The following is a 72,089-nucleotide window of genomic DNA, read 5'->3' on the forward strand; positions in this document are numbered from 1 at the left end:
CTGAAATCATTCCTTTCATGGGCATCTCAGCTATTCATCTGGTCCCATCACTTCATGGCAAATATATGGGGAAACAATGGAAACAGTAAGAGACTTTATTTTCTTGGGCTCCAACATCACTGCAGATGGTGACTTCAGTCATGAAATTAAAAGACACTTTCTCCTTGAAAGAAAAGCTATGACAAATCTAGATAGCTTATTAAAAAGCAGAGACATTACTTTGCTGACAACGGTCCATCTAGTCAAAGCTATGGTTTTTCCAGTAGTCATGTATGGATGTGAGAGTTGGACCATAAAGAACACTGAGCAGCAAAGAATGGATGCTTTTGAACTGTAGTGTTGGAGAAGACTCTTGAGAGCCCCTTGGGCAGCAAAGAGATCAAACCAGTCAATCCTAAAGAAAATCAACCTTGAATATTCATTGGAAGGACTAAAGCTGAAACTGAAGTTTTAATACTTTCGCCACCTGATAAGAAGAGCCAACCCATTGGAAAAGACCCTGATGCTGGGAAAGATTGAAGGCAGGAGGAGAAGAGGATGTCAGAGGATAAGATGGTTGAATGGCATCACAAAATCAACGAACATGAATTTGAGCAAGCTGAAGGAGATGGTGAAGGACAGGGAAGCCTGGCGTGCTGCAGTTCATGGGGTCGAAAGGAGCTGGACATGACTGAGTGACTGAACAACAGTCAGCTATCCTGGGCCAGTATCCCATGTTATTCACATTGTGCGCTCCCTTGGACTCACCATAGGGAGTGGCTGCAAGCTGATGGTTGTGAGATCAGAGGTATTTTCCTCCTTCCTGAGTGCCCTTAGGCTCACAGTGGAGAGCTGGAATTGCCGATGACTGTGACCTCCTTGTTTACGTATATGGCAGGAAATAGTCCATTTTTCAACCTTCACAGCAGGTACTGTGCTGTGTGCCCCTCTAGACCCAGAAAGTGGTCTTGCCAATTGGTTTCTGTCTCACAGTATACAAACTGGAATCCACTCATACATCCCAGCCTGGGAGAGCATGATTGGATAAAAAAAAAAAAAACAAAAACCAACTCCTCCAGTCTGTACCTGGGTATCAAGAACTCCTAGCAAAATAGGATCATGAGATGGTGTTCCAGGCTTCCAATGAATGCTTAATTGCTCAGAGAAGTCTGACTCTTTGTGACCCCATGGACTATAACCCACCAGGCTCCTCTGCCCAGGGGATTTCCCAGGCAAGAATACTGGAGTGGGCTGCCATCCTTCTCCAGGGGACCTTCCTGACCCAGAGACTAAACCCACATCTCTTGCATCTCCTGCATTGGTAGGCTAATTCTTTATCACTAGCACAACCTGGGATCACATATAAGGGAACTTTAACTCATCATCTAGTGTGTATAAATAATTGCTGATCCTTAAGCTGAAATTTCAGCTTTCATTAAAGCATTCTGCCTTGACAGCACCTAGAAAATGAGGTCAGCAAAGATGCCTGGTAAGTGAATGAGACTGAATGGCTGTGCTGGACTCGGGGAAAGGGAGAGTTAAAAGATTGCCACCTGCTACTGTTGCTTCCACCTCTGGCCCCCACTGTGAGGTAATGACCCCTGAGAGAGAAGGAGGAAGGCCAGACAGAGTGTGGAGGGGAAATGCAGATGAAAAGAAATCAGAACGCTTTTTCTTTCATGTTTCAAGTACCAAATTATGCTTGACATTTGAATTTTCCCCAAGGCTCACTTCCATAAAATCATGCCAAATTACCTTGAAAGGGTTGGAACTTCCCGGAGAGACTTTTGACTGTAATCAAACAGGTCTCCTCCATTGTTCCAGACACTCTGAAAGGATGTGGAGGAGAAGGGGTGGAGGGCAGGTGATGGGAGGCTGGCTAAGGAATGGTGTGGAGGCTGCAGTTGTGATTAGAGACCCACCACTCTAAGACTGGACGTAGAAGCAGCAGGTATCCTAGGATGCAGGCATCCCCAAGAGCTAGGAGAATATGAAAAGACAAAAACATTCTAAGGCAAAGGGATGTGTAATAATCTTCATACTGGCTAACATTTACAGAGGTTGATTGCAAGACCACCTGGAGAAAGAAATGGCAATGCACTCTGGTATTCTTGCCTGAGAAATGTCATGGACAGAGGAGCCTGGTGGGCTACAGTCCATGGGGTCACAAAACAGTCAGACAGGACTTAACGACTCAACAACAACAACAATATTGCAAGACAGGCACTGTGCTGAGGCCCCTACTCAAAATTTGAACTTCATGATGGCCAGGGGCTGTTATTATTCAACCTTTGAATATGAAAGCTGGAGACAAGAAAAGATGAAGTAATTAATCATCTTCCAGATGTCAAAACCTGAGCACAGGTGCTATTGCATTGCCTAAATGACCAGATGTAATGCCAATGCCCCAGGAAGAGGAAAGGGGCAACTCAGTACCAAAATATTGTGCTATGCTCTACTGTGATAAGTCACTTCAGTTGTGTCCAACTCTTTGCAACCCCATGGACTGCCTCCCACCAGGCTTCTCTGTTCATGGGATTCTCCAGGCAAGAATACCAGAATGGGTTGCTGTGCCCTCCTCCAGGAGATCTTCCTCACCTAAGGATTGAACCCTCATCTCTTATATTCTCCTGCATTGGCAGGCAGGTTCTTTACCACTACTGCCACCCAGTATTGAATATCAAACTATCAATGGGTGGAACTTGCCCAGAGGCCCAGTGGTTAAGATGCTATACCTCCAATGCAGTGGACACAGGTTCAATCCCTGGTTGGGGAATTAAGATCCCACATGGAGTGCAGTGTGGCCAAAAAACTAAAACTCAAAATATCAGTGGGCATCATTATTTGACTGAATCAACCAAATCACCCAGTTTCAGGGGTTTCATCTAGACTAACTTATATTCACTGGCTGGTCAGAAACCACTCATTCTATCACATCTTTCTCCTGCTGGACACACCAGTGTCGATGTTGGATGGGCATGGACACCAGGCTGGGAAAAATCTTTAAGACCAGTAGAAGCTCACTGCTGCAGGAGGCCTTGGCCCTCCCCAAAAGGTCCTTCTGGATGTTGCCTCAGAAGCTGGACCTGCTTCCTGTGGACTCCTTGCTGACTCTACTCTCTGAGTCGCCCATTCTTGTGGGTGACTGTGGTTTACATTCTTGCTTTCACTGGACCTGGTTCTTTGCTCTTTCCAAGCAGCACTTCCCTCCTCGTGCTCTGACACCACCTTTGTTGGTCCCCACCATTTATTCACATGGATTAATGCTGAACACTCCTAACACTTCTTCAAGCCAACTCTTGACCCTTCAGCAGTTCTGCCAAAGTCATCTTTCTAGAAGCAAATCTGATCATACCAACTGTCTGCTCCAAACCCTCCCATAGTTTTTGAACTCTTCTGGGATCAAGCCCAGGTGCTTCATTCGGGCTCTGCTCCGCAGGACCCACCTCTCTCCAAGCCCTACTTTTTCCTCCATGCTCCACCCACTGTCCACCATCAGCATGTCTACAAACAGACAGTGCTTTCTGTATCCCCCAAAACTTTGGGGGACACCTGCTGGACACACCAGTGTCAATGGCTCAGATGGTAAAGATTCTGCCTGCAATGTGGGAGACCTGGGTTCGAACCCTGGGTTGGGAAAATCCCCTGGAGAAGGGAATGGCAACCCACTTCAGTACTCTTGCCCGGAGAATCCCATGGACAGAGGAGCCTGGTGGGCTACAGTCCATGGGATTGCAAAGACTCAGACACAAAGGAGCAACTCACACTTTGACACTTTCTTGTCCTCAGGCAGATAAAGTCGTGGTGGTGGGAGGAGGTGTGTTCCAGGCAAGCCCCTGGCCATTCTTCAGTTCTCACTCAAATGCCACCTGTAGGCACAAGACCCATATATCTCTCTGAGCAATTAACAACACGAAACAACCACTTCTACCTCATTTCTACCCACTGGAAGGCCCCATGGGATTGACAGAGGTGACTGAGCGGGAATTTCAGCCAAGTGTGACCTCTGAATAGCCAACACATGGAACCAACCAGTCATCCAGAAAAAACATCCAGGGAAAAGTTCTCTAGCAGGAAGCAATTCTCTAATAGCATGGAAATCAAAGCGAACATTACAGAAAATGCCAGCTCTAACTCCCAAGTTAGAGTGAGTGCTTCCGAGTTTGTGCTCTAGAGGAGCAAACTTGGAAAGTACTGTGTTCATTGCTAAGCAGACTTTGCTCAGCTTCACGGTAGAGACAACCCCAATGAGGTGGTGTGCCATGTGCCCCTCCCCCGGCAGATGGATGCCTGCCTCTGTAGGTTTCCTCCAGGCTCAGATGCATCAGTTCAATCTATACAGCATGTGTCTTTATATTCCTGCCTAGAAGCCTCTCAGAACCCCAGACCAACTGGCTGCACCTTGCCCTTCTGTCCTCAACTTCCACAGAGAACTGAAGTGAAGTGAAGTGAAGTGAAAGTCACTCAGTCATGTCCGACTCTTTGTGACACCATGGACTGAATAGTCCATGGAATTCTCCAGGCCAGAATATTGGAGTGAGTGGCCTTTCCCTTCTCCAGGGGATCTTCCCAATCCAGGCATCAAGCCCAGGTCTCCCACATTGCAAGGAGATTCTTTACCAGCTGAGCCACCAGGGAAGCCCAAGAATACTGGAGTGGGTAGCCTATCCCTTCTCCAGGGGATCTACGCAACCCAGGAATCGAACCAAGGTCTCCTGCATTACAGGCAGATTCTTTACCAGCTGAGCTGCCAGGAAAGTCCCTACAGAGAACTGGGCCCCCACCTATTTTCTGGCTTCCACTCCCACTGAATTATAAGCACCAAGGTGCTCCCAGCCTGTGGTTTCTTAGTTCTTCCTGCCTTGAACCCTATACTAACCCAAATCAATCCTACATCTTCACTGTCCCTTTGAATACCCAAATTTGAACTTCTATCTTTTGGGGATAAAGTCCTGGTTCACCTAAACTGGGGCTCACCTGCTCTTGCCATCTTCCCCAGCCTTTGACTCAAAAAAAAAAAATTTTTATTATATTACCTCTCTCTCTCTGCAGGACGTATTGAGGCAATTTGCAAATGCCTTGTGACATCACTCAGCTTGGTGTTTTACAGAAATAGGTTTTCAATGAATATTTGATTTGAAACATGAACGGTTTTACTTCCCAATGATGAATTGTGACTATGAGATGGGGATGATCACTGCTAAGAGGCCCCAGTGGATGGCTGAGCTTAGAGGGCACACCAGGCCCTGGCCAGTTCTGCCCCAAAGTGGGACTCCTGTATGGGAAGTCTCTGCACTGGAGCTCCTGTTGTTGTTGTTCAACTGCTCACTCGTGTCCAGCTCTTTGTGACTCCATGGACTGCAGCACACCAGGCTTCCCAGTCCTCCACTCTCTGCTGGAGTTTGCTCAAACTCACGTCCATTGAGTTGGTGATGCCATCCAACCATCTCATCCTCTGTCATCCCCTTCTCATCCTGCCTTCAATCTTTCCCAGCATCAGAGTCTTTTCCAGTGAGTCACCTCTTTGCATCAGGTGGCACAGCCATGATATTAAAAGATGCTTGCTCCTTGGAAGAAAAGCTATGACCAACCTAGACAGCATATTAAAAGGCAGAGACATCACTTTGCCAACAAAGGTTCATAGAGTCAAAGCTATAGTTTTCAAAGTAGTTGTGTACGGATGTGACAGATGTCATTCCGTGCACCTGGCTAAGAGCTTCCAGGAGCTCCACCAGCGTTTTAAGTTCTTCTACCCAATCTTCCTTCCTCCTTTCTTCTTTCATACGCATCAGGCCTGTATAATCGGGCCGCTTTCCCCGCCCACACCAGCAAAGCCTGAAGGCCTCACAGGCTCCTCCTGTCCTACTTGTAACTACACCTGGGCACTCCTTTCTAGGAGGGTCAGCCCTGATACAGTATCATTCCATCATTCCACAGACAAGGACACTGGGATTCAGAAGCTAAATATCATGCCTTAGGTTGTAAGCCAAGATGATACGGAACAGAGAGAATTTATGTCTTGAGAGATGAACATCACAGTCTAAAGCAGCAGTTCCCAACCTTTTGGGAGCACCAGGGACTCATTTCATGGAAGACAATTTTTCCAGAGATGGGGTGAGGGGGACGGTTTCAGGATGATTCAAGGATAGTAGGGTTAGAGAATCTAATCTATGAGAATCTAATGCTGCCACTGTTGATCTGACAGGAGAGGAAGCTCAAGCAATAATGCAAGTGCTGGGGAGAGGTTGTAAATACATACGAAGCTTTGCTTGCTCGCCCACCCGCCACTCACCTCCTGTGTGTGGCCTGGTTCCTAACAGGCTATGGACCGGTACCAGGTACCAGTCTGTGGCCTGGGGGTTAGAGAAATCAAAAGTGTTAGCCGCTCAGCTGTGTTCAACTCTTTGTGACTGCATAGATTGTCGCCCACCAGGCTCCGCTGTCCATGGAGTTCTCCAGACAAGAATACTAGAGTGGGTAGTCATTCCCTTCTCCAGGGAATCTTCCCAACCCAGGGATGGAACCTGCATCTCCTGCATTACAGGCAAATTCTTTACCATCTGAGCCACCAGGAAAGTCCATGGCCTGGGGGTTGCGGTCTGCTGGTCTAAAGCTTGACACCTCTGCCCCTGTTAGTGGATGAATTGTCCAAGATTCCAGATAAGGATGGTTGAGGCTGAATCTTCTATGGTTTGGGCTGGGCATATATGAGAACCAGCAACATTCAGGTCTATGCCAGAAATCAGCAAGCAAGCAGAAGGTCCAGTCTGCCACCTGGGATGAAGCAGTCAACACAAATATCAGGAGATCATTAGGAATTATAAAAGGAAAATTTTGAAGACTTCAAATCCAGAATGACAATCCACAAATAATACATAGCAAACAGAAAGAAGGAAGATGGGGCTGGCCAGAGTCACGCTTCCAAGGAGGTCCACGGACCAGAGTCTCTTTCACCTTGGGCTGCCTGTACCAGCCCTCCATCTCCTGACACTGCAGAGGTAACCTGGACAGATGGCACTTGAGAAAAGCCAATTTCCCTCTGTGCCTTATTTCATTCCAGTTAGAGCAGCAGGGTTCAAAAGCACAATATGGATGACCATTACTGAGCTGACATCATTTGGTCATTTTTCAAGTTGATGGGACTTTGAGAGTGGTGCATCATTTATAGGCTCATGAACCGCAGAAAACAGAAAGTGTAATTGAGTAACACCTCCCACTGCATCTTCAAGGCTTCCCAATGTTTCAGAGCATGGGGCACTCTTTATCATCAAAAATACCTAAAGAACCTTATCCTCCAAAATGGTAGTCATTATACCCTGTATCTATTGTTTGAGGAAATAGGAAACAACTGCTATGAATGAGGCAATTCTTTAACATCTGCATTTCATGAATCTCAAAATTCACAGTGATTAGAAAATTGGTAATACTTAGATGGGCAAGATGTGTTACCTATTTGGTTGTAAGACAAGGCTTTTCTGAATGGTAATCTTTGAATATATGGTATTATACTGCATTGCAACAACAATCTAGATGAGCCCCATGTTACAGAAGGAAAAACTGAGGCACAGAGAAATCGAGTAAGTTGATAAAGGCCACATGGTGGAACTTTGGTAATATCCAAAGTTCTTTCCAAAACTGCCAAAGGGTACTAAGTGTGGTGTGTCAGACTCTTCCCTGGCTGTACATGTAGAAGACAAGCGAACTTCAACTGCCCGAAACAATATTGTCTGGATTTTAAACAGAAAACAGTCAGTTTTTTAAAAGGAAAGTATTCCCAAGTCTCCCTGTCCACATTTCCCCCCACCCAAGCTGTGGCAGCTGCCCACTGCTGACCTGGCTACCCTCCCTCTGTCTACACCTCTGTACAGCTCAGAATCCTGTCCATCTGCTTCAGTGGGAACAACCTGGAGATTAGCCAAAGTGCCTGGGTCTCTCTACACCCTTAACATCCAGCACAGAGTAACAGTTCAGTAAATGTTCCATGACTGTGGAGTGAAGGAATCTGAGAGGCCAAGTCAGGATAGAACTTCTATGGACCAGAACAAAAACTCAGAATAAATCCAAGTCACTAAGCCACTAATTCAAGTCCTAAGGCCCTGTACTTTGCTCAGACAGAAACTGGAAAACCCCACAGAGTCCTGACCCTGGACCTGTCACTCAATGACAACCCATCAGTTGACAGTAAGATAACGAAAACCTGATCTCGTGGTCGTCAAAAACCAGTGGGTGTTGTTCTGAATATACCAGCACCATGAATTTTTAAAAAATGACTTGCAGACTCACTATACTACCAGGCTGTGCATACCAAATGCCAAACAATAAATTACAAAGTGGAGTGGGGAATATCAGACAAATGGGTGTTTTGAGTACCATAGAGAAAAAATTTCTCCAGCCACAGCCATCTGTGTATCCAGACACAACAAACCATTCTGTGCTTTCATTCTGAGCAGAGAGCACTGATCAATTGCCAGGCTGTCAAGCTCTTTAAAGTCTGTTTTTAAACTCAAAGGCCTGACATTCCAGAGCATAAGTGTTGTGGGTTTGCCTATGGTGGCCTGGTGTGTGTGTAGTGTGGCAATTCCAGACGTGTCAGCAATTCCCCACCAAAGAGAGAATTGAAATGATGTCTTTCGAGCCAGAGGATTCCACATCCACATGCTTGCCTTGGCGTCTACCTTCCTCTGGAAGGCTTGAGGGAGGTGATGTGACACCGTGTCCTGTTTATAAACTTACCGCAGCAGCACCCCGGCCTACACCCTGGGGAAACTTGGCTGCCAGCTTCACTCTCTTCATCAGTCTCTCATCCACTGGGAGCTGAGTGCTGGGCAGTAAAAGTGAAAGTGTTAGTCGCTCAGTCACGTCCAACTCTGTAACCCCATGTACCATAGCCCGCCAGGTTCCTCTGTTCATGGAATTTTCTAGGCAAGAACACCGGAGTGGGTAGCCATCCCTTTTTCCAGGGGATCTTCCTGACCCAGGCGTCAAACCGGGGTCTCCTGCATTGCAGGCAGATTCTTTACCTTCTGAGCCACCAGGGTAGTCCTGAATGCTGGACAGAGATGAGCCAAGGTTCTCTCTTTTGGAGAGGTGTCATGAGGGAAGGGGCTCTCCTGGGGAAGATCAAGGAGATCATTCTGGGGATTAAATTGAAAAGGTTTTACCCAGTGTGGGACTTCTTCCCTCTGTCTGTAAAGCTTCTCTGCTTTCTCTCTACAATATACACAAACCCAAGTGACTGCAACTTTCTAGAACTATGGCTGCCAGCTGCATTGATAACAAAAATAGCTGACACGGATTGAACACTTACCAACTGCTGAATTCCTGCCATGCTCTCCCAGCTTGCCACCAGCACAGAAGTGGAGCCCACACCAGGGAGCACAACAGCAGGACCTGAATGGGAGGAGTAGATGCTGATGTGTGGGAACCAGTCTAGGAGGCACCCCAGAGATGAGCAGCGCATCAGGGCGCCAGCCCTTCCACTTTTCCCCATTCAATCCTCTAGCCACACTCAGAGCAGCTCGGAACAACCCAGATCTTCCCAGCTGCAACCTTTGTGTTGCTCACTGTTTGCTACCTTGATAGCCATGCTCACTCCACTCTGTCCTTCAGAGTCTGGGAGGCTTCATTCTCTGCTGCCCTAGGCTGCCTCAATTTGTTCTTTCTTTGTGCGTCCAAAGCCCCTCGGAGAGGCAGAACACAATCACTATGCAGTCTGCTGCCACCTCACAAGAAGGGTAGCTCCTTGGAGGTGTGTGCATGCGTGCTCAGCTGCTTCAGTCGTGTCTGACTCTTTGTGGCCCTTTGGACTGTAGCCCACCAGGCTCCTCTGTTTATGGGATTCTCCAGGCAAGAATACTGGAGAGGGTTGCCATACCCTCCTCCAGGGGATCTTTCCAACCCAAGGATCAAAATCAAGTCTCCTGTGCCTTCTGCATTGGCAGGCGGGTTCTTTACCCACTGAGCCACCTGGGAAGCTCTCTTGAAGGTAGGAACCAGGAATAAGTCATCATTGGTCCCTGACTTGGCACAAAATAGATACTTAATAAATACTAGTTGAAGGGAATTCCCCTGGTGGTTAAGGCTTCACCTTCCAATGCAGAGGGTGTGGGTTCAATCCATGGTTGGGGAGCTAAGACCCCACAAGTCTCACAGCTAAAAGAACAAAACATAAACAATAGAAACAGTACTGTAACAAATTCAATAAAGACTTTATAAATGGTCCATGTGTAAAAGACCTTTAAAAAAAAATACTAGTTGAAGTCTTCCCTGGTGGCTCAGGTGGTAGAGAATCTGCCTGCCAATCCAGGATACAGGAGACACAGGTTCGATCCCTGATTTGGGAAGATCTCCTGGAGAAAGAAATGGCAACCCACTCCAATATTCTTGCCTTGGAAATTCCATGGACAGAGCAGCCTGGGTGGGCTACAGCCCCTGGGGTCGAAAGGAGTTGGATACAACTGAGTGACTAACACAGTTGAAGGACTAGAAAACACAGCTTCATTATTATTTTAGATACAAGATAAAGGTCCTCTGACATTCTACAGACTCCAAAGCATTCCATAATTATACACTAATAAAAATATAATTTAATGAAACAATGCTGTATCAAAGACTTCATTTTTGTTTCACTCCCGTCCTCTTTGGGGTATGAAGAAATACAACTCAAGAACTGCTTAAGAGATCAATTTTCTCCTTGGTATCCCTTTTCTTACCCTTGCTACCATCCTGAAAGTAAAAGTGAAAGTGTTAGTTGCTCAGCCGTGTCTGACTCTTTGAACCAAGCTCCTCTGATCTTGAAATTCTCCAGGCTAGAATACTGGAGTGGGTAGCCATTCCCTTCTCCAGGGGATCTTCCTGACCCAGGGATCACACCTGGGTTTCCTGCACTGCAGGCAGATTCCTTACCACCTGAGCCACCAGGGCAGCCCATTACCATCCTGCTGCTGCTGCTGCTGCTAAGTCGCTTCAGTCGTGTCTGACTCTGTGAGACCCCATAGACAGCAGCCCACCAGGCTCCCCCGTCCCTGGGATTCTCCAGGCAAGAACACTGGAGTGGGTTGCCATTTCCTCCTCCAATGCATGAAAGTGAAAAGTGAAAGTGAAGTCGCTCAGTCGTGTCCGACTCTTAGCGACCCCATGGACTGCAGCCTAGCAGGCTCCTCCGTCCATGGGATTTTCCAGGCAAGAGTACTGGAGTGGGGTGCCATTGCCTTCTCCCAGTCTTGGGCTATTTGTCCATATAAATTTCTTTGAAAATTTCAAAATTCACTGAAATAGGCTAACAGCAAGTAACCAGCTAATGATTGATAATAGCCATTTTTAAAATAACCCATTTTTGAGCTGGTTGTAGCTCAGGCCTTGTCGGGTTTCCCGGCTGTTTGAGATGGCAGCCTGTACACATAGTCACGGCCTCTATAATTAGTCCCAAATGCAATTACATTTCCAACAGGAAATCCTTCTCTAGAAGTCATCCCCAGCCCAAGCAGCTGGACCATTAAGCTTGTGGAACACTGGGTGAAAAGGTCAAAGCCTCATCTCCATCCTAGGGTGACTCCAAAGTAGAACAGTGCTCGAAAACGTCAATAGCAGTTGGATTAGAGTTGAGATTTTCTTATATTTGTCTGTTTCCCTTTCAGCGTAATGAGGATTTGCTATTTTGCTCATAGATGTGATTATACATTATACTATAGGTATAGTATTCGTGAGTATATCATGTGTGTGTGCCAAGTCACTTCAGTAGTGTGTGACTCTTTGTGACCCTATGGACCGTAGCCTGCCAGGCTCCTCTGTCCATGGGATTCTCCAGGCAAGAATACTGGAGTGGGTTTCATGCCCTGTTCCAGGGGATCTTCCCGACCCAGGGATCGAACCTGAGCCTGTTACATCTCCTGCAATAAAAGCTGGATTTTTTACCACTAACGCCACATGGGAAGCCCTAAGTATATCATAGATACACGTAGATCTAATGATACGATTGTAAAGAATCTGCCTGCAATGTGGGAGACCTGGGTTTGATCCCTGGGTCAGGAAGATCCCCTAGAGAAGGGAATGGCTACCCACTCCAGTATTCTTGCCTGGAGAATTCCAGGACAGAGGAGCCTGGTCTATGGGGTCACAAAGAGTCGGACATGACTAAGTGACTAACACTTTCACTTTTCACTGTACTATAGACTATACAATTTTATAATTACAAAAAAAAAAATTTGTAAATGGAGGACAAACTCAGTTTAAAAGTAAAGAAGCAGGACTGAAATCTTTACATGTAAGTCAGAAAGACAAACCAGAGTAGGAGCATAAGAGGAATCCAGGATTGAATCTAAATCAGACAGACATACCTCAGAGACCATGTGTGTGTTCTGCATGGAACACATGTGTAGCTCTAAGGTTTCCAGCAGCCAATGGTGAAAACAGATATCTGAGCAATTCCCCAGGTATGACCTCATACAGGAACAGACCAATTAGAAAATGGCCAGCATTTCCACACTCTGGGCCCAGTGGAAAAATCTCATCAAGGTCGTATATGAAGGCTAGCTCTGCTAGTGGTGAGCTGAATTTTTCTGTTGGCCTGAGCTGACCAGCCAGGTTGTGCGGACAGCTCCTCATTACCCCCTTGGGTTTGCCAAGTCAAGAACACATATCCCCCAGGGCAGAGCCACCCCAGGTCCAGCCCCTCCATCCTTTGTCATCCACCCCATCCTCTCACGGTCCTTCTGCTGACAATTTGTCCCACTCTAGTTTCTCTTCCGCCCCCTCCTCCCAGTTCAATCCAGCATTTAGCTGCCTTCCCAGTTCTAGACTTGCTCCTCAGACTCAGTTGAGCCTTTTCAGTTCCTGGTGGTGAAAAGCTTCTGCAAACTAGTCAGCCAATCTTCAAAGTCCCTGTGCCTGTCGGGGAAGGAGAGGGTGGGATGAACTGGGAGAGTAGCATTGACATATAAGGGCTTCCCTGGTGGCTCAGCAGTAAAGAATCCACCTGTAATGCAGGAGACACAGGAGACATGGGTTTAATGTCCAGGTCAGGAAGATCCCATGGAGAAGGAAATGGCAACCCACTCCAGTATTCTTGCCCAGAAAATCACAAGCTCAGTGGAGCGTGGCAGGCTACAGTCCATAAGGTTGCAAAGAGACATGACTGAGCACACACACACATATTGACATATATACACTGGTGGAGGTGGTGGTGGTTTAGTCGCTAAGTCATATCCAACTTTTGCGACCCCATGGAGCCTGCCAGGCTCCTCCGTCCATGGGATTCTCCAGGCAAGATTACTGGAGTGGGTTGCCAGTTCCTTCTCCAATATATACACTGCTAAGTTGCTTCAGTCGTGTCCAACTCTGTGTGACCCCATAGACGGCAGCCCACCAGGCTCCCCTGTCCCTCGGATTCTCCAGGCAAGAACACTGGAGTGGGTTGCCATTTCCTTCTCCAATGCATGAAAGTGAAAAGTGAAAGTGAAGTCGCTCAGTCGTGTCCGACTCTTAGCGACCCCATGGACTACAGCCTACCAGGCTCCTCCGTCCATGGGATTTTCCAGGCAAGAGTACTGGAGTGGGGTGCCATTGCCTTCTCCAAATATATATACTACCATGTTTAAAATGGGTAGTGGGGAGCTGCTGCATAGCACAAGGAACTCAGCTCGGTACTCTGAGATGAGCTAGAGGAGTGGGATGGGGCAAGGGAGGAAGGCTCAAGAGGAAGGGATATATGTATACATATAGCTGATTCATTTTGTTGTTCTCCAGAAACTACCACCACATTGTAAAGCAATTATATTCCAATTTTTAAAAACGTCTGCATGCCTGTTACGGCATGGGTCTGGTCCCCCTCTCATCCTGCCCTTCACATCAGTCACCTTTAGGTGAAATCAGAGAAAATAAACAGTTGCTGCCTCACATGATCAGACGGTGATCTAGACCAGTGCTCCTCAAAGCTGGCACCTCAATCAGTGCTGGCCCACTTGACCCACCAAGAGAGACAGGCAGAAGCCAACAGCAAGCTTGCCAGAGCTTTGATAGCACTGCCAGGACAGCCAGCCATGGGAGCACTGAATTTGCTCCTTGTGCAAAGTATAGACCAGCTCAGGTGTGGCTGGCTCAAGGAGACTCACACGCGGGCCAAGCTGCCGCCAACCAGCCGTATGCTGGAGGAGCACTTATCTGTGCCTGATGGAGTGGGGATCTTTAGAAAGGTCCTTCCCCAATTTGCTGTGGAAGTACAGTCTGGAGCCTTGCAATCAGTCTCTTGTCTGAGCATAATAGCACCGTCAGAAATCGAGTTCTTACTACTTTCCAGACACTGTGTGAGACAAATTGCCGGTGTTTTTCCATGTAATCACACCCACTCCAGGAGGTAAGTACTACTACCCTAGTCCCCATTTCACGGCTAACACAACCGAGTCCCTGGGTAGTTCTGCATCTTCCTCTAGGTCTTGTTGTGCGGATGGCAGAGGTAAATGTGCCAAATCTGCTTGAATCTAAAACCCATGCATCTACTATTGCCCTCCACAGAGTAGCAGGACGACGTCTGCGGGACTTAAGGAATCGGCAGGAAACCGCAGGCTGTTTGTCCTTAATGAGGAGCAAGTAATAGGTAGCTTCTTCCCCTGCCTTCCCTACCTCAGTTCTTTACACTTAGAGCTTGTTATTCCTGATTTTAAAACAATTGTTCCCATGGCAACACCCTGGCAGCTTCTCTTAGCAACCATAGCCATCTTTCACCATTTTCACAAAGTTGGTTCAAATACAAAATTGCTTTTTGAGAGAGTTTTCGGAAGCAAAAACCTAGGTGATCAGTTGACCAGAGCTTGGCTTTTTATACATCTTAAGAAAATCAAGTGGCAAGTTTTATACATCTTAGGAAAAACAACTTCCTAGCGGTTTTTAACTAGGTGAAAAGAGAAACACCCAGGTTTGCAGGTCAGGATAGTGTTTGAAACCTAAATAATATGCAAACGCTCAGATGTGAAATCTTCCTCTGGTTGACAAAAGTTTCACAGAGTATTTAAGGTTTACACTTTTTAAAATTAATTTTTTACCAGAGTATATTTGCTTTAGAATGTTGTTAGTTTCTACTCTACAGCAAAATGGATCAGCTATATGTATACACGTATCCCCTCTTCCTTGGATTTCCTTCCTACTTAGGGCACTTGAGAGCACTGAGTGGAGTTCCTTGTGCTACACAGTAGGTGCACATTAGTTATCTATTATATACATAGTATCAATCACGTGTATATGTCAATCCCAGTGTCCTAATTCATCTCACCCCTCTTCCTATCTCCATGCTGTGCATATACTTGTTCTCTATGTCTGTGTCTCTATTTCTGTTTTGCAAATAAGATAATCTATATCAAATTTCTAGATTTTATACATGCGTTAATATGCAATATTTGTTTTGCTCTTTCTAACTTCACAATGTATGACGGTCTCTAGGTCCATCCACGTCTCTACAAATGAGTCCATTTCATTCCTTTTTCATGACTGAGTAATATTCCATTGTATATATGTACCACATCTTCTTTACCCATTTCTCTATGGATGGACATTAAGCTGCTCCTGCATCCTAGCTGTTGTAAACAGTGCGCCAATGAACATTGGGGTGCATGTGTCTTTTTGAAATTATGGTTTTCTTTGGGTATATGCCCAGTAGTGGGACTGCTGCATCATACCGGTAATTCCATTTTTAGTTTTTTAAGGAATCTGTATTAGTTCTGCATTGCCACTGTGACAATTTGTTGCCAATTTAGTGGTTTAAAAAAAGCCCCACAAATGTAACATCTTACAAGTCTGTAGATCAGATGTCTGACATGGAAGTCACCAGGCTAAGATCAAGGCGCAGGCAGGTGCATTGCTTTCTAGAAGCTCTACGAGAGAACCCCTTGCCTTGCCTTTTTAAGCTCCTAAGAGCTGCCTGCTTGCCTTACATCATGGCTACCCTCCTCCTCCTTCAAAGCCAGCAACATTGAGCTGAGTCCTTCTCAGGCTGCCATCTCTCTGCCAGCTCTGCCAAATCCCTCTTCCTCTTGCAGAGACCCTGTGATTACATCCGGCCCCTGGATAATCCAGGCTACTCCCTCTATTTTAAGGTCATCTGATGGACAGGCTTCATTCCCTCTGCATCCTTAATTCCTCTTTGCCATGGCACCTAACCCAGCCACAGGATCCAGAGATTAGGAAGAGGACGTCTTGGAGGAGCTATTTTTCTCTCTACCACAGTGGATACAGCAGCCTACACAGCGTTTCCTAATGAGTAAGAGAATGCGGGCACATGGTGGACTAACTCGTGGCATCTCCTCACCTGCAGCCACCATGCATCTCTTTGGCCTCTTCCTGTTGTGTATTCTGGCTATCAGCTAAAGTATGTACTTAAAATAACAAGTGGCCAAAAGTCTCTTCCCCAGTCTTTACCCCAAATGGCGATGGTCAGTGATGAGCAAAAGGTCTGTGGAGCAAGAGTAAGCCTCTTAAGCATCTGTTACCTGGACATGGGGCTGGAGTTGGGGCCATTACCAGGTTGCCCACTAGGGCAAGACAAGCTGGCAGCGAGCAGAGCTGCTGACCTGGGCAGCTGACCGTGATGGATGTTGGAGAAAGGGCTGACTCCATGAGGTACAAACCTTCCCTGAAACACGGCGACAATTATCCCGTAAAGACATTTATGTAGTAGGACAGAAAACAAATCCCCATTGTGATCAATACAAACAAACCGAAAGCTGTAATTTTCCAGGGACAAACGGCTTCCAGGGTGGCTGAAGAATGCACGAGAACGTCAAGTCCTGTGTCCAGTTCTGTGCTGACACCTTGGAGGAAAGTGATGGGGGCCAGGGCCCTCAGGAGTCTCCCTCCCCAGCTCGGGAAGGGAGATAGAGATTCCAGCAAAGCTAATCGACAGTGGCAAACATGCTAGGCAAAGGGTCAAAGAGTTGTGAGCTGCTTTTTAAAGAGTCAGAGGAGTTTGGAAGAGATGGAGTCCCTGTGACCTGGGGAGAGGGCAGTGAGGGGTCGGTCAACAGAGGTGAGGAAGCAGCAAGTGGTCGGCGGGCAGTAGGGCTCTGTCTCTTGCCAGCTGCGTGCTTTGGCAACTGACTTGACCCCAGGTGACTCAGTTTCCCTGTCTGTGGAAAGGCAGTGATATTAGAACTCTTGGGTTCACCTGTTGAAACAAGACCCCGTGCACAATGCTGGGAACATAGTAGATACGCTATGTATCGGGGTTTTTTTTTTTTTTTTTTTTTTTTACGATTTTTTGATGTGGGCCATTTTTAAAGTCTTTATGGAATTTCTTACAATATTGCTTCTGTTTTATGTTTTGATTTTTTGGCCCCGAGGTATGTAGGGTCTTAGCTCTCCAACCAGGGATCGAACCTGCACCCTCTGCACTGGAAGGTGAACTCTTAACCACTGGACCACCAGGGAAGTCCTTGTGTTTTGTGGTAAGAACACAGAGCATGAGATCTACTCTCTTAACAGATTGATGGTGGTGGTTTAGTCGCTAAGTCATGTCCGACTCTGTGACCTCATGGACTGTAGCCTGCCAGGCTCCCCTTTTCATGGATTTTCAGGCAAGGATACTGGAGTGGGTTGCCATTTCCTTCTCCGCTCAACAGATTAGTAAGTGTCGAATCCAGAACTGCTATCTGTGGGCCCAGTGCTGTACAGCAGATCCCTGGAGCGCACAAGACTTGCATGACTGACTTGCACACACCCTGATTGGGGAGTCTCTACTCAGCGTGCTGGCCCTTGGGCTGCAGCTGTGATTGTTGAGTGCACTTAAGGCTTCCTAGAAAGACGACGGGAATGAGGCTGTGCCGTAAAGGGTTGGCTAACCAGTGAGGAAAGAAAGAAGCAACCACAAAGGTGAGGCAGTGAGAACCAATCAGAACAGGAGGAGCTAGGCAGGTAGTCTGACTCTGCTCACATTAGGGATGGAGCCTCTTCTCAGCAAAGAGGTCAGGATCAAGTTGCAAAGTGGTCTAGCTACTGCTGCTTAGTCGCTCTGTCATATCCGACTCTCTGCTGCCCCATGGACTGTATCCCGTCAGGCTCCTCAGTCCGTGGGGCTCTCCAGGCAAGAATACTGGAGTGGGTTGCATTTCCTACTCAGGGGATCTTCCAGACCCAGGGATCGAACCCCTGTCTCCTGTGTCTCCTGCCTTAAAAAACCCCTAGAAAATCCCTATGTGAGTGAGATCAAAAAATAAAAAGAGAGACATTAGGCCATCTGAAGCTTGCACAGTGGGGGATATTCTAGAATGCATGGTTTTCTAGAAAAAGTCAGACACGCTGAGCCCATTTCCTCACCCACAAGGTAAGGATGGCTGTCACCTACCTCGGAAGGTCAGGAGTGAGGGTTCAGTGGGGAAATGTCACATACCTGGGGCTGATTCATGTTGATGTATGGCAGAAACCAACACAGTATTGCAAAACAATTATCCTCCAATTAAAAACAAATTTTTAAATAAAAAAAATTAAATGAGGAACTATCTTTAAAGTGCTCAGCACAGTGTCCAGGGTATAGTAAGTGCTCTAAAGTATTAATTATTATTATTCCAAAGGGTGTGTAATCTTTTTAAATAGTTTTTGAATGTGTTTCTGTTGATTTTAACAGTGAAACATTTCCTCTCTCCCACAAGAAGCCTCATGTGGTAGAAGAGGGCAGGCCTGGTTGACTTGGGGGGTTAAGGCCCAGAGCCCGCCTTGCTTGCCTCCTCTCTGCCCCCAGGGCACCTGCCTGGAGAAAGCGTCCCTGTACTGTGGAGCCCCAGAGAGGAGGGTGCCTTGGCCAGGGTCCACCTTAGGACCTCGCCACCTGGAGCTGAAGCTGGTTTCCGAATGACCAGTTCATCGCACAGCCAGTTCGCTGAGTCAGTTTGATAAAAGTCAGTGCACCTGTCATTTCACCAAATGCCAAGTCATCAGTGACTACTGAGTTTCCCAAATCATCAAAAATGTGCTCCAGTTTTAACGACTTATTAGCTTTAGAGCAATTCATACTGGATCCATGGGTGTTGCTGTGAGGAGCTGGAACTCCTTAGCCAGGTTCCTTCTCATCCTTGGCACAACCCTTAGGGCTCCCTCTTGCTGGCCCCCAATTCTACCTCCTGTACCACCAGGAGCCACTCCCCCACCAAGTCCCTGCCCTTTGGAGCTCCAGGTTTCCCGACCCTTACCCTTGTCACCTTGGTTTACCCTGCCCTGCCCTCTGCTGCTCAAAGGCACTGTGGGGTCTGCAGCCCAGGCCATGTTCTCAGCTGACCCCTCTCTCTACCTTTCTCCCGCAAACCCTCTGATCCGTCTCCGGAGCCCCAGTCATTATGGGAAGCTTGGGGACAGACACATCATGAAGAGTTCCTAAAATCTTCTTCTGAAAGCTGATCACCTAAAACTTCCCGGAAATCATCTAAACCTCTTGTTTGAAGAAATCAACCAACAGCTTAAAATAAACACAATTTTAGGAAATTTTGCAAATTCTTTGAATTTGTTATTTGGCAAGTTAACCATATGATGAATTCTCTGCCGTTCTATTGTTTTTTGGAAAATTGACCTAAAACTGGAACACAGATTTCTAGTCCAGTTCACTTTCTTCTAAATAATACTTCTCTGTACTCGTTTGTAAACACAATCAGTATGTCTTTATTGGTATGGTTAAATTTGGTTTCTCTTCTCTCTTTATTTTTGGCAACTTGGTTTTTGCAAAATGCATTTTCTCCATTTTTTTCAAACTTGCTTTCTTTTTAAAAATGCAATGTTTTTAAGATGCTAATGGCCTCATTTTAATTTGCACATATTCTTGTTAATAATGAAATCTCCTTAATGTGAGTTAAAACTAAAAGCCTGTCAGAGTAATTCACAAACATTTAAAAACTCTGTAGCAATTCTAGGAGGATTCCCTGTTAATATTCTTAAGGACTTTCAATGGATATACTAAGTGGGCCTTGGTATTAACAGAAATAGCAAACAAATTAAAATTGGACTCTCGGTAACAATTGGGAAATAATGAATACGCACAGCCTTCAGCATGCAACTGAAGCTAGTTGTACAAGAGCCTCCTACACTTTAAGGATGTCTTTATTGAATAACCATCATGCTAATAAGTATCACTTAAGACTGGTATTGAGTCACCTGACTTCTCTATATTTCTTTCAGGAATGCACAAGAGAACACCACCAATCAAATTTAAAATAATGCAAACCTCATTTGGCATTGAGGCTAGCTGCAATCTCTATTTGCAGCATATAGTACATTTTCATGTGAGCAATGTAATTTGCAAGGAATTAAAATTCCAGCCTAAGAGACATCTCAAATCCATTCTCAGGCCTTGGCGAATATCCCGATGATCCATGAGAAATGTCAGAATGATCCGCCGTTTCCACAGCGGATTACAACTTTGAGACAGTGCCCACTGCTGCAAGGATACATCGCTCTTCAGGTTTAATCTCTTTGAAAATTCAGTTTATACTCAAAGAAAAACACTTTGCTATGTATTTGTACATTAAAAAAACAGGATTTAACATGGAGCTTTAATACATTATCCTGTTTAATCTTCACAACAATCTTTGGTGGTAGGTATTACAATCACCACTCGAAAGATGAGACACTTGAAGCTCAAAGAGGCTCAATGACATTCCCAAATTCACCCAGCTGATGAGAAGTAGACAGGCATTAAATTTAAGTCTCCTGGCTCTGAGCCAATAAGTTAAAGCAACAAGCATACATTGCTTATCATATACATAGACCCTCCTCTTTTTTTCTTCCCCCCAACCTTTATTGAGATATAATTGACAAAGACCACAGTGAAAGTTGAAGTTGTACAACATGGTGATTTTATGTATGTATATATTGCAAAATGATCACCACAACAACGTTAGTTACCATGTCCATTGCTCACACAGCTACAGTTTCTGTGTATATGGTGAGAGCTTTAAAAACCTACCCTCTTAGCAACTTTCAAGTTTCCAATATGATATTGTGCTCACTCTCTTCAGTCATGTCCAACTCTGCAACGCTATGGACTGTAGCCGGTCAGGCTCCCCAGTCCATGGAATTCTCCAGGCAAGAATACCAGCGTGCATTGCCATTCCTCCTCCAGGTGATCTTCCTGACCCAGGGATCAAACCTATGCCTCTTACGTCTCCTGCATTGGCAGACAGGTTCCTAACCATCAGCACCACCTGAGACGCCATTAGTAGCTATAGTCGCCATGCCATGATCTTTATAATTAGACGTTTGTACCTTCTGACCACCTTCACCTGCTTACATTTTTTCTAGCAGCAGCTTTGCATTACAAGGATGGAATTGGGTAGTTGCAACTGAGATTGTATAGCCCACAAAATGGAAAATACCTTTGTAGAAAAAGTTTCCTGATGCCTCTGCTGAAAATAATGGCAAAAATGACAGTCAACTCGTAGCCCTCCTGAGAAGCAGGGGGAAAAAATCCTGTGGGAATCCAGGACTTGCGTTCCAGTCTAAGCTATGGTACAGGCTTAGCCTTCTCATGCCTGTGCTCAGCTGCTTAGTTGTGTTCCACTCTTTGCGACCCCAAGGACTGTAGCCCACCAGGCTCTTCTGTCCATGGGAATTTTCTGGCAAGAATACTGGAATGGGTTGCCATTTCCTCTTCCAGGGGATCCTCCTGATCCAGGGATTAAACCCACGTCTCCTGCATTGGCAGGTAGATTCTTTACCACTGAGCTACCTGGGAAGCCCAGCTTATTTTCATATATTGGACAAAGCAGTTCTCTGTCTGGACCTCAGTTTCCTTATCTGTAAGATAAATTAGACTAAATCACGACTTTTAAATCAAAGCTCTTTCCCTCAAAGCTGTCTATAGTAAGTGCTGTGTGTACAGCAGACACAAAGCCATCTATTTGGATAAACAGCTGGGGTTGGAGGCTACAGTCCTAACCTATCACCTCCCAACCTGCTCATGTGCTCAGAGCTTTGGTGGGGGCAGGGAGGGTGTGTCTCACAGTCCCCCACAGCCACAAACACAAAGCCCACTGAGCTAACCAGTCTCTGTGTCCCTTCCACAGTCGATGTTCATGATTTGGAATCCATGGCGCCCTGCAAAACTCTCAGATTTAGAACCCTCCAAAACTAAACTTCATCTCTGAGAATTGTCTTCATAACCAAACCACAGCTGAGATAGACTGAAAAGGAAATGCGTACATACACATCTGCCATTTCCCCTACTTAGCCATAGGACAGCCTAACGTGTATCGTTCTGCTTTCTGGAACGAGCTGGCACTCTCTGTGATCTGTCTTGAGCATTTTAAAGCACAAAAGCAGAGTGTCAGCCTTGGGGAGCTATACAACATGAGGGATTGTCACTCCAGCGACAGCACTCCTGGGGACAGTGCTGCTTCAAAAGGCATCAGGAGGTAATGACACTGAGAATTATTTGTTGCCTGAGCACGGACTAGTTTGAGCAGCTCACAGGTGCATTGGAACTGCATCAAAGAGTGTTTTGGTCCCTAAGTAGGGGGCTTTGGAGAAAGAGAGCTGGTCAGAGGTTCTAAGAGCCCAGAGCTCTGGACAAGAAGACAGGGCATTGGCACAGCCTTCCCTCTGACGCTCTCCTCGCACCCGAGTCAAGTTTTCTGGCCTTTCTGGGACTGTGACGTGATTGGCTGCACCAGAAGATACCTGTGGGTCAGGCTTTGTGCGTACACAGCTCAATTAATGCTCACAAACTCTCCACACACATCCGATCTCCATTTCATGACAAAGGTAGGAGACTGAGTCTTACTAAGTTAAGTAACTTACCCTGAATTACACAGCTAGTCAGTTGGGCAGCAAGGCTTTAAACTAGCTATCAGAAGCAATTTGTAAAAAATGGTTCAGGTATATATGTGTAACTGAATCACTTTGCTGTATACCTGAGACAAACATAACACTGTAAATCAACTATTTCAGTGTTGTTGCTATTTTGTTGCTAAGTCATGTCCCACTCTTTGTGACCCCCATGGACTGTAGCCCGACAGGCTCCTCTGTCCATGGAATTTCCCAGACAAGAATACTGGAATGGGTTGCCATTTCCTTCTCCAGGAGATCTCCCCGAGCCAGGGATCGAACCCGCGTCTCGTGCATTAGCAGGTGGATTCTTTACTGCTGAGCCACCAAGGAAGCCCCTATACTTCAATAAAAACATTCCAATTAAAAAATTTTAACAGCCAAGGTATGGCTGTGAAGTCAAATAGCTTCTGTTTGGACCCTGCTTGTGCCACTGACAGGTGATACTAGTCAGTTTGTTTAAATACTTTGATTTATCTATAAAATGAGCCTGATGGTGCTACCTGCCTCATAGAATTTAGAGGATGACATGATTTTTACAAGATACCTGGTAAAGGAACTTCCCTTGTGGTCCAGTGGTTAACATTTCACCTTCCAATGCAGGGGGTACAGGTTCAGTGCCTAGTTAGGGAGATAAGATCCCACATCCTTTGCAGCCAAAAAAATTACATAAAACAGAAGCAATATTGTAACAAATTCAATAAAGACTTTTAAAATGGTCCACATTAAAAAAAAAAAAAACAAAAAAAAACAGCTGGTAGATACTGAGTCATAATTACGGTCGCTATTATTTGTTGTTCAGTAGCTCAGTTGCGTCCAGCTCTTTGTCACCCCACAGACAGCAGCACGCTAGGCTTCCCTGTCCTTCACTGTCTCCCAGTTTGCTCAAACTCATGTCCATTGAGTCAATAATGCCATCCTACCATATCATCCTCTGTTGCCCCATTCTCCTCTGGCCCTCAACTTTCCCAGCATCAGGGTCTTTTTCAGTTGAGTTGGCTCTTCGCATCAAGTGGCCAAAGTATTAGAGTTTCAGCTTCAGCATCAGTCCTTCCAATGAATATTCAGGATTGATTTCCTTTAGGATTAACTGGCTTGATCTCCTTGTAGTTCAAGGGACTCGAGTCTTCCCCAGCACTACAGTTTGAAAGCATGTATTCTTTGGCGCTCAGCTTTCTTTATGGTCCAACCTTCACATCTGTACATGACTACTGGAAAAACCATAGCTTTGACTAGACAGACTTTTGTCAGCAAAGTGATGTCTCTGCTTTTTAATATGCTGCCTAGGTTTGTCATAGCTCTTTTTCCAAGGAGCAAGCATCTATCAATTTCATAGCTACAGCCACCATCCACAGTGATTTTGGAGCCCAAGAAAATAGTCTGTCACTGTTTCCATTGTTTCCCCATCTATTTGTCAGGAAGTGATGGAACTGGATGCCATGATCTTAGGTCACTATTACCATCACCTAGCTAATTCCAAAATCCATGTTGTTAGCCACCCTGTAAAAATCAAGCTTCCTCCCTATCTCTTCTCCGAGAGGACTCTTATCAATGTCTCTGATGAGCTACATCAGGTCAGGCCAGTGATAGGTCAATTCTTCTTCCTCGTTTCATCCCTAATCTCTCAGGAGCATTTGATGTTGCTGGGCACCTCTGCCTTGAAATATTAATAGCTCCTTGTCTAGCCTTTACCACATTCTTCTGGTTTTCCTCCTTCCTTAGAGGTCACTCATTCTCAGCCCCCTTTGCTAGGTCCTCCTCCTTTCTCAGACTTCTAAAGGGAAGAGATCCCCAAGGTCTCATTCTCATGCCCTTCTCTTCCCCACTGACACTCCTTTGTTGGGTTATAACGTGTGGGCCCACACCTTCAAATGAGCTGGCAACTCTCACATTTCTCTCCCAACCTGGAACTATTGGAGCCTCTGAGCTCCAATAGCCTCATGTTTCTACTTGGATGTCTCAAAGGCACCACACACTTAATGTCCTAAACATAAATGCTGGTTTCCTTTCTATTCAAATATCAGTCCTCCTTCCAATCCATGTCAATGAAGGTGCCACCATTGGCCCTGTTATTCAGGCCATAAACCTGTTAATTATTCTCTTTCTCTCGCATCCATATCAAGGTCTTCAGTAAATTCTTTTTTTCTGCCTTATATGCTTCCTTTTGAGTGTGTTTTTTTCTTTTAAAAATTTCTTTAATTAATGTATTTTTAAGCATCTGTGCTTAGTTGTATCTGACTCTTTGCGACCCCGTGGACTGTAGCCCCCCAGGCTCCTCCATCCATGGGATTTTCCAGGCAAGAAGACTGGAGTGGGTTGCCATTTCCTCCTCCAGGGGATCTTCCCGATCCAGGGATCCATCCACCTCCACCCCACTCTCCTCCACTACCTGACCCTAGTCAATCAAGGTATAGGCTGAGCTTTTCTGGACTGGCTAACATTCATCTATTCAGAAATAATGTGTCCAAATGACAGTCCATGAAGGAAACTCTGACCTGGGGAAAAATAGGTGACCTGGAATCAATCAAAGACTATTCCAGGACACAGAAATGGACTCCATGTGACAAATCAGACTAACAACACATATCCAGGAAGGTACAGCAAACTCAGTTCCAGATGGTGAAGGTGAAGTCGCTCAGTCATGTCCGACTCTTTGCGACCCCGTGGACTGTAGCCTACCAGGCTTCTCCATCCATGAGATTCTCCAGGCAAGAAGACTGGAGTGGATTGCCATTTCCTTCTCCAGGGGATCTTCCCGACCCAGGGATCGAACCCAGGTCTCCCGCATTGGAGGCAGATGCTTTAACCTCTGAGCCACCAGGGAAGCCCAGATGAGACAAATGGAAATGCCAAGGGCTCCAATTAGAAAGGCTTGTGAGAACCATGACTCAGGCTTCAAGAATACACCCATTCTCTGTGTTGACATTCATTTGACAACAGATATTTTTAGGATTCAGGCTTCTCTGATAGCTCAGTTGGTAAAGAATCTACCTGCAATGCAGTAGACCACTTTTTTCATTTTCATTTTTAGGATGCACTACCATGGAACCATTTCATATCTATGTTTGGTTATCATAGAATCAAATCACATCAGGTCAAAGGAGACTAAGCTTCAGACCTCATCTAGGATCAGATGATTCTCACCTTAAGACTCAAAACCTCTAGATGGTTCATGAAGGTATTCTATGCATGATTTTTTAATATATGTTTCAGGAAAACTTGGTCAAACTCATAAGACTGTTGCAAAAACCAAATGCTTAAATATCTTCGCTTCTTTTCTGAAGTTGTATCAACTCAGTTTTACACCACATACATCAGAATCCCTTTCTCAATTTCTAAGATTAATAAACATGAAAAGACAAATCTGTATTTATGGTAAAGTACAATTTTCAGGATTTTAAAAGCATAACTCATGCAAATATAAAATGAATCCTTGTCAAAGATTTTATTCTACTCATTAATTACTGAGGGAAGCAGCGAGATGTTAAGACTGGTTCAAATAGCATTTAAGGGACCAGGTCTTTATAGGCAATTAAGTAAAAGGCTATTAGGATAACATTCCTGGACCAGATACAAATCCTTAAATGTCCACTAGGGCAGCAAGCTATAAACTTCAGATTTTCTGTTCCATTGGACACAAATCATTTGCATCTATCCTGGACAAAAATCTACAAAAGTTAACATGTAACTTCATTCAATTTGAAAACTTGAATCAATATTCAATAATAAGTTGAACAAGACAACACCCTCCAAATTTAGATGGGCCTGTGCTCTGTGTCGGAGAAGGCAATGGCACCCCACTCCAGTACTCCTGCCTGGAAAATCCCATGGACGGAGGAGCCTGGTAGGCTGCAGTCCATGGGGTTGCTGAGGGTCGGACACAACTGAGCAACTTCACTTTCACTTTTCACTTTTATGCATTGGAGAAGGAAATGGCAACCCACTCCAGTGTTCTTGCCTGGAGAATCCCAGGGATGGGGGAGTCTGGTGGGCTGCCATCTATGGGGTCACACAGAGTCTGACACGACTGAAGTGACTTAGCAGCAGCAGCAGCAGTGCTCTATGTATCAGTCCATTTTTTGCCTTATTTTCAAATTATGGACAACTCAGAAGTCTCTCAACTACCTTCATCATATCATACATAATCTCCAAAGTGGCTGGCATCAGTATCTTTGGCTTGCTTACTTATATACATGGGGGAAAAGAAAGGTTACCAGACGTGATGCCTTGAATGTGCTTTAGAGCCCTTCTGAATGGAGCAAAATTCTGTGTTGAAATTTTTGTAAGAAATCCTAGACTGGACTTCTGGAAACCCCTACTATTTTTCATCTGTCCTAAGGCTAGGAAAACAAGTGCAAGACACTCTCTCCACCAGATTTCATCTGGTGGTATACGTGCTTATATTTGGGGATGAACTCCTCTCTTCTTGATAGCCCCCAAATTTGTGACATCCCTGCCCTAGCAGGGGCCTCAGATGTGCAGCTGACACCACCCTTATGGCAGAAAGCAAAGAAGAACTAAAGAGCCTCTTGATGAAAGTGAAAGAGGAGAGTGAAAAAGCTGGCTTAAAACTCACCATTCAGAAAGCTAAGATCATGGCATTTTGTCCCATCACTTCATGGCAAATACATAAGGAAACAATGGAAAGAGTGAGAGACTTTATTTTCTTGGGCTCTAAAATCACTGCAGATGGTGACTGCAGCCATGAAATTAAAAGACACTTGCTCCTTGGAAGAAAAGCTATGCCCAACCTAGATAGCATATTAAAAAGCAGAGATATTACTTTGCCAACAAAGGTCTGTCTAGTCAGGGCTATGTTTTTTTCCAGTGGTCATGTATGGATGTGAGAATAAGGCCATAAATAAGGCTGAATGCCTTATAAATAAGGCAAAACACCAGGCTGGATGAAGCACAAGCTGGAATCAAGATCGCTGGGAGAAATATCAATAACCTCAGATATGCAGATGACACTACCCTTATGGCAGAAAGTGAAGAGGAACTAAAAAGCCTCTTGATGAAAGTGAAAGAGGAGAGTGAAAAAGTTGGCTTAAAGCTCAACATTCAGAAAACTAAGATCATGGCATCTGGTCCCATCACTTCATGGCAAATAGATGGAGAAACAGTGGAAACAGTGTCAGACTTTATTTCGGTGGGGCTCCAAAATCACTGCAGATGGTGACTGCAGCCATGAAATTAAAAGACACTTTCTCCTCGAAAGAAAAGCCATGACCAACCTAGACAGCATATTAAAAAACATTACTTTGCCACAAGCTATGGCTTTTCCAGTAGTCATGTATGGATGGATGTGAGAGTTGGACTATAAAGAAAGCTGAATGCTGAAGAATTGATGCTTTTGAACTGTGGTGTTGGGAGAAGATTCTTGAGAGTCCCTTGAACAGCAAGGAGATCAAACCAGTCAATCCTAAAGGAAATCAGTCCTTGATATTCATTGGAAGGACTGATGCTGAAGCTGAAGCTCCAGTACCTTGGCCACCTGATTCGAAGAACTGACTCATTGGAAAAGACCCTGATGCTGGAAAAGAATGAAGGCGGGAGGAGAAGGGGATGACAGAGGATGAGATGGTTGGATGGCATCACCGACTTGATGGACATGAGTTTGAGCAAGCTCCAGGAGTTGGTGATGGACAGAAAAGCCTTGTGTGCTGCAGTCCATGGGGTCACAAAGAGTCAGACATGACTGAGCAACTGAACTGATACTGACTTACACAGCTCTAGCAGAAGATGGGATTCCTTAGTAATTGACACTAGAAGTCTGTTAGCCAGATACCAAGATGATTTCCTTGGGAGTGGTTTGTAGGCAATGACTCCATATAGCAGGTCAGTAATTAGGTTAGTTGGGGTTCTCTAGACAAACAGAACCAATAGGATAAACATATATAGGGAAAGATTTATCCTAAGATTAGGCTCACACAATTATGGAGACTAGGAAGTCTCACTATCTGCCATCTGCAAGCTGGAGGACAATCTAGTTTACTGAGTCTACTGATTCACATACTAATCTCAGTCAGACACATCCAGGAATAATGTTTAATCTAGTCACCCCATGGCACAACCACAAAATAATCATCACAGCAATTTTCCTTAAGAGTGTGTCTGTCATACCTAATTAAATGAGAATCCTCCTCAAATGTGACATCTAGTCATGACTTTGGCTACACAATTGATTTGTCCAATTATATTCTGGGGAAAAAAAAGAGGACAGATTCTAATGAACCCATGTCAAAGCTATATTGCCACACACACAAAAAGTAGATTCAGGGACTGCCCTGGTGGTCCAGTAGTTTAGAATCTGTCTTGAAATTTGGGATGTGTGTTTAATTACTGGTCTGAGAACCAGGATCCCAAATGCCATGGGCCGACTAAGTCTGTGTCATGAGGAAAGATCTCACATGATGCAACTAAGATCTGACAAAGCCAAATAAATATATTTTTAATTAAAAAATATGGAAGTAAGTATTTTTAAATTATTTTTAATAAAGTATGTCTTTTCAGGAAAAAAAATATGGAAAGTCAGTAAAAACATCTATTTTTGAATGCTATGGAGTTAGGTAAGAATAAGATATCATAAAAGGTTTTACTTAGCTTAAAAGGAAAGTCGACCAAATTGAGGGTTAGTGAAGAAGGAGGAAAGGCTGTCTCATATTTTGTTCCATGTCCATAAAATGAAGAACATGAAAATATCAACACTACTGTATGTAAAATAGATAATCAACAAGGATCTACTGTACAACATAGGAAACTCTGTTCAATACCTGCAATAATCTACATGGAAAAAGAATCTGAAAAAGCATGGATTATATGTATAGAGAATGGATATATATATATATTGATTATGGATATAGATTAATATGATTATTTATATAGAAAATGGATATATATTGATATAAATATATATATATTGATTATGCCAAAGCCTCTGACTGTGCAGATCACAACAAACTGTGGAAAATTCTTCAAGAGTTGGGAGTACCAGACCACCTTACCTGCCTCCTGAGAAATATGGTCAAGATTTTGTCTTAGAATATAGTTGATAGTCAATAGTTGAGAATATGTTATGGATTCCGAGCATGATTGATCAGTCTCCAAGGCATTCTTATAACATGTAGGACTTCTGAAATATTTGAACTAATATCATTTTAACTATTGACTTCTTGACCATATTCAGGTCAAGAAGCAACAGTTAGAACCAGACATGGAACAACAGACTGGTTCCAAATCAGGAAAGGAGTACGTCAAGGCTGTGTATTGTCACCCTGCTTATTTAACTTATATGCAGAGTACATCATGAGAAATGCTGGGCTGGATGAAGCTGGAATCAAAACTTCTGGGAGAAATATCAATAAACTCAGATATGCAGATGACACCACCCTTATGGCAGAAAGTGAAGAAGAACTAAAGAGCCTCTTGATGAAAGTGAAAGAGGAGAGTGAAAAAGTTGACTTAAAACTCAACATTCAGAAAACTAACATCATGGCATTTGGTCCCATCACTTTGTGGCAAATAGATGGGGAAACAATGGAAACGGTGAGAGACTTTTATTTCTTGGGCTCTAAAATCACTGCAGATGGTAACTGCAGCCATGAAATTAAAAGACACTTGCTCCTTGGAAGAAAAGCTATGACCAACCTAGACAGCATATTAAAGAACATTAGTTTGCCAACAAAGGTCCATCTAGTCAAAGCTATGGTTTTTCCAGTAGTCATGTATGGATGCCAAAGTTGTACCATAAAGAAAGCTGAGTGCCGAAGAACTGATGCTTTTGAACTGTGTTTTTGGGAGAAGATTCTTGAGAGTCCTTTGAACTGCAAGGAGATCCAACCAGTTAATCCTAAAGGAAATCAGTCCTGAATATTCATTGGAAGGACTGATGCTGAAGCTGAAGCTCCAATACCTGACTCATTTGAAAAGACCCTAATGCTGGGAAAGATTGAAGATGGGAGGAGAAGAGGACGACAGAGGATGTGATGGTTGGATGGCATCACCAACTCGGTAGACATGAGTTTGAACAAGCTCCGGGAGTTGGTGATGGACAGGGAAGCCTGGTGTGCTGCAGTCCATGGGGGTCACAAAACTGAATTGACATGTATATAAAGAATGGATATGTGTGTGTGTATATATGTGTATATATAATATATATATATATATATATAGAGAGAGAGAGAGAGAGAGAGAACCTAACCACTTTGTTGTATATCTGAAACTAACACAATATTGTAAATCAACTATATTCTAAGACAAAATAAAAATTAAATTTGAGAAAAAACTATCAACAATATTGCAAACAAACAATTCAAAGTAAATTTCCTTCCTCAGTCTGTTCCATCCCATATAATTAATTCGCTTTCTGCTGGTGTGGGTAAGCAGTCTGCTTTCATATGTTAAACTGAAAAGAGTCCTTGAAATCCTGACTCTGTCTACTGATGCAATCTGAAAATTGGTTCAGCTATGTCAGATCAGAAGCATGTGCCTTAGAGTTTATTCTTAGCCATATCAATACTTTAGAGTATTTGGTATAATCATTTTCTAGGAGGCTCTGAGGTCACCTTTTTTATTGAAGAGACAAATTCTAGCCTGTAGAACCTATGGCCAAGACTCAGAAGAAAGCATCGACCTCTTTGATTATGAAACTGAATGACCCTGGTTAATGTACTACAGCAATCAATAATATCAGAACTTAGAAGAAAATTCTATATTGTGGTAGAGTGCATACCCATTTCGTCAGAATCTGATAGCTGTTTCCCCTGAGGGTGAGAACATGTTAAGGATACCGAGCGTTATTGACCAGTCTCCAGGGCATTCTTATAACATGTAGGATTTCTGAAATATATGAGCTAATATCATTTTAACTATTGAAACTTAACCTAGGATGAGCTGAACATCTCTTTTGATTTGATAGTTTTTCCCATGCAACTCTTATGTTAATGTAAAATTGATTTAGAGATTTGTATTCAGTGCTCAGTCATGTCCAAATCTTTGCAACTCCATGGACTGTAGCCACCAAGGCTCCTCTGTCCATGGAATCTTCCAGGCAAGAATACTGGAGTGGGTTGCCATTTCCTGCTCCAGATTTAGAGGTATGGAGACAACCAAAAAAAAAAAAAAGAAACCTAATTATTTCGAGTATCTTTTTTTATGAGGCACAAAATCAAATCTTTATGATTTCCAGGGGAACTCTTGAAAATCTAAAATATTGTGCTAGATGTAAAAAATATCCTGGAAATGTCATTTTATTTTTCTCAATTTAGGATCCAAACTTGGGAAAAATCAGAAGAGCTATCAGAGGAGATTTAGTCACTTGATTGAGACAGAATCATAGTTGCTCGAGGGAAACAACTTGGTTACCTATTTAATCAAAGTGACAATATAATATTTTAAAGACAACATGATTATAAAGAACCTGAGCTCGTGTGTATGGGGAAGAATCTTTGTTCTTCGTTGCTCTTGTTTTTAAATAATGAAAAACATGATAAAGTCAACACAAAGACCAGAAAATTGTCCTAGTGAGATACAGAAGCCCTGACAACCACTGGTCTGTTTTCAGTCCCTATACTTTCACCTATTCAGAATGTCTTAAAAACTGAACCCTCAAGCACATAGCCTTTAAATCCGCCTTCCTTCACTTAGAAGAATGCACTGAGCTTCATCCATGTAGCTGCACGTCTCAGGAGTTTGCTGAGCAGGGTCCACTGCACAGATATACAATAGCTTGTTTATCCATTCATAAGTTGAAGGATGCTTGGATTGTTTCCATTTTTGAACAGTTATGAATAAAGATTCTATAAATATCCATGTACTGGTTTATGCATAAACATGAGTTTTCATTTCACTTGGGCATATCTAAAGGGAGGTTGCTGGATCCTATGGTAAATGAATGAACTGCCAAACTCTTTCCAGTGTGACTGTACTATAATCTTGCATGCTCATAGGAACACATGAGGGTTCAAACTGCTTCACATCATGGATGGAGAGTCATTCTTTTGCATGTGGGTGTCCAGCTGCTACAGCATTTGTCAGTATGACTGTAATTTCCCTAGTGTTCCCTTTGTGCCTTTGTCAAAATCGATTGACCATACATGGAAGGGTCTGCACCTGGATTCCTTTCTGTTTCACTGACCTATGTGTCTATCCTTTTTGACAATATCAAACTGGTTTGAGGTTTTTCGTTTGTTTGTGTTTGGCCATCCCTTGCAGCAGGTGGAATCTTAGTTCCCCAACCAGGGATCAAACCTGCATTCCCTGCATTGGAGACAGAGTCTGAACCACTGGACCACCAAGGAAGTGTCTCGTGTATCTTTACAATAAGTGTTGAAATCAGGTAGCGTGATTCCTTCAGCTTTGTTCTTTTCTAAAAATGTTCTGGCTCTTCTGTATTCGTTGCCTTTGTTAATGTTGGAATTAGCTTGACAACTGCTACAGAAGTCTTTCTGGGACAGGCTGGGGTTGACTTGAATTTATACATCAATTTGGGAAGAATTGGCATCTTGACAATATTGTGCCTTCCTATCCACAAACATAAATCCATTTATTTAAACCTTCTTTTATTTTATTGACAATTGTACTATAATTTATGGCATAGAGATATTCTACATAATTTATTATATTTATACCTAAATATTTCATGGGGTTTTTTTGGTGTCATTATAAATGGTATTTTTTAAATTTATGAATGTTCATTGGTAATCCACATAAAAATACACTGATTACTATACATTAACCTTATATCCTGTCTCCTTGCTAAACTAATTTATTAGTCCTAGGAGCCTCTTTGTGAATTCTTTAGGATTTTCTTTATATACAACCATGCCATCTAAGAGAAGAAGCACTAATTTTTCCTTCCAATCTATATGACTTTTATTTCTTTTTGCTGCTTTTCTTTTTCTTTATTGTGCTGACTAGCACGTCCATGACGATGTTGAATAGAAACAATTAGAACAGCCCCCACCAATACCAATCATACCTTTTAAACAAAAAGCTCACTTCAACCAAAATAATTTCAGAGAGAAAACTAGGAGGAGGGAAATTGAAAAGTCACTCTTGCACACAAACATTTCAGTAAACTATCAAAGTTCAGGAACACACAGGACAGAACTAACTAGAGCTTCACATCTCTGTGCTCCTTATCAATGGGATAAAAATGAACAAGGTTTCTTAATGGTGTCACCCAAATCCAGCCACTCTGTACTACATAAAAGTAATAAGTCAAACATGTAAATTTAAAATGATGCTTAGTCATCAATGTTTCATTATCCAGTCTTAGAAAATATCTAGGTAAACAACAATTATCAATTAACTCAATTTAATATTAATTCAAGGTTTCAAGTTACCTGAAGATGTTGGAAATTATGTCCAAGCTGACAGACTACACTGCATAAATACTGCTATGAAAACATTTTTCACAATTATCACTTCAATTTAGTTAAACAAAATTTACATTTTTTATAATCTTAAAATCCTATGTATGGGTAATGCTAGCTTATTTGATCAGCAAACTAGGTTAGAAAGTCCATGAGAAAAAATAATAAGATCTTCATAATTATAAAATCAAGCAAAAGATATATATATATAGTTATTGCTTATAAATTAAGCCAAAATTATTGAACCAGTCTAATTTTTCCAAAGATTTATCTTAACTATGTGAAGTTGAATTCCTTCCTTTTTTTAACCACCTATCATTTATTTATTATTATTATTATTTTTTTTTACTTTACAATATTGTTTTGGTTTTGCCATACATCAACATGAATCCGCCATGGGTGTACACGTGTTCCCCATCGTCTTATACTAACATGTTTATGAGCTAACATTTTCATTAGGAAGCATTTAAAAAATCTACTACTTTAAAGTGTAGTTTACCTATTTTCTGTATCTTTGGGGAATATGAGATGTATATGAAGTTTATCTATTTCTAAAAGCCAGTCAGATCAGAGTTCCCCTATTTTAAGACAGAATAATCTAACCTGGAGATAAGAAAACACTTCCTATGTGTAAAATGAGCCTTTTCTGAATCACAGACACACAGATAGCTCATAGCTTCAGTTCTATAGCTTCAGCCTCAAGTCAAAAATAATCACAGAAACAAAAATTCACCAGTTCAGATCTCAAAGAACCGCTCTTCCCAGTGAGCATGAAATGCTTAATTGATGTGCTCACAAGTAGACAAACATGTAAACAACATAAAAGCTTCTCAACCCAGAATGTCTGTCTCCCTGGCAGAGAATGGATAGATCTCCATCATTCATTCACAGGAGATCATAAAACCAAATTCCCAATTCTTGCTAACACCAAGAGGAATAACAAACCAGAGACTAAACAAAAATGTAAAATCTGTAGACGTGAAACAAACAGAAGAGATCTAGAGAAATAGAAAACCAGAAAAGTTAGAGTTCTGTTGCCACTGAGATTCACTCTGCAAGCAAGAAAAGATGTTTCTTGTGATCAGCCTTTGAAATGCATTTTTCAAGCAACAAGGTTTAATCAGCTCTGTCGGGTTAGTCCACTTGGGCATCTCTGTAGAGCAACCTACAAAAAGCATAATTTTCAAAAAGATAAAATCTTGACTCTTGTGTAAATATAAAATGAACTCATGTCAAAGATTTTATTCGATTCATTCATTAATGAAGGAACCAGTAATGTGCTAAGACTTGTTCAAAGAATATTTGAAGAGCTAGGTATTTAAAGATGATTTACTACAGAAATGTTAAGATGTGATTTCTGGATTAGATACAAAACCATTTGAAGTTCAACAGGATAATAAACTGTAATACTTGGGGTTATCAGTTCAATCAGACAGAAATTACTTATATCTGTACTGGATGGAAAAAAATCTCCAAGTTAACATATAATGTCATAGAGTCTGAATCTTTAACCAATAGCAAGCAGAGAGTTGAACAAAATACACTCCCCACCTTGGGTGGGTGTGTTCATGATGTTTAAGGGACACGCTACTTACTTTATTTTGAAATTCTGAATAATTTTTCTGAGGGCTTCACCAGGGATGGTGGCGCAGATGGTACAGCAGCTGCCTGCCATGCAGGAAACCCAGGTTTGATCCCTGGGTTGGGAAGATCCCCAGGAGAAGGGAACGGCAATCCAATTTTTCTGAACACTAAATAAAAGCTGTCCTACTTGGGAGTTGAAAGCTTCATGCCATAGTGTTCTTGGAGAGCAAAAATAGTCAAATTGATTGTTCTTGATTGATGAAAAAACATTCCCTTCCCTTTTTCCCAAGACCTCAAAGCTACTACAGGTCATGGCTGAGGCTAGAACCCAGCATTTCAATGCCCTCCATTCCACACCCATTGTTTGAAATACTACTCTCTCAAGAAGGTCGATGTGTTCGTTAAGACACTTTCAAGACAGCAAATCAATAAAATGAAGGAAATAGATACTCAGTGTTAACTCACAGGCATCCATTAGATGAAACTGATCGAGGTAGAGAAGATTAAAGAGATCTGACCTCTTTCTGAAAGGGTGGAAAGACGTTCATAACAGTAAAATGCCCTGTGTCATCCACCCCACTCTCCCCTCTGGCCCAGAATGCCTCCTTCCAAAGATACCATAGATCCCAGCCTGAGGAATTTCCATTCAGCCAAGTCCCTGGCCTGGTCAATGATCCCGGAAAACCAGTGTGGGATAGATCTGGATCCCAAAATGAGACTTGTGGATTGGGTTCTCAAGCCCTCCCCATTCACCCTCAGCAGCATGGCCCAAGAAGTGGGTTTTCTGTTCTACTTGATTTCTGAGGGTTCCTTAAATCACCCTTGGATTTTTCAGTTTAACCTTCTCTCTCTGCTTGACAGTAAGGCATATACTTTTAACATTTATGTAACCAAATAAAACTCAGGTGTAGATAAGCATATGAAAAAAATGGTACTTAGCCTAGTGAATCGTTAGAAAGTGAGCATCTCTATAACCATCACCCAAATCAAGAAATAGAATTCAGTCAGCCACCTCAGAAACCTGATTCCTTCTACTAAAAGTTACCTTGCTGGACCATGTTTAAGTGGAGTGGAATAGAAAAAATGGTGGGTTTGCTCAGTGCTAAAGACTCTGCCTGCCAATGCAGAAGATGCAGGTTCGATCCCTGGGTTGGCAAGATCCCCTGAAGTAGGTAATGGCGACCCACTCTAGTATTTTTGGCTGGGAAATCCTATGGATAGAGGAGCATGATGGGCTACAGTCCATGGGGTAATGGAGTTGAAAATGACTTAGCAACTAAACAATAACAACATGCAAACGAGCTAAGCTTTGTATTCTAAAACTTCTGTTTCATGTAACTTTTACGTCTAAGTGTTGATACTGGGCCACAATTTCTCTCTGCAGATCACAATCAAAAAAAGTTTGATAGTCACTGCCATTGGTTTCACTCCGCCTAGCAGATCACCAGCAGAGAAAAGGAAATACTGCAAATTTTGTCAGCTCCCCCCAGAGCAGAGGTAAGTACAGGCTTCATTTCGTTTTTCAATGACTGCAGCATTTTCCTTTCCCACCTATCAGAATATTTCAGAAAAAATACTTTTAAAGAAGATAAAATGTCTGTCTAAGATACGCAAAAGAATGAATTTGGAATATTATAAAGAAAGCAATTAATCCACACTTAAAACTAATTGCCTAACCCACTGGGTCTTTAAATTATTCATTAGTGCTATTTAAAAATAATTGCAGTTTATGAGGAAAACCCATTATGGATTTCTTTTAAGAACTAAAAAGAAAGGGTTTCCTTTTTTATTTACCAACTGCTTATGGCCCTGGAAACCAACTCATTTTTTACGCCAGTTTAATAGTCTCATGATCCCCTCCTCAGTCTAATCAGCTTTAACATTTATCACACCAACACTTTGTGAGGGTCCGTGTAATAGATTCTGAACTCATGGAGAGTATGATGATATTGCTCTAAAAGAATATGAAAGATGGGTCTGGAAAGGAAGAAAGGGAAAGGACTCTCAGAGAACAAAGCAGGAAACCAATATGCAAGCGTTTTCGCAGGTGGTTCAAGCTGGTCCCTCCACTTCCGGCCAAATGGCTGAGGTTTCCCACACTGTTTGCACCTGTCAGCCAGGACTTGTGAGGCCTCCCTCTTCTCTCCTCATTTACTTCTTGCCTCAAGTTCCTTAATTTCTCCATTTCCTTCAAAGAACACTCAGAACTATGGCCATGAAATGGTAGGACTACAAAGGACTTTTGTCTAGTTTGGTGGCTTTTACACTGTGTTCACCAGCACCTCAGAAGTTCCCAGTAGGAAAGGACTCATGAGCCAACAGGGCTCGGTGATTCCCCAATTCCACGCCGACTCCCCACTCCCCAGGATCCATCAGAAGAGCCCACTTTGAGTCATCTAAGAGTCCACTCGAAGGAAGCATTTTTCTGCTAAAAACAAAACTCGAAAGTGATTCTCAAGGTGTATCTAAGAATACCATTGGAGAAGGAAATGGAAACTCACACCAGTATTCTTGGCTGGGAAATCCCATGGACAGAGGAGCCTGGTGGGCTAGTCTGTGGGATCACAAAGAGTCAGACATGACTGAGTGACTAAACCACCAACCACTAAGAATACCATAGCCCAGAAGAGGAAGTGACTTGCCCAAAGCAGGACAGCCAATCACGGAACTGGGAGCCAACCTGGCCTCCTGACTCCAGGTCTAATGATCTACGCCCTCCACCAGGCAAGGTACACCAAAAAGAGCACGAGCCTCGGGTCCAGAATGATCTGGATATAAATATGATCTAGTTTTTTGTCCTTTGTTGTTGTTGTTGTTCAGTCGCTTAGTCGTGATCAACTCTTTGCAACCCCATGGACTGCAGCACGCCAGGCTTCCCTGTCCTTCACTATCTCCTGGGGTATGCCCAAACTCATGTCCATTGAGTCAGTGATGTCATCCAATCATCTCGTCCTGTGTCGCCCCCTTCTCCTCCTGCCACCAATCTTTCCCAGCATCAGAGTGTTTTCCAATAAGTTGGCTCTTCACATTAGGTGGCCAACGTATTGGAGCTTCGGTTTCAGCATCAGTCCTCCCACTGAGTATTCAGAGCTGCTTTCCTTTAACCCCGGCTAAGCTATTATACATGAAAACACCTTGTATGCAATATGCACACACTAAGTGCTCAGGTGTGAGCAGCATCTTTATCAGAGATGTTCCTTTAGCACCCCACTGGGAATGTGCTTGTGATGGTCATCACTGTGCCAAAGGTAAGAGTGCACATGCACACACACACACTCATGCACACACTTATATGACTGTGTGCAGATACAAAGAAGATCCTGTGGGCTGTAGCTTCACTGACCACCCCCTGTCTTAACAGTGTGGGTCTGTGGGTACCCAATCCTCTTAGAGCCCTCCTACCCACACCAACACATCTTCCTTCTTCACTTCCTCAAAAGCAAACAAACTGGAGGTGGAAAGGGCAAAATAAGCAGAATGTAGTCTTTTGACAGTCATGATAAATATCAATTTGCAATAGTAAGCAAATAAACATAGTTTGGGGGGCCTAACAAAAAGATGGAATCTGGTTAATTAAAGGAATGACTATAAGTGACATTTCTCTTGCCATGCCATGCTTAGTCGCTCAGTCACATCCGGCTCTTTGTGACCCCATGGACTGTAGCCCACCAGCCTCCTCTGTCCCTGGGGATTCTCCAGGCTAGACTACTGGAGTGGGTTGCCATGCCCTGCTCCAGGGGATTTCCCCAACCCATAGATGAAACACAGGTCTCCTGAATTGCTGGCAGATTCTTTACCATCTGAGCCACCAGGGAAGCTGGTATCTTACTGACACCTAAGATTTATGCTTCCTTATTATGTAACAATACTCTAATTTTTTAGGTCTTTCTTTCTGGAGCCAGCTCTCCCATTCATTGTCCTTTTGTTTGAGTAGGACTGACCCCACCCCTGATTCCAGAAGGGGACTCTTGATTAGCTGAAGCCAGTGGGCATATCATCCATGCTTTTGGCCACAGTAATTGGTTCTGGGATGGGACAGAACTCAGTCAGGGCATAGGCCATGGACAGGCCATGGACATAACTCACTCAGAGAAAAAGGATGTTTGCTTGAACTACTGGGGGAAAGCATCTTTCTTCAGCTGATTCTGAGTTTTCCTTTTATTTGAATATTTGATATTCTGTTCATCATGAATTTTTGCATTTTTTTACATGTAGTATGAAAATATTATGTTTCTTGATTAATGAGGTTTTTTTTGATGTACACTTAAATTTTGCATCAAGGCAAAATTGCCTCAGTCTTCTCAGCCTTGTCCTGGCCCTGGAGGGATACTGGGCTCACAGCTGACATAGACGTTCTTTTTTTGCTTGAAGAGGGACTAGGGAGATGAGAGGGGCCACCACATGGAGCTTTGGGAGGAAAGCATGGGAGGTGCATGGGCTCAAGAGAAACCCGATCCCAGTGATCTGAGTTACCAGATCCAGCTTTGCCTAAAGCTTAGTCCTCCTGCTTGAGAGTTTACAAGCACCAGTAAATTCTCTTCCCTCTGACTTATAACCAAAATAATGCAAACTGACACAATGGCTAATTACAAGGCGTTCACCTCTGAATGTACTGGGGGGAGTGTTTCTAAAAGTCCGAGTAACACTTCCACCTTTAGACACACGATCCATCAAACGGAGCCAAGTGTCTTCCTTGGCCGTGGTCAGTTTTCTCAACAGCAGCTGTCGCTTGTAGAGTACTATTTTCTTCTATAATTTATTAAGTCCCTTTTACATGTCAGGCACTGACATGTACCTGACATGTATGTGTGTGTGTGTGTTAGCCGCTCAGTTGTGTCTGACTCTTTTCAACCCTATGGACTGTAGCCCATCAGGCTCCTCTCTCCATGGGGATTCTCCAGGCAAGAATGCTGGAGTGGGTTGCCATGCCCTCCTCCAGGGGATCTTCCCAACCCAGGGATCGAATCCAGGTCTCCTGCACTGCAGGCAGACTGTTTACCGTCTGAGCCACCAGGGAAGCCCCAGGTACTGTAGAAACACTCTGTATTCGTTATTTCCTGTCATTCTTACCAGCCCCTCAAAATGTATTGGGTCATACGATTATTACCCATATTTTACAGGAAAGGAAGCCAAAACTGAAAGAAAAAAAAAAGTAGGACGTACAAGGTCACAGGAAAAGTGGCAGAGGCGGGGTTAACAGCCAACTCCACTGGAACCAAAGCTGATGTTCTTAATGACCACCTGATACAGCCCCAAGATTTACAAGAAATACCTGTTACAGATGCTCCGTGTGTATTTGAGGAAATGAATAAATTTGTTACTTAATTAGTTGAAAGGTGAAATGTTAGCCATTTTGATATCCACTCATTTCATTTCAATTTACCTCCTTCTATAAATAGAGTGTGAAACACAGCCTCTTTAGGCTATGTTTGGGTTAACAGCAGTTTTTCTATTAGGGATAGTATTCTCAGGAGTTACACATCATAACATCTTTTAATACAAACTGATGAAAAAGCACACACAGATAGAATAATGGTGAATTTGGTCTCCTTACTTCAAAGATTCGGTGTGTGTGTGTTGCGGGGAGGGATCAAACCAGGTCAAGGACTTTAAAATGTTTTCTAAACTCTGAAACAAATACACAATTCATTATTACTATCTTTTTATGTTTATTTTCTTGAAGTAGGGACTCAGTATCCAAAACCCTAATTGAATGTTAAATTTCTCTCCCTCTATGACTGAGAGCAATCATTTGATGAGTATGTTTGCAAGACAAAATCAATACAGTCTTCAGCAATAAATTTATCTGACGAAGGTAAGTATCACAGTACAAGAGTTCCAGGTTTTTAGCATTCTTAACCAAAGCAATAAATAAACAGACTCCTCCCAAAGCAAAGATGGAAATATAATTATTCAGTCTCTCCATGTCAGATTTGCCCAGAAATTGAAATATTGTTAGCAAACACGGATTTAAATTTTGTGCTCCAATGAATTGGTAGATCTCTTAGTTTATTGTTTTGATTTCCCTGCATTCTACCACAGGGAAATTATGCAAACTCTCACACTACATGAAAAGAATACTGATAATTACAGAATTTGCCGCTTAGCTGGGAGATCATTTTGCAAATCTCTTCTGATCTATTGGCATGGTAGCCTGTGTACATTAGTGTCACTGCTGTTCTTAAGATGCGTGATCCGATACACGTGTTAAGTATGCATGAAACTGCAATGCCCAGCCAACTGTTCAATTCAGCAAATAAAAATCATTGTAGTTGGTTTTCTCTGAGGGGCTGGTTGCTTAACAGACTTAAGTTATCCTAGAGCCCAAGGTTGGAAGTCCACTGTCTGCTACCAACTCCACCTGCAGGTCAGAAGCCCTTGGAAAAGCTTCATGAAACACAAACCCCAGGTCCCACTCTAGACCGGCTGGGTGATCATCAGAGCCCAGAGAACCTGCCTTTAAATACACAGTGAGGTGAGGTGAGGTGAGGTGAGGTGACTCCTCTGCACTGGCAGATGGAGAGCGCTTCTGTGTCCATGACCCACAGAAGAGGTGGAAATAATGTCATACTTTGTTTTGTCTGCATGACACTCAACCTAACTACTTTTTGTTGTATTTATTTACTTATTTATTTTTAATAAAATCTGTTGGACCCCACTCCCCCTCAACCTTTCCCCTGACTGCCATAAGGTCATGGAGATACAAGCTCACAGGCTTTGTTTCCATCTGGAAAGTCTATGCTGCTTAGAAGCCGAGAGAAATGTATTTATCATGGGGCCTTAGAGGGTGTCTGTTTCCAGTGTTCTACCTGCATTCTCCATGGTAATTCTCTGTTGAGGTTCAAAGTCTTCTCTCCATTATAAATAATAACCCTTCAACTCTATGAAAGCAGCAAGTCTTTCAGTTAAACATCTCTTTTCACCTGGCCATCCTAAATCAAAAAAGTAATGGAGTGTATAAAAAAATACACGGGCTTTTAATCCTGCACTTACTACCTTGCAGATTGTTGAGTCCCATGGTGCCTCTGTTCCCTCATCTGCAAAATGGGATTTAATGGCATTATTATAATATACATACCTCATGGAATTATAAGAATTAAATGAGATAACTCATGTAAAATGTATGCACTAAATGTTGTTGTTCAGTCACTAAGTCATGTCCGACTCTTTGCTACCCCCATGGACTGTAGCCCGTCAGGCTTCTCTGTCCATGGGATTTCTCAGGCAAGAATACTGGAATGGGTTGCCCTGCCCTTCTCCAGGGCATCTTCTCAACCCAGGGATTGAACCTGCATCTCCTGAACTGGCAGGCGGGTTCTGTACTGCTGAGCCACCAAGGCAGCCCATGATGAAAGAGATGGTAGCTCTCGGGCTTGGTAATCGGGCTTCCCAGGTGGCACTGGGGGTGAAGAACCTGCCTGCCAGTGTAGGAGGTGCAGGTTCCATCCCTGAGTTTGGACGATCGCCTGGAAAAGGGCATGGCAATCCACTCCAGTATTCATGCCTGGAGGATCCCACGGACAGAGGAGCCTGGCAGAGGAGCCTGGCAGGCTACAGTTCATCATATGGAAAATAGTCGGACGTGATTGAAGGGACATAGCATGCAGCGTGCATCATGGTACTTGCTATGACTAAACGTTGTTTTCCAGACTGCTGAACCCTGGAGTTCTGTATTAGACGTGGTTTAATCTACCGTTTTCTTACTAAAGATGGGAACACAATCCCAGTTACGGTTTGTCCCCAAGCAGTGTTCAATACACAGATTTAGTTTATTTAGAATCGGGGAGGTCATGCTCGCCACATTCTTTTCTCCGGGCAGAAAATGGAATGAGTCAATTATTTCTGCATTACACCCTTTCAGAAAGATATTGATGGGGTTTCCCTAGTGGTTCAGTGGTTAAGACTTCACCTTCCAACGGAGGAAGGGGTGCTGGTCCCATCCGGGTAAGGGGAGTTAGGATTCCACATGCAAACAGAACATAAACAACATAAGTTATGTTGTAACAAAAATTCAATAAAGACTTTAAAAAAGAAAGAAAGATACTAACAAACCACAGTGTTGGGGGAAGTGTCCAGGGAAGTGTTGGAAACCAAGACTGCATTCTGCAAGAAATATTTTAGCATCTGGCATTCTCAGCTAGGAAAAGAAAAGCCATCCGGGAAAGTATGACAGTTGTCTTCAAATATCTCCATAGCTGTTCCAAAGAGATAGAAGAGGCTTGCTGAGATGGTCCCAAGAAGTAGACTCAGAGATGAGCTGTAAAGCTTCCCCAGCACTCAGAATCTCAGGATTTCCCGTGACCTGAGCACTCTGCTTCTCCTCAAGCTAATGAGAAATGAGTGTTAATTTTTAAAAAGTCATATTACAGTGCTGCCCTTTCTGAATATTCAAAAATGGCTGGGTTCCTGCTGGGAATGGTAGCCTGCAAATTAGAAAGGAGCCGCTATAATTCACATGAGAAAAACAACCCCCAAAACATAGACATATGAGTCACAAAGGCCAGCTGTCTGGCGAATGATTTAAGGGGGTCCAGAAGCCCCATTTACAGGCGTCGGGCTCTTCAGACTGTTTAGAGCTCTGGAACATCATGATTACTGGTACAGGGGAGGGGGGATACTACACAAATGTCCCTGGCTGCTCAACAAAGCACTGGCCACAGGAAACCCATCCAGAGAGGGTGGGTGGGGACTTTCCTTAATCTGGAAAGCAGACCATTGTTTAACAGCACCTGAATCCCCTGAATTCAGGAAAGAATAGGAAAGCTACTTTTTCTTCAACTTGATTTTCATGATCCAAGGCATGATGCAGTAGATAGGAAGCTCTGAAATCCCTAAGTTTATTCCATAAAAATACGACTTACGCTTTGTTTGATAACAGTGCCATTGTAGGGAATTTCCTGGCAGTTCAGTGGTGAAGATTCCACATTCCCAATGTAGGGGCACAGGTTAGACCCCTGGTTAGGGAACTAAGATCCTGCATGCCACATGGTAGGCCAAAAATAAAAAATAAGTAATATTAGAAAAATAAATAATGTCACTATTAAAACCCTTCCCAGGTGGCGCTAGTGGTTAAGAACCCACCTGCCAATGAAGGAGACCCTAGTTCAATCCCTGGGTCGGGAAGATCCCCTGGAGGAGGGCATGGCAACCCACTCCAGTATTCTTCCCTGGAGAATCCCATGGACAGAGGAGTCTGGCAGGCTACCGCCCATGGGGTGGCAAAGAGTCGAGCATGACTAAAGTGACTTAGCATGCATTAAAACACATCTTTTCTGGGAAAATCAAAGTCTAACAAAACTGTTATGCCTACTATAAAAACAAAAGAGTTAGCCAGTCTAGATGATATACAAGCAAGCTTCTTGCAAATGAATGCCATGCCTCTTCGACTCTCAAGCATCGTATTCTCTAAACATAAACCATTTATGGGTACTGTGGTCCTTATGTGTCCCCCTAAAATTCATATGTTGAAACCTAACCCCCCAAAATGATTCTATGAGGAGGTAGGGGCCTTTGGAAGATGATGAGGTCATAAGGATAGAGTCCTCATGATTGAGATTGGTGCCCTCATAAAAGAGGCTCCAAAGAGCACCCTCATCCCCTTCAGCTACGTAAGGAGACAACTAGAAAGACAAGGGAGAGAGCCCCCATTTGACCATGCTGACACCTTGATCTCGAACTTCCAGCCTCTAGAACTGTGAGAAATAGATTTCTGTTGTTTTTAAGTCATTTTATGTACGGTACCTGGGCTTCCCAGGTGGCTCAGTGGTAAAGAATCTGCCTGCCAATGCAGGAGCCATAGAAGATGTGAGTTCAATCCCTGGGTCGGGAAGATTCCCTGGAGGAGGAAATGTCAACCCACTCCAGTATTCTTGCTAGGAGAATCCCATGGAGAGAGGAGCCTGGCAAGCTACAGTCCATTGGGACCCGAAGAGCTAGAGATGACTAAAGTGATTGAGTATACATGCATGCATATTATAGGGTATCTTGTTTTAGCAGCCCAAAGGACAACATCAATGAGAGAGCCATCTAAGAAGGAAGACAAAGGGGCATAAAGGTTTACATTCATTGCTCTGGAAGGTGCAGTGGAAATGGCAGAATTGGTACCAAAACTCAAACCTGCTTCTCCTACTGGTACGTTATAGACTGAAGAAGCCAGAGACCCTGGAGAGGGCTGTTGGGCAGTGTGGCCAAAATGCCAACCTAACCTAGGCTAACGCAAGGCAACAGAATAAACTGGAAGGGTGCCATGTTAAGACCCAAGGTTTGAAAGAGTGAAGCCAAGACCATAAATGCCAGAATTGAAGTGGAAGATGGGAAAGAGACTCTTTGGAAAAATCAGTGCTGCTCCAGATATTCTAAGAGATGCTCTCATACTGAGCAGAGACTTGCTATTTGCAAAGTTAACCTGAGTTTCCAAATCTTACGTTCAAAATCCTGTGAGCAATTGGAAAATCTTACATGATCGCAAACTAGACCTCCACAGGGAAAGGTAATACTACCATTTTGCACAACTCTGAGAGACACTATTTACAATATGGAACATGTCTCCTAGCGTTGTGCAACATGGCAGGCCTACAGCACAGTTGATATTTTAGCAGTGATCTGAGCCAGTGACCAAGCCTAGCTCACTGCCCAGCATGTGTATCTTGGTGTGGCCTTTTTGCTTTCTCTTCAGCGTAAAGTGACAGACTTCATTTTGGGGGGCTCCAAAATCACTGTAGACAGTGACTGCAGCCACGAAATTAAAACTCTTGCTCTTTGGAAGAAAAGCTATGACAAACCTATACAGCATAATCACTTTGCTGACAAAAGTCCATATAGTCAAAGCTGTGTTTTCTCCAGTAGTCATGTATGGATGTCAGAGTTGGATCCTAAAGAAGGCTGAGTGCCAAAGAATTGTTGCTTTCGAACTGTGGTGCTGGAGAAGACTCTTGAGAGTCCCTTGGAGAGCAAGGAGATCCAGTCAATCCTAAAGGAAATCAATCCTGAATATTCATTGAAACGACTGATGCTAAAGCTGAAGCTCCAATACTTTGGCCACCTGATGTGAATAGTGGACTCAGTGGGAAAGACCCTGATGCTGGAAAGGATTGAAGCCAGGAGGAAAGGGATGTGACAGAGGCTGAGATGGTTGGATGGCATCATCGACTCGATGGACATAAGTTTGAGCAAGCTCTGGGAGATACTGAAGGACAGGGAAGCCTGGCACGCTGCAGTCCATGGGGTCTCAAAGACTCGGACATGACTGAATAACAACATGGGAGGGTAAAAAAGGATGACACTTTTAAGCCAGTTGCAAATATCAATAATGGAAATAGAGAGAAATCGAAAAGAAATGTTGAATAAATTCAAGGGTAAAATTTGAATTTGGTAGTTGCTTCAAGGCAGCCAGTACTCTATAAGGAATCAAGAAAAAGTAATTTCTGAAACTGTTGAGCGAGTGTTCCAGCAAGAATTTATTTTAATTGCTTTATAAATTGCTTTAATCCTATATTTAGGGAATCATTAGGGGCCTGAAAGGGTCACTTAAAATTTTCACTTATGCTTAACTAAGTTTTATAGAGAAAATTACATGTTTTAATAGTATTCATAGAATCAGGGACTTGTAAAGGTCTCGAGATGTGTCCTTTTAAAATAGCAAAGGTCTGTGACTCAATATCACTTAATTCTCACAATAGCCCTGTGAGATAAAGATAATTATTCTTTTTATAGATGAGGCAACTGACCCTCTGAGGGTCTGAATTATTTGCAAAGTAAGCAATTTGAAGGAAGGATTCTACCTTATTCATCTTTCCATCTCAAGGGTCTGGAACATGGCAGACACTCAGCATTATTATTTCAAGGGTTCTCAAAGCATGGTCCCCAGACCAGCAGCAGCAGCATGGCCTGGAAACTTTTTAGAAATGCGAACTCCCAGGCTCCACCCCAGACTTCCTGACTCAGACACACCCAGTACAGGGCAACCTACATTTTAACAAGCCCTCCAGGAGATTGAACAGAGGTCTGTATAGTCAAAGCTATGGTTTTTCCAGTAGTCACATACAGATGTGAAGGTTGGACCATAAAGAAGGCTGAGCATCAAAGAATTGATGTTTTTGAATTGTGGTGCTAGAGAAGACTCTTGAGAGTCCCTTGGACTGTAAGGTGATCAAATCAGTCAGTCCTAAAGGAAATCAACCCTGAATATTCATTGGAAGGACTGATGCTGACACTCCAATATTTTGGTTACCTGATGCAAAGAGCCAATTCATTAGAAAAGACCGATGCTGGGAAAGATTGAGGACAAGAGGAGAAGAGGGCAACAGAGGATGAGATGGTTGGAGGGCATCACTGACTCAATGGACATGAGTTTGAGCACACTCTGGGAGACAGGGAAGGATAGGGAGGCCTGGTGTGCTGCAGTCCATGGGTTTGCAGAGTCCGATGTGACTTCACAGCTGGACAATAACAACCAGGAGATGGTGGTGCACGTGAAAGTGTGTAAGAAGACTGGTGTTCAAGGAGCAGTGAATGAAGTGTATTCAGGTGAGACGGCGTGTATCCAGGTTCCTCAGAGCCCTAGGAGACACAGGGGAGCAAGTGTCAAAGAGCTAGGATAGTAACATCTCAGTTCTGGACTGATCTCCGCTGGAGTCCCCTCGTCCTCATTCTCAGAAGAGCCGTATGCCCTCAAACCACAGTGTGCCAGGGTCTGTGCGCAGCTGCCACGCCCGCACCTCACCTCGCCACCAGCAATGTGCACAGAATCCCAGTCCCTTCCCTGCAATGAATACAATTAGTCAAGTTTCCATTTTTCTTTCTTCCTCCCAAATCCCCCGCAGTGAGGGCCACCTGAGGAAAGAAAATTTCATCTTGCACAAAACCAGATTTATCTCTGTTCTTTATACAACAATACAATGAAAGCCCAAATGATTTCTCCACATTTGGTAGCACTTAGAAGCTTTTCATCAGCGCAAGAATAAGGAGTACAACTATTTCCCTCATTTCTGTTTACGGCAGCGATACAGCTGAAAGAAAACAATTTAAATCTATCAACTGCAGAGATGTTGTTGACTTAAGACAAGCACCAAAGTTTCAGCATTTATCTAGCATCACAGCTTGTCTTGAGATGAAAACAGCCTACGAGATCATCTAGCTAGTCCCTGCAAGATGATATACAGTGGTACCCAGAACAGTTTCTGTTAAAGAATTATGTATATATTTTAATATGTATCAGGAAAAAAACATGTAACTTTCATATCATACCCACAATTTCACAGAGATTATTGCTTGTGGTGGTGATGCACTTCTCCTTTGTGCTCATGTGCTCAGTCATGTCCAACTCTTTGCAACCCCATGGAGGAGACCACCAGGCTCCTCTATCCATGGGATTCTCCAGGCAAGAATACTGGAATGGGTAGCCATTTCCTTCTCCGGGGGATCTTTCTGACCCAGGGATGGAACCTGCATCTCCTGCATTACAAGTGGATTATTTACCCCTTGAGCCATAAGGGAAGCCTTTATTATTGCTCAGAGTAAAGTTAAAGTAATTAGTGAGTCAAAAACAAAAGTGAAATGATTTCAGAAAACATCTATAAATAAGCAATAGCCCAGGTGTTGTGCAGATATGGCAGAAATCATGAAAGTGATACACAAAATTTGGGGATTAGGTAATCACCCCAATAGGCTGCTGGAAGGAAAGAGAATTCACCCCCCTCCAAGTGGTTCAAATGGAGAATCGTCAATGAAGGAAATTCTTACGGAATTGTGGGCAGTGTTAAGAGAACTGAAGGTGATGCTGAGGCATCTGGGAATCAATGGGTGGAGGAAGTCATCCCCGCCCCAAGGCTGAAGGGACAAGGGATGGAAATAGTGCAGCTGGAGCTCTGGAGGAGAAGTGACCTGGAAAGAGCCAAGACAGAGTCCTGGAGTGAAGGAGCGTGAGAAAACAGCTCAACCTTTCCTCCTTCCTCTCATCTGCCTCTTCTTCCCACTGGCCAAACCAAACTGGAAGCCAGAGGCAAAGGAACCAGGCAGTCCCTATGGTCCAGGCAGTGCCTATGGTAGAGGCCAGGCCCCAAGACACAGGTGGCACAAGGGATGAGCACAGTGATGGAAAAGACAGCGCTAGTGACAGGGAGACAGGAGTCTATCGCACTTGCTTCTTTCAGACGTGCAGACCTGCTGCCCAGCAGGAAAGGCAGGCCAAGGGGGCTTCAGGAAGACTCACTGGTCAGAAATATGACTGCAGAGATTGGTAGATCTCAGAGAAGTTCCATAAGGTATCTGCACCTCAGTTTCTTTATCTGGAAAATGGGAAGATTATCTCTGCATTGCAGGTTGGTTGATGCTCAATAAAAAGTAGCAACTTTCATGCCAAATGAAAGAAGCCAAACACAAAAAGTCACATATTGCATGATTTCCATTCATATGAAATATCCAGAATAGCTAAATCCATAGAAACAGCAGATCGGTGCCTGCCTCAGGCTGGGGGGAAGGGAAACTGGGGAGTGACTGCTTAAGGGGTTGATTTCATTTGGAGGGTGCTTAGAGGGGGATAGTGAACCCCTGTTGGAACTAGACAGCTATGGTGGTTGGACAACATTGTGAATATACTAAATGCCAATGAATCACTCACTTTGAAATGATTATATTTAATACTAATTTGCTAGGGCTGCCATAACAAAGTACCACAACCTTGAGTGCCTTAAATAACTGAAATGTATTGTTTCACTATTCCTGGGTCTGGAAGATCTGCTGGAGAAGGGATAGGCTACCCACTCTAGTATTCTTGGGCTTCCCTTGTGGCTCATCTGGTAAAGAATCCGCCTGCAATGCGGGAGACCTGGGTTTGATCCCTGGGTTGGGAAGATCCCCTGGAGAAGGGAAAGGCTATCCACTCCAGTATTCTGGCCTAGAGATTTCCATGGACTACAGTCCATGGGGTTGCAAAGAGTCAGACATGACTAATCGACTTTCACTTTCTTTCTGGAGGCTGGAGGTCCAAGGTCACGGTGTTTCATGGTTAGTGCCAGGCATCTCTCCTTGCCTTGGAGATGGTCAGCTTCTGTGTGTCTCTATGTCCAAATTCCCCCTTTGTATAAGGGTATCAGTCATGTTGGATCCAAGGGCCCAGCTAGTACAGGAGGATGGCATCGTAACTTCACTAATCTGCAATAAGCCTGTTTACAAATGAGGTCAGTTCTGAGACACTGGGGACTTCAATATAGGAACTTAGTGGAAAGGGGAACAATTAAACCCTGAACAACAGTTAATTTTATATTATATGAATTTCACCTCATTAAAAATATGGGAGAAAAGTAACTAATTATTATGATCGTTATTATGATCGTTATTATGAAAGTCAGTGGCCCATTATCTCAAGGTCAGGTGTAGCATAAAAACCCCTATCAAGAATTAATTCTTTGCAGAAACAGAGACAAAGACATGGAGAAACAGACTTGTGGACACAGTGGGGGAGGAAGAGGGTGGGATGAATTGGGAGATTAGGATTTACATGTATATACTACCTACCAGGATTCCCAGGTGACGCTAATGGTAAAGAATCCCACTGCCAGTGCAGGAGATTTAAGATGACCCAGAGGGATGGTACAGGGAGGGAGGAGGGAGGGGGGTTCGGAATCGGGATGGGGAACACGTGTATACCTGTGGCAGATTCATGTTGATGTATGGAAAAACCAATATAAGATTGTAAAGTAATTAACCTCCAATTAAAATATATAAATTTATATTAAAAAAAAAGAGACTCAGATTCAATCCCTGGGTTGGGAAGATCCCTTGGGGGAGGGCATGACAACCCACTCAAGTATTCTTGCCTGGAGAATCCCATGGACAGAGAGAGGAGCCTGGTGGGCTACAATCCAAAGGGTCTCAAAGAATCGGACATGACTGGAGTGACTTAGCATGCATGCATATACGCTATCATTTGTAAAATAGCTAGCTAGTGGGAAGCTCCTGTATAGCACATGGAGCTCAGCTTGGTGCTCTGCGTTGACCTCGAGGTGAGGGATAGGGGTGGGAGGGAGGCTCAAGAGGAGGGAATATATTTATACATATATCTGATTCATGTTGTTGCACAGCAGAAACTAGCACAATATTGTATATCAGTTGTACTCCAACTAAAAAATAAATAATTTTTTTTTAAAAAAAGAAAGTAGACTGCAGCCTAAACATGTAAGGGATTTCCAATTTAAAAAAAAAAAGAAAGAAAGAAAGAGAGAGAATAAATTCTTCATGGGCCCTAACTTAGTCTATTCCAGATATCACTACTTTGATGGTCGTGGGTAATGCCCACCCAACCCATGCACCTTCAAAAGTACCTGGAGCCATGAAGATGCCATGAGGATATTACGAAGGTAATTAGAATGTTTGGTGAAGACACCAAACTCTTACCCTGGAGTGAGAACTATATACAGCATAGCATGTTCTAGCAAACATAAGCATGCCATAGCAACCTGCTCGGCGAGCTCACTGTCTATTAACTCCTTGCTAGAGACATTGTGACCCATTCCAGTATTCTTGCCTGGAGAATTCCATGGACAGAGGAGCCTGGCAAGCCACATTCTATGTGGTTGCAAGAGTCGGACCCGACTGAGCAACTAAGCACAGTGACATTGTGATAACACTTATTACCTGGGAGTTTCCTGCTCTGGTCTACCCTGGCCTCATCTCCACCCTGTGCTGGCTGAATCCTGCTGAGTCCACTCACTCCTTGGGGGGTCTCAAGGTGCAGGGGAGACTCCTGCACCTTGTCACTCTGCTGTGACTGTTGCTTACACGTCTCCTTTATCATTGTCTGCAGCCAGACGTGTATCACTGTAAATGCTCAGAGTTCTCCTTGAGCATGGACCTTTCCTTCCTTCCTCCGTGCTTTGTCAGATGGGAGTGATCTGATTCATCTGTGAGTCCTGGAGATGGCATCTATTTGGCCCTGGAGTCTGCTTTCTAAACCTGGACCTCTGTCCCAAGTCAGCATGGTCTCCGTCTGCTCCACTGGCCCTCCTACGTTTTCTTGTAACAATTGTTAACATGTATTGAGGACTGACTGTGTGTCCAGGGCTGTTATTATCTGTATGTCAGAGATGAGGAAACTTGGACCCAGTAGGGTTATAAGTCCCAAATAACAAGAGCCAGGACATATCAGAAGGAAATGAACCCCGGCTCCAAAACCTCTGTTCTTATGCACAACACTGGACTGTCTTTCAACACCACGAACACCATTAACATTGCTACCCTACTAATACTTTAAATCTGAATAGTGATTACAGTTTACACAACATTTTAACAGAACTGAAGAAATGTGTCATTGAATCCAGTGTTGAAAGAGCATCTGGGGCTAAACTCAAATTCAACAAGTATTTATATACTACTACTACTACTAAGTCGCTTCAGTCGTGTCCGACTCTGTGCACCCCATGGACTGCAGCCTTCCAGGCTTCTCCTTCCCTGGGATTCTCCAGGCAAGAACATTGGAGTGGGTTGCCGTTTCCTTCTCCAATGCATGAAAGTGGAAAGTGAAAGTGAAGTCGCTCAGTCGTGTCTGACTCTTAGTGATCCCATGGACTGCAGCCTACCAGGCTCCTCCATCCATGGGATTTTCCCGGCTACAGTACTGGAGTGGGGTGCCATTGCCTACTGACTTTAATGTTTTTCCTCATCTACAATTTCACAAATACTGCCTAAGACAAGGATTAGAGTCATTGTTTGAATCAAAGCAAGAGTATACCTTATTTCACTTCGCAATTTTACAGTTTTCCAAACATTTCCACATATACTATAATATTTGAACTTTATAAAATTCCTTGAAGCAGAAAAAAATGGAAACAATTAATCCTATATTTCAGATGATAAAACTGAGGCTGTAAAACATTGAGACACAACCTGAATTAAGGTCTCCTGGCTTGTAACCTTCTATATAACATGCTGTCTATCAATGGACTCGTTTGGGGATAATATATTCACAACAATTCAGCCAATTTGGCAAGTGCTGTTCTGTAATCTCTGTTATAAAAGGCAGCATGCCACTTTTCCTTCATCTAACTAGAATCAATTTCTAACAAGAGTGTTCTCCAACAGAAGTGTTTCTGCATTGCTTTGAATGATAGAATGAAATATTCAAGCAACTGGCCTTATGTACAACACATATGCAATGAAGGTGAGGAAATGACCCCTGATTCTCTTGGGTATCAACATTCTTCATTTAATCAGGGGATTGAGATGGTCAAGGGGTGAGCATTTGGACTAGATCCCTGTCTCCAGAAACAGCACGGTCAAGGCGGGAGATCTGCTCTCCTCCTCGCTAGAACTACAGGAAGGAAGGAAGATTTCAGCTCTCTGGTAGGCGTCCATCCCAAAGACTTCATTTCCCTTTGTGTTTTCACAGCCAGGAAATCCCTCATCAGATTGAAATAAATCCCTCTTTCTCTTCTCTAAGCCCTCATCTTGCTCTGTTTTCTAGGAGAAGAGGGAACAGCTGCTTATTCCTAAGAAGCAGCAACCAAGCCCTGAAATCTGTCCACCCCAGCACGCTGTGGGATTCCAAATATTTTAGTGTCAGACATCTGAGTGTTAATTACTTTACTGTGGCTCCCACATCCAGGCTGATGGGTGCAAAGCCAAGCTGGCCGAGCTAAACATTGCAGAAAGAGAAAGCAGAAAGCGGGTTCTGGCATCACCGGAGGGTCCTGACATCACCCAGATTCTCACACATTACTTGTTTGTCAATCCATCACTCTACCCCAGGGCTTGGCACCCACCACCACCCGCCCCCAGACACCTGTGTCTGCAAAGACACACTCAGGTACACAAAAAACAAACTCTGGGTTTGACCTTTCACTCACTCTCTCAGCTCCTCTCCCACCTCATTGCATCCTACCTTTCACTCTCTCAGCTCCTCTCCCACCTCATTGCATCCTACCTTGATCCATTAATTTCCTCTTGGATGTTGAAATGTTCCCTTAGTCTAAAACTAAAGCTGCATGTCTTATCTTGTTTCTTGCCCAGAGCCAGGGGTTTTGGGGTAACAGCTTTGCACAATAATTATAATACTTTCTCACATAGCCTATGTCATTTTCCCATGGTGTACAATGACTGGGAGAAGCAGAGTCTGTATCACACATTACTAATAGGAAGACTTAGGGAGTAATCATTGCAACACAAACACCCCATAGCAAAAGAAAATCTTAGAAGTTGGTGCTTGGTCCCCTTGGTGGGTGGGCATTTAGCTGGAGCTAGTATTCCTGGAGAAACCCATGGACAGAGGCACCTGACAGGCCACAGTCCATAGGGTCGAAAGGAGTTGAACACAAATGAAGTAACTGACCACACGCAGAGCATAAATATAGTCGTCATAATATCCATTATAATAAAGAAACGATCTAACTTTATAATATATAATGATCTAACAAATACAAATGATAAAAATAAAACACTAGATCATTAAAAAATAAGTCTCATTAACCAGAGATAGTTCTGGACCCCAACCATTTCTATTGGGGGACTAACAGTATTTGAATCCTTGTCTCCTTGTTGGGAAAGTGACAATGATTAACAGGATGTGTGCTCTGCACTTAACGCTTTCAGCTGTGTTCCTTCTCCATCTTACCAGCTACCTCAAACACATATCCGACATGGTAAATTCTGTATTTTAGACTCGTGCATTCCTTCTGAGGGACTTGAGGACTTCAATCCACATAATCCTGGTCTCCATGCTCCTCTTGAGTTCTTTGTGAACCTTAAAAAAAATCTGTACCCTACTGCTTCTGCAAATGAAACTATCAGGAATGCACAGATCCTGGGCTCCTGTCCCTCATCTCCTGTTCCCCACACACTCCCAGTGAGAGTTCTAGATCAGGGGCTGTCCAATGGGACTTCTAATAAGATTTTTGGTTGTTGTTGTTGTTTTTTAATGTGGACCTTTGGACCTTTTGTACAACATTGTAAATTTGTTACAACATTGCTTCTGTTTTATGTTTCAGTTTTTTGGCCTCCAGGCATGTGGGATCTTGGCTCCCCAGGATGAACCCAGCACCCTCTGCATTGAAAGACTAAGTCTTGACCACTAGACCACCAGGGAAGTCCCTCTAATAAGGCATAGACCATTCCACAGAAGAGAGGGGCCATAACCTTATAATCACACACACAGCAGCCCTCAATGGGGGAAAAACTCCCTAGAGAGCCACCAAAACCTGTGTGTATCACTGACTTGAGCAATTACGTACTGTTTTGCAATTAAAGTCACTCAGGAAAATGGAATTGTTACTGTGAGGAGCAGCTAACCAGCAAAGGGCCAAAGTGCGCTTTCAGCCATATGGCAGGCGATTCCCAATGATGTCGACAGAGAATTTGCACGTGAGCGACTGCGAGGCAAGTCTCATTCCTGGGAGAAGCTCTGAAGTTTCACTATCACAAAGGGAAGCAGGAAAGTGTAGGGACTGAGTGTGGCTGTATGAAGCCGTCATTTTTATGCAAACAGACTAAGCACACACCCAGTTCATTATAGTATATTCTTCTATCCTGTCCAAGTTTTAGGGAAGGTAGAAGAGAGTGCATCTTCTGCAAAAGCTTCCTTTTTAAATTTCTTTCAGCACATTGATATTCTGCTCATAGCTAAGAAACACTCAAGAATAGTATCCGTTTTGAGTTAGTGAGTAAAGATCCTTAATATGCTAAGAATCGTGCCGATGGAAAGCACAAGGTCTAAAATGCAAAATATAACACATGGGCTCCGTGTTTGAGGTTGTTGGTAAGATGAAGAAGGAACCCACGGAAAGTGATAAACACACGTGCTCTTAACTGGTGTCACTTTCTAAAGAAGGAGACAAAAGGATTTCTTAGAACAAGTCTTGTCATCAGCTTCCACACAGACAGGTATGAAGGTATAAAGGTCAGGGGATAGTGCCAGCCCTGGTGCAGATATGCTTGGCCTGGGTCAAACCCCACACAGCAGGTTGTTATGCAAAAATCATCAGCCATGTGTCAAAACATTCCAGATTTTCACTCATTGGCATGAAATAAAGCCTCTGACGTAAGGGCTGGTTTTATAAAGGCTCCGTGTGGATTATAAACTCAGAGAGGAAAGACATTGCTTCGTGCTTTTATTTCACTCCTATAGGCTCCAAGTATGTGATTGCTCCAACCATCACATAAGAAGGAGGGATCCCAGTGAGAAAGCAATGGAAAGGAAATGCAGAGTTAGTCCAGAAAAGGTGGGAGATACAGGAGAATCCTTCACTGGGTTCACCATAGCACTCTTTGCCTGGAGGAGAGTGAGCTAACCAGGGGTGATGACCACAGTCAGAATAATCCCAGTAATAATAGTAATAATAACAGCTAACACCCACTGAGTGCTCTCCGTGAGCCAAGCACTGAGTTAGGTGCTCTACACACGTTACCTGCTGATTGCATCCTCTCAAATTCATCCCTTGTGAATTTCAACTTCCCTGCATAGTAGGTACTACTGTTGCTTCCATTGTACAGATGAGGAAAGTGAGGATAAATGATGCAGGAAAGGAGATAAAAAGTGGATAGATCAGTTAGGAAGGAATGGGAATGGGCAGGAAAAGTAAAGGATGGTCATTGAGTGGGAGAGTCTGGCCAAGATTTGCAGGGGAGGGGATACGTCCACAAGGTCAACAAAGGCAGATGCTCCAGATCCCAGCAGGCAGGCAGGGTCCAGGGTCTGGATCATTAGTGGATGAGTCAGCCAGCCAAGTGGTCCGTGGTAGCAAGCTCTAATCACAGGCACAGAAAACACACATATTGAGCAGCGGCTCTTTCATAATTCCTGCTGCGTGAGATTCTTATAACCACCCTGAGGTACAAACACCAGGACAGAGGTTCAGAAAGCACCTCACCTAAGCTCACATCCTTGGAAATCCGTAGAGCTGTCACTCAAGGAACTGTTCAAGTTCAGATCAGATCAGATCAGTCGCTCAGTCGTGTCCGACTCCTTGCGACCCCATGAATCGCAGCACGCCAGGCCTCAAGGCACCTGTTAAACTCAGCTGCCTCTCAGGGTTGCTTAACCAGCACCTGGGGTTCTTAGTTCTTGAAACTTGAAACACATCGACCACTTGGAGTATGAACCAAAGTCCCAGAGCCTGAGAGACCCACTGGATAAGGAGGGAAGACCATTTCCACGATGGAATGGACAGTGACCTCCAGTAAGTGACTGATGGTGGCAGGAGCAGGCTTGAAGGACAAAGCAGAGGTCAGATCAGCAAACTGCAAGGAGTGAGACAAGAGGCATGCCAGGTGATGACCATGTAATAGAGGAAGAGAGGCCATAAGGATTGGAATGAAGCAAGAGGCCTGATATTCAGTTGGCCCATCACACCCACAAACAGCCTCAGTTGCCTCTGCAGCACTGAACAGCCAGCAAAAACAGCACTGTCCGTAGAAGGGAAGGGGCTCTGTGTCCTTCAAAATTCCCTCCCTGGACGCTCCAGAGGCTGGGATTGTAGACAAGAAATTTGAGCCTCCTTTGAACTCTTACCCCTTGGGATGGTCAAGATTCAACTCAGTATCTTTTTCCTCCACCACTAACATCCTTCCCATTTAATGTGATGTGGTGTCATCCCCAAGACCTTATTCAGAGGCTTCTTTTTAATTCACTCTCAGACGCAATCCTGAGATCAGACACTTTGCATGCATCGGACTGTTTGTGACCCCATTGATTGCAGCCCACAAGTCTCCTCTGTCCATGGAATTTTCCAGGCAAGCATACTGGAGTGGGTTGCTATTTCCTACTCCAGGGGAATCTTCCCAAACCAGGGATCAAACCTGCGCCTCCTGCATTGGCAGGTGGATTCTTTTACCACTGTGCCACCCGGGGAGCCCCAGACACTCTGAGGCAGATCCAAAGATCTAAAGCATTCTATCATGTTATTAATTGTGTTATTAAAAGCTTCCTCCCAGCGATGTGTCCCCAAATCCTCAGAGGCTTCCAGCCTCTGTCTCACCTCAGATATAGGTAGATGACCCTTGTTAAACTCTCAGGTCTAATTACCAGTTCATACTCTAACCTCTTCTCTAATTTAAAAGACTCCTCATTTCAGTTCTTTTTTATTTCCCTGCTTCCATTCTTTCTTTTCAGCAAAATGAGAGACTAAGGCCTAACCACCTTAGTGGTCTCAGTGCCACTAACAATGAGAAAACCATTGGTTAATTTTTTTTTCTAAAGATAAGAAGGTAGCAGTCTTCAAATAAGGAAACAGAAAGGCTTTCCAGAGGGAGCAGGTGGAAAGGTGATAAATGGGAAACAGTGCAGCAACTGCACGGTTTGCAACTTCTTTCCTGTGTCCCTTTGAAGCCGACTGGATTGAAAGCATTTGTTTCTTCACAAGAATAGAATGTTTGACAACTAATTAAACCAGGCTTTTGACCTTAGGCTTGAACAAAGTTTGTGATCATGGAGTACAGAGCTAGGTTTAAAATAAGGGGAGGGGAGTGTGGCTACCATAAACATGGTTGGGGATTAGAAATGGCTGTTGATGAACCGGTTCTGGTTTTCAAGAGTGGACGCATGCCATACACTGATGGTCAATTTGCCTCTTTTTAAAATGCACTGACTGACCATACAAACCTTATTTTACCTCATTTAATCGTGTGCTGGTGTTTCAAAAGGCACTTCCGAATGAAGTGTGGTTCAAGGTCCTGACTCTGAACTGTTTAGAAAGCTAACTCCCCCATCCACCTGTCCACTGCCTCTGGCCTTGCCTCCCAGTGGGCTTGCTTCAAGCTGGCAGCCAGAGTGAGCCTTTTAAAATGGGACAGTTCACGTCACTCTGTGCTCAGAAATCAGCCAAAGATGTCTCTTTATCTGTGAAAGTAAAATCCAAAGTCCTGGCTAAGGCATCTGTGGCCACCCAGTCTTATTCCCACCTCATCTCTCTCTTTCTCTCTCTCCCCCTATACCTGCACCTTGCATTTCCTATAACATCCTCACTGCCCATTCTGTTTGCCTTCTGCAGGGAATGCTCTTCCCCAGGTTTCAATGTGATTTATTCCTTCACCCCATTTAGATCTGGACACAAGTCCCCTTACTAGTGAGGCCTTTTCTAATCACTCTACTCAAAATGGCAAACCCCAACCTTCCATAGCCCCTACACACACGCACACGTACCCAAGCACGCGTACACATGCCTTTTTGTTCAAGAGTCAGGGGTTCTAGTTGTGAGTCCCACAGAGCCCTCTGCACCCCTGTTAAAGCTCTAAAATCTAGAAAAGGCACCTTTGCGGAGCTCTTAGGGGCTTCCTGCTAGCTCTGTGGTAAAGAAACTGCCTGCAGTGCAGGAGACCCAGGTTCGATCTCTGGGTCAGGAAGATCCCCTGGGGAAGGGAATGGTTACCCACACCAATGTTCTTGCCTGGAGAATCCCATGGACAGGGGAACCTGGCAGGCTACAGTCCATTGCGTTGCAAAGAATTGGACATGACTGAGCGACCTGGTAGGCTGCAGTCCATGGGGTTGGGAAGAGTCCGATACGACTGAGCGACTTCACTTTCACTTTTCACTTTCATGCACTGGAGAAGGAAATGGCAACCCACTCCAGTGTTCTTGCCTGGAGAATCCCAGGGACAGGGGAGCCTGGTGGGCTGCCGTCTATGGGGTCTCACAGAGTCGGACACGACTGAAGCGACTTAGCACCAGCAGCAGCAGCAGAGCAACTAACACTTTCACTTTCCAGAGTTCTTCACAGCATTGACTTAGAGGCTTCCCTTTAGGTCAGCTCCTCAAAGGCAGCATCTAAGGAGGGGACCCCAAAGAGCCAGCACCCCTCTTAGTCTCCTCTCCAGGAATTTGGATTTTGAACCAAAAGAAACCCAGGCTACATTTGGGTGGCTGGATCTGCAATACCGTCTCCCACCGATTTGTGAGTTACAAAGAAGAACAAAGCTCAGGCCCAGAGAGGAACGAAGAGGAAAGGCAGTTCCGAGGCCTGCCATTTGCATCACCCACCTTGCACGGGTGAGAAATCCCAATATCCTAAAAGAAGCTTCTCTTTTCTGTTAAGTTAGTTTGAAAAAGACAGGCTATCTTTTTCATCTCTGCATCCAAAGTGCCTGACTTGAAACAGATAATAAAATACCTAGAACAGAGTGAATGAACAGATGAATGAACACACGAGCGGGTGAGTGAGGGCCACGATGCCTGTCACTCACAGAGCAGGACTTTTTGAGAGACACTGGAAGACAGCTCTCTGTGACAAGACAGCGACACTGGTCTTAAGAGACCCACAGAGAGAGGCTTACAGTAAATATCACAACGTGGGCACTCCGTGCATGTGCAGGAGGACCTGACTGAGAAACAAGTTCCAGTCCCATCGGATGTCTGGAAGTCAGCCATGCTGCTGGCTAACCATGCCCCAAATGCAGCCCTAAACCAGCAAACCCCAAGTGAGAGTACAGGGCCCTACACGGAATTCTGTCCTGAATTCCCTTCTTTCTTTCTTTTAATAGTCAAGGAGTTACATTTAGAAACAGACACTTTCATTCCATTCATCTTAAAGAAGGCTGAGTGCCAAAGAATTGATGCTTTCAAAATGTGGTCCTAGAGAAGACTCTGGAGAGTCCTTTGGACTGTAAGGAGATTCACATCAGTCAGTCCTAAAGAAAATCAACCCTGAATATTCACTGGAAGGACTGATGCTGAAGCTAAAGCTCCAGTATGCAAAGAACCAACTCATTGGAAAAGATGCTGATGCTGGGAAAGATTGAGGGAAGGAGGAGAAGGGGTAACTGAGGAGGAGATGGTTGGATGGCATCCCCAACTCAATGGACGTGAGTTTGAGTAAACTCCAAGGGATAGTGGAGGACAGGGAAGCCTGGTGTGCTGTAGTCCATGGGGTCACAGAGATTCAGACACGACTTAGCAACTGAAAAACAAAAACACCTTCTCTGGAGACCTCAGAAACTGTTTACCTGAACTTGGCAACAATTTTTCCGTAAGTCAGCTCGTCTGTCAACAATAATATTCAGCTTCTATTTTCTGCCAGCCATTATGAAAATATGTAAAAGAAGTAAAATACGTTCCCCTACGCTGAATTTCAATATGTGTCACACTGTCCCAGTGCCCTTGCCTCTAATGCAGTGACATGGTCACTTGGAGGACAGTCAGTTCAGTAGCAGAGAGTGGATGGAAGTCGGAGGTCTCCTTTTAACCATGGTGTGTGGTACCCAGTACGTGAGGTACCCTCTGCAGAACACTTCGCAGAGCCCGGCTCCTAGTAAGTGCTCGATGAAGATGGCTTAGCCTGTCTCAGCCTTGGTTTCCTGTCAGTAGATTGAATTAAATTGGACCGGATGCTTTCTAAGTTTTTTCACATTCTAAATGTCTATGATTTTTATCAGTCATAGCAGAGTTTGGGGGCATAGCTTTGGGGCATCCTCTGTGTCACCCAATCAAGGCTCTGCCCAAATCAAAACCTGCCAAGGAAACAAACCCCCAAGGGGACTGAAGAAGCAACATCACGGAGGGTGACAGTCATGGCAGTGTTCTTCTGCGGAGTTAATGGTCGTTAGCTGGTCTCTGAGCGTCCCCCAAGGACCTCTGCTGCTAATTAGCAAAGATGTAGCGAGAGGCGTCAGGGTCCCCAGGGCCCCCCTTTTCATAATTTCTCATGACTCCTGCTTCTTTGTGGTTGATGCTCCATCCCATTAGCACAGGCTGCTCTCCTTCTTTCGGATTGATGGGAATAAAGTAGGACAAAGACAGCGAGAGGAGCCAGCAAGCCTGGGTCCCCGGGCAACACCTCGAGTGGCATCCCCCAAAGGTGAGCCCTCATCACCAGAAATCTCCCAGCAGAATCTAGGTGCTCACTGGGAAACCTGAACTTGACCCATCTTCATTCCCTCAGTATTTGTTGAGGGCCTCTCTAGGTGCCAGGCATGTGTAACTGGGCACCAAACTTATAAACAAGCAATTAGCACAGCATAATAAGTGCTTTCGTAACTATACAGAAGGGTGTTGAAAGCTCCTTGCTCTACAGGAGAAGGTCACGTGCATGCATGCCAAGTCCCTTTGTCTTGTCTGACTCTTTGCGACCCCATGGACGGTAGCCCGCCAGGCCCCTCTGTCCATGGGATTCTCCAGGAAAGAGTACTACAGCGGGTTGCCATGCCCTCCTCCAAGGGAACTTCCTGACCCAGGGATCGAACCTGAGCCTCTTACAACTCCTGCATCAGCAAGTGGGTTCTTTACCACTAGCGCCACCTGGGAAGCCTGGAGAAGGTTGCAGAGGAGGAAATTTCTGATCAGGGCTGAACAGGCTATCTGAGGACTTGATGAAGGCCAGCTTCATCTGGTCTGACTCAGTCTCTCCGGTTGACATACCAACTTTCTCCTTCTCCCTGCAGCCCTTGTAAACTGAGGTCCTGCCACACCTGGGACCGGAGCCCAAGCAGGTAATGACAGTGTAGTGGTAAGTAGAGTGCTGCAGTCCGTGGGGTGGCAAAGAGCCAGACACGACCTGGCAACTGGACAATGGTAACTGACCACTCCTCCCCTAGATCCACTCTCCACATTTCTCCCCACCCCACCGCCTTTCCCAGGAGACTGGCCAGTGTGGACTCCATCGATGGGGTTCTCTGGCTCCCTCGAAGTAAACCAGGAGCCTGCAGGGCAGGAGGAGGGAGAGGTCAGAGTGTGCACCTCCCCAGCTCCCTCCATGCTGGGCGATGGTTGTAAGTGCTGGTTCCTCCACCCAGGTTGTTGTTCAGTCGCTCAGTCATGTCCAATTCTTTGTGACCCTATAAATGCAGCACACCAGACTTCCCTGTCCTTCACCATCTCCCAGAGCTTGCTCAGACTGCTGTCCATTGAGCCACTGATGTCATCCAACCAGCTCATCCTCTGTCGCCCCCTTCTTCACCCAGGACCACACTCCTGTTGCACCAGCTCACGCAGACCTCTGGGACCACCCTTGCCCCTGAGCCTTCTTCCTGCCATCACCAGCCCAGTGTACCTGACCACCTCCCATCAGTCCCCTTAGCCCAGCCCACGTCTGTGTAAATGGCCTTGTCACTCCAGTCTTCCTAGCTTCTTTGGAGTGTGCCATCTGTTTCCTGCCGGGACCTTGCCTGAGACAGATGTTGACATAAATACTTTGAGACTAAAGGATTTAGATCAATCCCAGAGTTATTTCCCTGGTGGATCCAATGTTTTATGGAGGGTCTCATTGGTAAACTTAAGAAAGAATTTTGCAAATGAATATCTAAGAAACCTTTCAGTATTTTTTTCCCCCTAGAAGGCTTTCTGGAAATTTCAAAAATCCCCTGGAATTTGATCCCCCTAATTCTGGGAGGGAATCACTGTTCAAATTTACTTAGTAACTGCAAAAACTCACCTGTAAAAATCTAAGTACAAATGTCTCACTCAGCTATTCAGGACCCATTATAATCAGGCACTTACTGACCCGCCTCACTGGCTTGATTCTTTCCTCTCAGTCTGCCCCTCTCAGATCACAGTCCCTAGATAACTGCCTCTCCCTTCGGTTCATTCTGGTTCCTTCGGCTGGCATATTCTGTCCCCTCCAAACATCACTCGCCTCCCATTTCTCCTGTTATTAGAGTCCTAGCCATTCCTTGAAGCCCAGTTCAAATCTCCCTCCCAGTCTTGCCTAATTCTCTACTATTTCTGGCCTTTAATCCATCCATGTCTTGTTCTCTCTCTCCTCTGGGCTCCTGAAGCATCTTTATTTTTTTTTTTTAATTAACACTGACTAAAACTGGCTTTGGGCTTCTCTCGTGGCTCAGTGGTAAAGAGTCTGCCTGCCAGTGCAGGAAACATGGGTTCAATCTCTGATCCAGGAAGATCCCACATGCCATGGAGCAAACTAAGCCCATCCACCACAACTACTGAGTCTGTTGCTCTAGAGCACGGGAACCACAGCTACTGAGCCTTCACACCGCAGCTACTGAAGCCCACGCGCTCTGCAGCCTGTGCTCTGCAGCAAGAGCAGCCACTGTGATGAGAAGCCCGTGTACAACCACTTGAGAGTAGACCTGCGTACTGCAACCAGAGAAAAACCCACACGGCAACGAAGACCCAGCACAGCCAAAAAATAAGGAAATAAAATTTTTTTTAAAATTGTCTCCCTTGGGCAAATACAGTTCTATTTTTAACACATATAGATTCACACACAGCTCCATCGCCCACAAAACCCCTCATGCTACCCCTTTACAGCCATGTATACATGTATATGTGTTTCTTCATACATGTGAAAGTAGTGGAAGTGAAAGTGTTGGTCACTCAGTTGTGTCCGACTCTTGTGATACCATGGACTATAGCCTGCTAGGCTCTTCTGTCCATGGAATTCTTCAAGCAAGAATACTGGAGTGGGTAGCCATTCCTTTTTCCAGGGAAACTTCCTGACTCAGAGATCAAGTATGTATATAGAGAAAGAGATCTATTATAAGGAATTGGCTCATGTGATTATGGAAAATCCCTAAGTCTGTAGGGACTGTCAGCCAGCTGGCATCCCAGGAGAGCTGCTGGTGTTCATCTCATCCAGAGACCAGCAGGCTCAAGACCCAGGAACGAGCTGTTATTTCAGTTCAAGGTCAAAGCAGGAAAGGCTCACATCCTAGTCCAAAAGCAATCAGGCAGGAGGAACTCTCTTCTGCTTAGAGGAGGGTCAGCCCTTCTGTTCTATTCAGGCCTTCAACTGATTGGATGAGGCCCACCCACAGCAGGAAGAATAATCTGCTTTACTCCGTCCACCAACTTAAATGTGTTGTTGCTGTTTAATAGCTAAGTTGTGTCGGACTCTTACGTGACCCCTAGGACTGTAGCCTGCCAGGCTCCTCTGACCATGGGCTTTCACAGGCAAGAATACTGGAGTGGATTGCCATTTCCTTCTCCAGGGGATCTTCCTGACCCAGGGATCAAATCCATATCTCTGGCCTCGGCACGAAGATTCTTTACCACTGAGCCACCATGTTAATCTCATTCAAAAACACCATCACAGAAACACCCAGGATAATGTTTGGGCTTCCCTCATAGCTCATAGTCAGAAAAGAATCTGCCTGCAATGTAGAAGATCTGGGTTCAATTCCTGGGTCAGGAAGATCCCGTGGAGAAGGAAATGGCAACCCACTCCAGTATTCTTGCCTAGAGAATCCCATGGACAGAGGAGCCTGGCAGGTCACAGTCCATGGGATCGCAAGAGTCAGACATGACTTAGCGACTACACCATCACCACCACCGTTTGAGCAAATATCTGGACACCCTGTGGCCCAGTCAAGCTGATGCATAGGATTAATTACCGTGATTGTCTAAATGGAATCAAATAGTATGGACACTTTTGAGAATGATTTCACTCAATGTAACGCATTTGAGACCCATCCAATCTGTTGAGTGTATCTATAGTTCATTCCTCTTCACTGCATAGTGGTATTCATTGTGTAGCCATGGCACAAAATGAATCGTTTTTCTCTTCATTTACTCATAGAAGGATATTTGTGTTGTTTCCAGTTTGGGACAGGTATGAATAGACTTGTATGTATAGATTTCCGTATGAGCATAAATTTTAATTTCTCCATGATAGCCTGATGGTGGGATTGTTAAGTCATGTGAGGAGCGTATTTCATAAGGAACTGCCAAAGTGTTTTCCAGAATGCCTATGCCATTTTGCATTCTTACCAGCAGTGCATTAAAGTTCCAATTATTCCCCGTCTGAGGTACTGGTATCATCAGTAATTTGCTTTCTTTTTTTCCTTAATCATTCTAATAGGTATACAGTGATATCTCATCATGGTTTTAATTTGCATTTCCCTGATAGCTAATGATCTTAGGCATCTCTTCAATGCTTACTGACTTCCATATATCCCCTTTGGTGAAATTTCTGATCAAGTCTTTTACCAATTTTCTAACTGGGTTTGGGTTTTTTTGGTTGTTATTTTTTTTACCCCTGAGTGTTGAAAATTCTTTATATATTCTGGATACAAATCATTTGTCAGATATGTGATTTGCAAATATCTTCTGCCAATCTGTAGCTTGTCTTTTCCAACTTTATTTTTCACAGAGCAAAAGTTCTAATTTTACTGAAACCACATTTACCAGTATTTTTCTTTTTTGAATCATGTTTTGGTGTCAGGACTAAGAACTCTTATCCAACCCAGGTAACAAGGATATTCTCCTATATTTTCTTCTAAACATTATACAGTTTTACAATTTACTTTAAATAGATTATCTCTCCCCTCTGAGTTAACTTTTGTATAAGGTGTAAAGTTTAAGTCAAGATTCATTTGCTTAACTTTGTTTACAGATGTCCAATTGTCCCAAATTCATTTATTGAAAAACAAAACAAACTCTCTCTTCTCACTGAATTCCTCCAAACAGTTATCCAAAATCAATTGGCCAAATTTGTGTAGGTTTATTTCTGTATTCTATTCCCTTTCATTTTTACATTTATATTCCTGTTTTCATTTTTCAGTACCTGCTTTGTCTGGTTTTGTATAAAGGTATTCCTGGCCTTATAAAATGACTTGGCAAATGTTCCTCCCTCTCTGCTTTTAGAAGACATTATACGGGATGCATTTTTATTTCTTTACATTTTTGGTAGTATTATCCAGTGAAACCATCTGGTCTTTGAGATTTCTTACAGGAAAATGCACTGCGGTTTGGAGCAAAACTTCTTGGTATGAAAAGAGTGTGCATTTGCCTGGCCTTCCACTCTGGATATATTTCTTTCAGGCATCTCATAGGGTGGGGTTAGGGGAGGCTATGGTAGGAAAAACTTTTAGGGATTCCAATGCTGAGCCCCTAGCCATCATTCTAGACTTATGCAGAGCTGTGTTGCAGCCAATGATCAAGAGGCCACCATGGAGACTCCATAGTCTCCCAAGAGGGGCCATAATCTGGGTCACTCCACACATCAGAGCAGCCAGGTAACAGGCCCCCTTGGCTTAATTAAAAGTCAAGCTTGTGGAGTTACAGAACAGTTCAACTGAAAATGTCTCAGGAGCTCCCGCAGTTTAGTCCATCCATGAGGCAGGCTTTCTGGTCACTGAGCCTATCAATATTGATGTCATGATAACATTAGTCTTCTGAATGCAGTAGCAAAGCCTAGATCAAGGCCCTGGGTCTCTGACTCTTCCCCCACCGCCACCCCTGCTGTCTCCTCCTTCTTACCAGATTGAGCCAAACCCTAAACCAAATCACACAAGCAAACCACAAACAGCTCAAAGAACTCGAAATCATTTATTTATTTATTTATGTTTTGGCCATGTGACATGCAGGATCTTAGTTCCCCCACCAGGGATCGAACCCATGCCCCCTGCAGACTCTTAACCACTGGACCACCAGGAGAGTCCCCCCAAATCACTTTTATCCCAATAGCTGTCATAAAATTATCAACAAAACTCTAAAGCATAATTTTAAATAAATTATCTTAAATTCCATTCAGCTTCTCTGAAGTACAGGAAGAAATTAAGTTAAAAAGTGAAGAAGCATTCTTAAAAAGCATCCCCACAGTGTCCTTTTTAAAGACTTGATCAAAATTTATTAAGTTTCAATTACCTGTGAAGCATATAACCGGTTACTCTGATGGATACAAAATAAGTGACAAGCATGGTCAACCTTAAGAGCATTCACTCTGGTATGAAGACAGACTTGGGGCTTCCCTGGTGGTTCAGATGGTAAAGAATCTGCCCTCAATGCGGGAGACCTGGGTTCAATTCCCTGGGTTGGGAAGATCGCCTGGAGAAGGGAATGGCTACCCACTCCAGTATTCTTGCCTGGAGAATTCCACGGACAGAGGAGCCTGGCGGGCTACAGTCCATGGGGTCACAGACAGTGGGACACAACCGTGCAACTAACACACACCTAGACTTGGGGCCAGCGCTTAAAATTCAGAGCTTGTGCTCACGCGCTGTGTGATTCAGGTTCTAGATTTGAGGACAAGTTATTAAGAAATCTAAGGCTCAAAGAAAAATCTGTGAAACTGGGTGATAATCCCCTCAGGGTATTTGGAGAAGAATAAAATAAAATCACTTGTGTGAAAGCAATTTAGCACAGTGTCTGCACATGGAAGGTCCTTGGTCAATATCAGCTGGTCAGATGGTTACATGGATGAAGGCTTGCATCGATCAGCTTAATATCCAGTTGGAAAACCAAGAAAAATATAAATCAAACAATGAGGAAATAACCTTACATTATGGAATGGCTGTAATACAAACTGCCTAGTGATACGTGGAATAAAGTTTAAAAGGTAGCACTTGGCAAATTTGACCAAGAAACGCTTTTAGAAAGGAGAAGACTTGGATAGGATCTGAAAAATGGGCACAGTTTGAATCTGCGGGGACAAAGCAGCCAGCAGTAGAACAACCAAGAATAAAGACAGAAACAGGACAAGAGGGAGATGCAGCAGCCAGCATCCACATGCAAGCCTTCACATGCCACCAGGAGTGGAACCAAACAAAACTAAAGCAGTGTGTGAAACTCAAGTACTGCTTGGCCTCCAGAGGTACCTTAACTAAGCCCCACGGCTCATCACACCAGGCATGACACATATTCACAACTCCCAGCTTCAGCCTCTCTGCCAGAATCTCTCCAGGATTTCTGGCAGAAGAATCAGCCTCAAGACACAATCAGCAGGCATCCATGTGCACAGCATCTTCCTAGACCACGAGTCTTCTCAGGCCTCTGTCTCTAATACACTCCAGAGGAAAGATTGCTTTCTCCTCTTCTAAATGGATAAGATCAATACTCACAGCTCTTCAAGATAGCCAATGGAGGGGACGCGCAGGCAAACTGCCCTGGAGCACCCAGATAACACCTCCATTATTAGCACCTTGGGTGTGAAGGTTTGTTTATGTGCCCCAGAAAGCCCCTTGCGATGGGGAAAGCAGAGGCCTTCAACCAAGCTCTTGATAAATTCTAGTCATCAAGCTAGAGAATCTATTTCCTGTGGAATCGAAAAATGCTCTGTGTTAGAAAACGAAGCAGAAGAGATTTCACATTTTCAAGAGCACAGCCTCAACATTCTGTAACAGACAGCATGCCTAGGGACTCGGCGTGTGTTAGCTCCTTTGGCTATTACGACTTTAGGAGGTTGGTAAATGTTCATAATTTACAGGTAGTGAAACTGATAGCAGCTAGAGAGATGACATCACAAAGCTGGAAAACAGGAAAATTGGAATTTGAGTGGGCTTGTCTAACTTAAAACCTGTTGGTTGCCCAGGGGGTGCGGGGAGGGGCAGTGAGGGATGGACTGAGAGTTTGGGGTTAGCAGATGCAAACTGTTACATATAGAATGGATGGAAACAAGATCCTACTGTATAGCACAGGGAAATAGGATCAGAGTTCTAGGATAAACCGTAATCAAAAAGAATGTATAAAAATCGAGTCACTTTTGCTGTACGGCAGAAATGAACATGACAGTGTAGGTCAACCTTACTTCAATAAATAAATAAATAGATAGATAAATAAAAAGCCTATTCTGAATATGCTAAATACCAAGACAGATAATAAGGCCTGAGAAGGAGTAAGTTACATTGCAGAGTCCCCGTCCATCCATGTCCATGAAATTTGGGGCAGTGATCTGTGAGACAGGAAGGGTAAATAAATAAATGAAAATGACGTGCAGATGTAAGCACAGGGAGGTGTGGAAGACGAGCATTTGACACACACAAGAGGTTTGGTGACAGGGTTGTGAGATATCGTTCCTTAACATCATTACACTTCATTATTGATGCTTCACAGTCATAAATTTTGTATTTATTTGTGGCTTTTTTTAAACACAGTCCCGTTTTGATATGAAAGTCATGCTGACAAAACAAGATTGATTAAAGTTTCTAATTATCTGTCATCACAGCATGACCAGTAGCAAATGGAATGCATTTTCTCATTTCTTCCAGAAAAAAAATGAAAATAGAGAGAGAGCTCCTAATGCAAGGCACAAAGCTCTTCTGGTTCACTCAAGTGCTGGGTAAAAACCTGCATGGCAGGACAATAAAAGGGGTAGGTGACAACCCACAGCCTTCCCGCAAAGCTGAAAGCAATCAACCCAGAGCCAAGAAAAAGGACTCCAGAGTGCCCTATGCAGACACCTCGTAGAATATTCTCTTCCTGACTTTCATTTTGGTACCAAATATGGGCTTCCCTGGTGGCTCAGATGGTAAAGAACCTACCTGCCAAAGCAGAAGATGTAAGAGACATGGGTTCAATCCCTGTGTCAGGAAGATACCCAGAAGAAGGGAATGGCAACTCACTCCAGTATTCTTGCCTGGAGAAACCCACGGAAAGAGGAGCCTGGTGGGTCATGGGGTCGCAAAGAGTGAGACACAACTGAACGACTTACACTAACACACATAACTTGGTTGAATCTGCCCTTCCTGTGGTAGCCAATCCTATTGAAATTGAAACAGTCCTATTGAAATTCTACATGAGTGTCTGCTTATAGCAATACTAGTGGCTGGAACAAATAACTCAAATTATCAGTGGCTTAACACAAACAAATGTATTTCTTATCCAAGCATCAGTCTAGTGCAGGAGTTCCTGACTGGCCAGCAACCTTTCACAGAGTGATTTAAGGATCCAGGCTTCTTCTATCTGTGGTTGCCCAACCTCTCCAGCCTCAGAATCCCTTCAATCCAGGCAGTGGATGGGGGAGAGATACAACTACTTTAAACCTCTTTAGCAGATAAAAGGTACTTTAGACACAGTTCATGGCAGGAACACTGTGGTGCTGAAGAAGACACTTGAGAGGCCCTTGGACTGCAAGGAAATCAAACCTGTCAATCCTAAAGGAAATCAACCCTTAATATTAATTGGAAGGACTGACACTGAAGCTCCAATTCTTTGGCCACCTGATGCAAAGAGCCGACTCATTAGAAAGGACCCTGATGCTGGGAAAGATTGAGAGCAGGAGGAGAAGGGGACGACAGAGGATGAGATGGTTGGATGGCATCACTGACTCAGTGGACATGAGTTTGAACAAACACCAGGAGACAGTGAAGGAGAGAGAAGCCTGGTGTGCTGTAGCCCATGGGGTTGCAAAGAGCTGGACTCGCCTTAGCAACTGAACAAGCTCAGCTTGAGCAAACTCCAGGAGTTGGTAAAGGACAGGGGAGCCTGGCGTGCTATACGCCATATGTTGCAAAGAGTCAGACACAACTCAGAATGAACAACAAAACATGGCAGGAACCAGTCATGAAGCCTTTGGGGGCTGGTGGCCACTTCCTAGTAAAACTCTCATCCCCGGAAAAGCAGACTTGGGTGGGTGGTGGGTCATGTTTCCACTGCCATTTCTTTTGCCCATCAATCATTTGCCCCCACCTCCTCCACACACGCATATACTGACTCCCTGCTTGGGTGTCACCTCAGTGCTATAGTGCAAAGCACAGGAACTCAGAATAAAA

Source organism: Bubalus bubalis, chromosome 24 (assembly GCF_019923935.1).
Source record: "Bubalus bubalis isolate 160015118507 breed Murrah chromosome 24, NDDB_SH_1, whole genome shotgun sequence".
Lineage (NCBI taxonomy): Eukaryota > Metazoa > Chordata > Mammalia > Artiodactyla > Bovidae > Bubalus > Bubalus bubalis.